The 62,266-nt window shown below is 39.5% G+C and overlaps 3 protein-coding genes and 1 non-coding gene across 5 annotated transcripts; 3 read left to right on the top strand and 1 right to left on the bottom strand.

Annotated features, from left to right (window-relative positions):
• The first annotated feature begins 1,555 nt into the window (after positions 1–1,555).
• On the top strand, positions 1,556–8,467 carry alg14 (ALG14 UDP-N-acetylglucosaminyltransferase subunit). The gene is made up of 4 exons (XM_067486080.1): positions 1,556–1,768; positions 2,763–2,914; positions 3,585–3,707; positions 8,151–8,467. The coding sequence occupies exons 1-4, from the start codon at positions 1,624–1,626 to the stop codon at positions 8,379–8,381; spliced, it is 651 nt and encodes a 216-aa protein (XP_067342181.1). The 5' UTR covers positions 1,556–1,623; the 3' UTR covers positions 8,382–8,467.
• Positions 8,468–10,402: 1,935 nt separating this feature from the next.
• Positions 10,403–29,995, top strand: cnn3a (calponin 3, acidic a). Its single transcript, XM_067486078.1, has 7 exons — positions 10,403–10,659; positions 24,404–24,525; positions 24,699–24,765; positions 25,034–25,171; positions 25,280–25,396; positions 26,572–26,718; positions 28,902–29,995. The coding sequence occupies exons 1-7, from the start codon at positions 10,603–10,605 to the stop codon at positions 29,241–29,243; spliced, it is 990 nt and encodes a 329-aa protein (XP_067342179.1). The 5' UTR covers positions 10,403–10,602; the 3' UTR covers positions 29,244–29,995.
• A 6,877-nt stretch (positions 29,996–36,872) lies between these two features.
• trnag-ucc (transfer RNA glycine (anticodon UCC)) lies at positions 36,873–36,944 on the top strand. Its single transcript has one exon. It is a non-coding gene; the product is annotated as a tRNA-Gly (tRNA).
• A 1,581-nt stretch (positions 36,945–38,525) lies between these two features.
• Positions 38,526–58,012, bottom strand: jcada (junctional cadherin 5 associated a). 2 transcript variants are annotated; one of them, XM_067486330.1, is made up of 5 exons: positions 57,503–58,012; positions 48,324–48,854; positions 45,376–46,359; positions 41,436–44,938; positions 38,526–40,758 (listed from the first exon to the last, which is right to left on the bottom strand). In XM_067486330.1, exons 2-5 carry the CDS (start codon positions 48,692–48,694, stop codon positions 40,724–40,726), a joined length of 4,893 nt encoding a protein of 1,630 aa, XP_067342431.1. In that variant the 5' UTR covers positions 48,695–48,854; positions 57,503–58,012; the 3' UTR covers positions 38,526–40,723. The 2 variants fall into 2 exon arrangements, with proteins under 2 accessions (XP_067342431.1, XP_067342430.1); XM_067486329.1 differs by having other exon boundaries at positions 57,832–58,012.
• Between the last annotated feature and the right edge of the window lie 4,254 nt (positions 58,013–62,266).

Here is a 62,266-nt window from a genome sequence, read left to right as displayed (position 1 = left end):
GAACAATAAATACAGTCTACAGGAAAATATAACAATATTTTGGTTTAATAGTGGTTTAATAATAATGTGAATAATATTATTTAGCATTTCAAATAAGATGGTCAACTTTATAATTATATCAAGTTTATACACCCTTCAGATGTAATTTGTAAGGAGGAAATAATCCACACTTGGTATTTGATTTTGTGGAAATCTGGGAAAGCTTGTTTTTCTAGCTGTACGAAGAACACAAATATGACAGTTGAAGACATCAGAAATCCTTATTTGTTTTTATGTTACTGGTCATCTTTTGTTGAAGATATCGAATGGGACAAAGTATGGATATTGCCAGCTACATTATTTTTGAATAACAAAGTCAAAGAGTCATTTAATATGCAGGTTTTATTCAACTAAGAATTTTTCACACAAACATATCGATTTAGTTTGTCCTTTTTGTCTGGAGTCTAAAGAAACAACTCTGAATGTAAGCTGTCACAATGTATCATCATTAAGATTGACTCTGAATTTACATGACTGTGGAAAATGCATTGTTTGGATTCCATTTAGAAGAAGACCTAACTTGATTATCATTTTGACCAAATTTTGCATTCATAAATCAAAACTTTAAAATAAGTTCTTTGAAGGTAAGTTATCTATTAAACAATAAAGGTTGTAAACTATATAATAATATCTTTGTTTATTTTTTAATTCTATTTTAAAATTTATTTAGCTTATTTATGTGATTTGTATGTAAATGAGAGCCTACTTGTTGTATACATTAGTGTTAGTGAAATAAAGTTTGTTAAGAAAAAAAGAAAATAACTTCTGGTAAAGTCGGAAAATCTGAAAGCCAGAGTTTTGAATTACAAACTGGTACCTGGATGGCATGTTCCACAAAGCTGTCTAGAACAGAACTTTATTGATAAGTTAATGTTATTCACAGATGGCTTTGATGACCCAGGTCATCAGAGGTTTTTATTCCTCAGTGTAAAGTAGCAATTAAAAACAAATTATTTGTCAAAGTACACTGCTGAACTTAACATCAGCTCTTTAATGGATTAAGGAAAACAACCAAAAGAGTACATTAATTGCAATTGGACAGTCTCTCAGCACTCAAGCATCAGGACTGTTGCATCATCTAAACAAGATAATATATTTCAAATATACCATACATTTTACAGGTTGCACAATAAGAGAGTGGCAGAATACTGGGACATAATAACTAGCACACCTCTTTATTACATTCAAAAGCATGTTGGTAATTAAAGAAAGTTGGACATCAACCGGAGGGAAGAAACAGTTAATACCTGCCTAAGATTTGGACACACAGGACTCAACCAAACTATTCATAACATAGACAAAAGTGAGGAGGGTATGCACTAGAATCAACAAGACTCTGTTCAATACAAAAAAAATGTATAACTGAGGTATAAAGCATGACAGTCACTTAATCGAATAATAAAAATGGACAGGCTTAATAGAAAGAATGTATTTATTGTAGTTATTTAAATTCTGCCAATCGTCACCACTCCAATCCAGAAGGTGGAGTTAATGCACCTTCACACTGATCTGTCAACCGCCACTAAACCTTTAAGAAGAAAAAGCAGAAGCAGAAGGTGCAATTTTTCATGGTAAACATCTACTATGACGTTCCTGGTTGGAGCTGTGTTTGCTGTTTTACTCATATGTTTGGTATTTATTATCCGGTTATACATTGTTGTGAAGACTGGATCACATCATAAACCCGGAAGAAAAGGTCCTATTGCTGTTCTTGTCGTTGCAGGATCAGGTAACGAAAAAATTAATTTAACATCCACGATTGTTTCTTATGAGTCATATACACAAATATAGCCAAACTATATTTTGCTTTCCGAGTTGTTAACAATTAGCTTCTCTTGCATTATGCCAAACAAACAGAATCCGTTCTCTTCGTTTTTCTCTACCATTAGCCAACTTCCTTAGCTACCATGCAAACAACACGTATTGCACTGGACTATACCAACACTACGAGCAAGGATGGGGGTGGTGCTTTTCAAATATACATTTACGTTTACTTTTTACATTTAGTCATTTAGCAGACACTTCTGTCCAAAGCATCTTACAAGCGAGGTACAAGGCAAGCTAAAATATATTTCCGACTGTACTTGTCTTCAACTGAAACGTGCGTTTAGCTAAACAGTTATTACTCTTTTGAACTTATATGTACCCATATAAATATAAACAGACCAAACTATTCATACTTCGATCCAGAGAGTATCTGATTAATATTATGACAAAATGTATTACATGGCCAAACCTTTGTGGTCACTAGCACATTTTTGCAATGTTATTTGGATCTTCTGCTATAACAGCATACACTTCTCTGGAGGCTTCCTGTAAGGATTTGGTCCCATTCAGCACTGAGAGAAATTTATAATAAAAGATAAGGTCTATTCCACAGTTTGTTCTTAAGTTCATCTCAAATGTGTTAGACATGGATGGGGATTCTGTACATATAAGATGATCAAATTATTCCTCAAAACACTGGGGAAACCATTTCTTTATGAAACTGGCTTTAAGCCTTTGTTTAAAAAGTAGAACAAAAAAAACATACATTATAGTTTGGTTTTCTTTACTTAAATACTGTAGTTAATTGAAAGCTTTATAATAATGCCAGACATGAACAAGCATCATAGATTGAATTTTATTCACTTTTAAGCTCTCACTCTTGATGTTTTTGTTGCACTTACCTTTATCATGTTCCAATCATGTGTAATTGACAGCATGTCTTCTGTGTTTTCCAGGTGGTCACACCACAGAGATACTGCGGCTGATGGAGTGCCTTTCCACAGCTTACACCCCTCGTCACTATGTCATTGCAGACACTGACAAGATGAGTGAAGAGAAAATCTGCACCTTTGAAAGCTCTAAGCAACACTCAGACTCTGAGTCACAGGTACGCTGTTGTCCAGGTGGTATGTTAAGGTATGAAGGCTAAGGACATGTCCCTACCAGTGTCCTTTTGTATGCTTTTTACAGTCATAACATCACACAGAAACATTGTCTGTTTAAAACAAGGTTTGTTGATTGTAGTCATCATGCAGGTTTTTTTTTTCAATGCAGCTTTTTAAATAGTTGGCACGTATACTTCATGTGTTCGGTAATCAAATCCTTTCAGTTATCGCAGGTAAAACGAAGCTCTGGTTCTTGCAGCAGTCTCAGAACATGAATTTAAAAAATGATCAGCCGCAGTGTTAGTGTTAACCAGCAGGTGGCATGTGTGAACTTTCCATCTTGCGCTTTTTTTGTACTTATGACATCATTTTAGTTTTTTTTTTCTGTGGCATTTTGCTTCCATTGAGCAGCTACATTGTAGATAAAGACAGTAAATATGGAGGGTAAGAAAGGGGTTGGTATGATGAAACAAAGTTTCACAGCTGCAATTGCACCAGTGATAGTTTGCATTGATATATGCCACAAAATATACTGTAATTAACATATTTCTTTTTGGTTATTAGTGAGCTGAACTTTTATTGTTTTGTGGCAGTGCAGATATGTTTGCATTGTGATACAATTAGGATTTTTTCTAACTGCCTATAAGTAAAAATCTTGTCCTTCTTCCACAGTTTACCATCTGTCGGATACCACGAAGCCGGGAGGTGCATCAGTCTTGGAGTTCAACTGTTGTCAGCACCCTAAATGCCCTGTTGTACTCACTCCCTCTGGTGTTCAGACTAAGACCTGACATGGTGAGTGGACATGAAGACCAGTCTGTAAAAGTTCTCACATTGCTATATATATAGTGCATACCAGGCAAATAGAGGGTCTTAATATTGTTAATTGTTGCATTATGTGGAACGACCCAGTGTTTTTGGAACTTACCCAATGCCACTGACTCAAAGTGAGGATATGTCTGCAGATTGTAAGCATTATTTTGATTCTCTGTCATTTATCAGTCCCCCATCTTTATAGAAGTACTGATTTATCCAGAAGACCATCATTCTGTTCAACTCTATCCTTCACTTACAGCCATGTGCAGATAATGCACAAATATGATAAAAATTTGTCCTCATGAAACACACAGTGCGGACATTTAATTTGTGTTGCATAACACGATCATGCTCATTGAATTACATAGCCTCTACTTCATCAATAGATTGGCTTTTGAAATTCTCATCCCAAGAACAAATTAAACAATATGCAATTGTTCTTGCCCACATACTTTGGACTTTAGATTATAGGATATAGAGGTGCAGGTATCTTTCTGAAAGATGAAGAAGGTGGACTGTTTTCCACAAATGAAAAGAAGTCTGTGTACAGGTACAAGAATGTGTCAAATGTCGGAATAACTTTGAAAAATGCTGCCTGGACATCCACCTGATTGTCTGTAGGTTTACATACACAATTACAGTATAGGTGCTGCTGTGGGAATACATGTGGACTCTCCTCAGGTGGTTTGGCTTCAGTCTTGCATCTGTGTCACTTAACCCTGTCATTTGATGTCTATGTTGAATCTCTGCACTATTTAAAGCTGGTGTCCTGGAAATATTCGGTGTTAGTAAGTAATAATTATTGTTATAAATCCAACAATCTGGCATGTTTATTGTGTTTGGTGTTTATCAGGTTTATTAGAACCTACCTGACCTGGTTAGCAAACAATTATGACATATAATGCAATATATAAGATATAATGCAAATACAGCATGTTAGTCTACTGGGGGAGATGTGTCTAATCTCTCAGCACACATTTATACTCTTGTTTATTATTCTCTCTCCATGCTTGTATCTAGTTGGAGCAAAATGAACAGCATACAGCAGATCCAATAACTATGAGAAATGACGATTGAATTCTGACAGTAAATGTAATTTTATAGTGTGATACACTGACATAGTGGAGTGACTCAGCAGTGTCTCTGTAGCCTGCAGAAAAACAAACCATTTCTTAGAAGTTAAACCAACTACAAACTGGCACTAGCAAACAGCAGAACTAGCACTTAGTTTGCGTTAGTGGCATTAATATTACATGGTCTGTTACGTCATGGGTCAGTTAATTTTCTCTTTTCTTGAGTTTTTTTGCAGATAGTAAAAGTTTTATGTGTACAGGTCACAATATTTCCACCTCCACTGCAATATATTGTATTATAGTATGTGCTGCTCACAGCATTGAATTGGATTTAATTAAATTTTCTAAACTTTAATAGCAAAATCATTTTTCAGGAACAATGTCCCCATTCGTCTGGATAATCTGCAGTATACTTAGAAACAGTTTTCATAGGAAATTCTACTTTATTACAAAGTGAATTTATGATTAAACTAAAATTTTAATGAAAGATGTGAAAGTCTGTATAGATTGTGTGGAACCTAAGTAATTTGTGCAGAAAATAATAGTATTAAATGTGGTGTGCCACGATAACTTTTTGTCATTGTCCAGCAGAATCCTCTAGTTGTTGGTGGCTGGATGGAAACAAAGCCAGGGACTTAGTGCCAGGACATTTGTGCAAAGAATGTTCCAGCCAGGCTTATGACCACAGCAGGGCCGAGGAACAGTTGTGGACCTCCAACCCACTCTTATCACCTTTTATAGAGAGCTTCTAAATAGGGCAATAACATCACAAATACATTGTCCAAAATTTCCCACCTGATGTGTGGTGATGGGAGTTGTGTGTCCAGCCAGTAAAAATATGGCTTGGTTTGCAAATACAATCCTCTTTTATTAACATAAATACACATAGACCTAACATTTTATTTTATCATTCGTTAGTTGAATTATTTCACATTGTATCAGTTCATTACTGTAAAAGCTTGTTATTATTTCAATGGCACACAACTATATGCAGTTTTTACAGTGTAAGAAATGAAGTTACCAGATTATGTAAGTGTGTGTAAATCCAGTGCCTGGAAATCTGTGTGGGGAAATATGATTTCCATCTCTAGCAGCCAGAGGGTGAAGTTCAAGTGAAGCAGCCCTCTGCTGTTTATGGCAGGCTTGAAGATTTTATCCTTTTATTTAGTGAATGACTATGATTTGTAAACTGATCGCATGGTTTCCACAGTTAAAAAGCGAAAGTATTCTAATGTGAACCATTTCATTTTGTGGGTGTAATATAAGTGCTCTGTGCACGAATGATAGAACTGAAAGTAATTCTGTGCTGTGCAGTACTCTGCAGCTGCTAGTGTGTCAGTGCCGTGGAGCTGAATGATGACTTCTCCAGACTCCAGGGCAGCTCAGTCTGGTTTCCTGTAAACTCAACTCCCTCAGCCTCCTCCAGTCTTGAAGTCACTTATTCATCCCAATCCCCTCCCCCTCCTGCCTTTCTGAGCCTCAATGAGCTTCCTTCACTGCCGCAACTGAGTCACACACATAATAGTTTGTGCTTGCTTTGTGTTTTTAATTTTCAGACTACATTATTAGCACGTCTTCACGCTGGATGTCGAGCAATGTAATCTCAAAACATACTACACAACTTTCTAAAACCTGAGCTCTTTCTGCAGCTGATGCATACAGGGTAATCACATTTTAGCAAAAATAATGGTCTACTAGTAAAACCCTATTACAGGTGGTGAACATAATTTGAATAGTTCTACCAGAAAGAGATTTAAAAAAAATTGTTTTCTTGTATCCTGTGTTGTTCCACAAGATCTAAAAAAGTGAACATATCTAAGGTAAAATGGCCAAGGTTTGAGAAAGTTAAATTTTTATTGTACACATGGTCCCAGTCTGGGCAGCGTTGTGAACTGTTTAAGCATTTCCACCTCATGGCTAGGAGATCCCCAGTCCAAATCTACGGGCCAACTCTGGGCCTGTCTGTGTGGAGTTTGCATTTTCTTTCCGAGGTTTTTTTCCTGAGTTACTCCAGTTTCCTCCCACAGTCCAAAGACGTGTTAGGTTAATTGGTGTGATAGTGACTGGTTGTCTGTGTTTGTCTCTCTGTGCTGGCCCTGAGACAGACTGGTGATCTGTCTAGCGTGCGTCCTGCTTCTCACCCACATCCCTGAACAGGATAAGTTACAGATAATGGATAGATAGATGGGTCTAAATTCTTTAAGGCTGGATAATGGCTGGGAGTAACGGGAGATTTACTACTATCAAATGTTAGTGTTATATTAAAATTTCCATAGTTAAAGTTTAATTTTGATGTTTATCAACTTTGTGTGTTTTGTTAAACTTGGAAATATTAGTTTTCCTGCTGGTTAAAAATACTATTGAATAGAACTTGCTAAAACGGGCAAAAAAGTTTCTTTATTGGTGTTTTGAGTTGTGAAAATGTAAAACTAACTGAATTAAGTTAACTAAACTTGATAAAACTTAATTCACTTTTCAGTCACATGAACAGTTAATGGAACCACATTCTTTCCTTTTCACATTTTTTATTTTAAAGTTAGTTCTTCATTTGACATAAAAACCTGACTTTTGGTACCAATATCAGTACAAATACAACATACGAGGCTGTGAAGTAATATGAGGGAAGGGATTCAGCACTTAACTTCACCATGGTTAGCATCAATTTTATTATTACGTAAAAATAACTATGTATCAAATCGGATCTGACAATTTCATGAAAAATGGGTTCCTCAGACTACAAAAACAAATCCCCCGCAGAGTTTTAACTCAATTCATGCTGGGAAGTCTGTTAGTTTTGTTTCTGTGAAAAATTAATGAGTTGGATGAACTCTCAGCAGTTCATTCATTCACCTCTACATTTCATGATAGAGGCTTTGAGCTCCTTTTCTTAATTAAATGGTCTGAAAACGATCTAAGTTTAGCTTTAAAAAAAAACATATTTACATTAACAAGAAAAGTTGAGTTCATTTCCCTAGATTCCTGCATGAATAATATTGAATATTTCTAAATACTCATAAGAAACTAACAATTGTTGGGTATACATCTCTAACAGCAAAAAGCTCTTACAATAGCAGCATTTTAAGCCTACCTTAAAGAAAGGTCTGCGAAATACTGGAGGACTGGTATTTACTAAGCAAGAACTGAATATTGTTAGCCAACTATTTTTCACACACTAATACAACAGTCAGACACACAAAGATTGTTCCTGGAACCAGTTTCTTTCATGCGGTGTAGCCTGATGTCCTGAACAGGACACTGCTTTCTATGTAGCTTATAAATAGAGAGTATCTGTCACTTCCTGGAATGTACTCATCCTCCTCCTTTCTTTGTCATTTTGTTGTTGTTTCAGGTGCTGTGTAATGGCCCAGGGACATGTGTTCCGCTGTGCATGGCAGGACTCCTGCTTGGAATTCTGGGAATGAAGAAAGTCCTGATAGTTTATGTTGAAAGTATTTGCCGGGTGCAGATGTTGTCACTCACAGGGAAGATCCTGTACCCGATATCAGACTACTTCTTTGTGCAGTGGCCCTCTCTGAGGGACAAATATCCCAAATCAATTTTTCTTGGAAGAATAGTGTGAAACATTTCTTACACATGGGCACAAATATAGGTTGCAATGTTTGTAATAATTCTCTAAATTACATAAATGCTATTTTTTTATTGTTATGCTTGTTCATGTTTCTGTTGTACATTTCAAAAATATTCTGAGGTCACCACAGTATACTTGATGTTACACAAGAAAAAAGCTCTTAGTTTAGTTGAACACTTATTGATTCATACCTACTTTACCTTTTATCAAACACTACCTAAGGACAAATTCCAATAATTCCATTTCATTCCATTAATGCTGTAAGAGGTAAATGAGTTAAGTAATAGAGTTTGGAATATATCTAAATTGACAGTCAGTAGAGAAAGCAACATCATTCCACAGTTCTGTATTAAAGACAATCTCCGAGAAACTTCCTGTTAATAAAAAAATAGCAGATTGAGACATTGATGAAAACACCTATCATCTAATGTAAGGTGAAGACCTACCACTCAGCTCAATCATTCATTAACTGCAGGTACTCAGCCAGAAGTGATCTGAATGATCCTCCGTTGTGAGTGAAAAGGCTCTTATGTTTTCTATCTGCTGGCTGACACATAATGGCCTGTCTGTGTTGGTGGAAGCAGCAAGTGCAAATTAAAAGCACATTTGTCTGCTTACAACAAATCACTTATGTTGCACCAGTGGTTTATCCTTCAACTCTTTGTCGCTTGTATTTGAGGCTGACAGACAGTCTTATTCACTGTAGTCTCTGAACCATTGGTCATGTTCTTTTAATGTAACGTTTGCATCACACCGAGGCCAGGACTGGTCTTTTGTGTCAGTGGCATACTCAGTGTTGTGTTTTTCTTTCTCTGTGATGTGTTTCCTGTTCCTGGATGTAGAAATTGACAGGAAGAGCTATGAAACAATTAATGGATTACATTACCAATCATTACCGACATTACCAAGGTCCATCCCCACCCTGCAGAGATTGAGTGAACTGCGGGAAGGTGTTCCCGCCTGAAATGAGTCTGAATATTGAACATTTTTACGGACTTCCCAATGGTTTCACTGTCACTTAATTTAAGTTTAGAAACTTTAAATTAATCAACCAATCATAAAAAAAATATTACTGTTGAGAATGCATGCAGACAGCGGTGGGACTTTATTTTCATGGGTACACCATGCGGCCAATCCCATGTGAGGACAGACATGTCATAATGTTAAGACTTTTGCCTTTATTTATTTGATTTGTTTGCTATGGTTCTGTGTTCAGTTGTTCATGTATGTATGACAAACAAAATACTGGATGCCCTTCCTGGCCACAGCCCTCCCATTTTGTCTGGGCTTGGGACTGGCACCAAGGATGTCCTTGGTGGATGGGTAGGGTGGGATTTGAACCTGCAGCCCTCTGCATTCCAACCCAAAGCTCTACCACTAAGGCCCCCTGTTGTATGACAGACACTTAATATTTATTTTGTTTCACGTTCGAATTGAGCAAGTAACAAAGCAATTAAACAGAAAACGTTTCTCAAAATAATTCCAAAGAACATGGTAAGAAACTGTATCTCCCCAGCTAAACACTTTCACTTACTACCTTATAGTTCATGTCCATTGGTTAGCTTCAGTAGCTACATAGAAACATTTCCTTGACAGTTGGTTAGGCAAACTTCAAAGGCAGTTATGTGATGTAATTTGTGACGTCACTAGTACGCTTCTTGTCTACCTAACCTTTCAAGACACAGCAACTACAGATAAAATTAAAAAGAACAAACAGAGAAAAACCCTTATTGGCTCATACACAAGACTTTTATGTAAACACTTAAAAACAAATTGCTTACACAAACATTCATAGAGAATAAGGCTCAAAGTGATCCGGCTCTTCGAAGGCAGCCGAGCCAAAAGAGCCAAATCTTTGAAAAGAGCAGAAATCTTCATAACTATGGCGTAGTACTCTGTCCTCACCTCATAAACAGAGCATCAGGAGAGGGAGGGACCTAATACAAATGACCTTCTCTGATTGGTTGTTAGGGCGCCGTCAATCATTTGTATTTTTTTTTTTTCCCCTTTTTTCGCAAACTGAGTCTGTCCCATGCACGGTGTATGCAGTCTCTGGACCTCGTCGTTGTGCAGTTTGTCGGAATACTTTCCTCCTGCTCTGCTTGTTCGAGGCGACTGAAGCAGCTGCCGTGTGGTAAAAGTTTCCCCAGCAAACTTGGTGCTACACTGTAGCTAAGGATATTCATTAGGGTTTACACGGCAAACGAACAAAATGACTCATTTTAATAAAGGACCGGCCTACGGATTATCTGCTGAAGTGAGGAGCAAAGTAAGTCTAACGATACTTTGTTTGTCTAAGAGTGGGGAAAAGCCAACTTTCACACGCGGTAAAAGTTTGCTAAAAATGTTAAGTTGTGTCGGCGTTGTCTTTCTAAGCACAGAGTCCGTTACTTCTCGTCTTTTCTCCCATTGAGAAAATAGCTCATCGAACACCACTTCATCGTCCCCGCGCTTGCAACAAAAGCTGCTCAACTTTCCGAAGTTTCTCGACTCTTTCAGCTTGTTTTTATTTGAAATACAGAAAGTAAAAGAGCAAGTGTGTGCTCGGCTGCAGGTCACCTAACGCCTCAGTGAACTTAGCACCACATTTAAAAGCTGAGATTTTAACGGAATATTAAGGGCAGACTGGGGGGATGTAGTTTACAGCCAAGCAGCAAATTAAAGTACGAATTAAACTCCGAAAAGTGGACGGAAGTTGTTTAAAGCTCGTATAAAGTAGCCTAACAATGCTGACCGTAAACCTGGTCTAAACTCGATATTAAACCACCTTTTCACCTTTTCTATGATGGCAAACCAAATCTCCTTACGTTCGTCATTACTTATTCATTGAATCATTACAGGATATTTGCAATATAGTTATAAAGTTAAGTCCTTTAGGTGAACTTCTTAAGAAGATGAGGTATGCTGTGTAAAGTCATTTCCCTAGTTAAGAATCTTGAGTATGATTTAAAATTTTCCAAATCAAAATTATAGTTTGTGTCCCGGCCCCCGCTGAGGGCTGCTCCTGCAATCTGTTACTTGACTCTTTTACTGGGTTGTTTGGATATGTAATGTCTTCCAAGTGTGATTACAAAATAGTTCCATTATTTAAATGATAATTGGAGCATTGCTGTAAGAATGTGTGAGCTTTATCTTTTTAAAATAAAGCAACATAAATAAAAGTAAAGTCAGTAAAAACTGACAGATGAAGACTGTTGGGTTGAATGTCTAAAGAATGATATTTCTCTGTGCACTGGTGCAGTCACCTCTATCTTAGGGTTAGGGTGCATCTTTGTACATATCTATGCATTTACACATGTCAGAATTATTTTACAACAGAGAAGTTTTGAAAAGAACCAAAGAAAGGCCACAATACCTTTTTTTTTTTTTTTTTTTTGCTTTAAATGTGAGCAATCATTGTTATTGTTTCCAACCACTCAGCAGCTATAAATTGCCATTGATGACAAAGTTTGCTTGGGTTTGGTAATCCGTATCCATAAAGCATATCGGCTTTCACAGCTAAACTGAACTGAACTGAAGTCAAGTGGAGTCTTTTCCTTTATAACCAAGTAACAAATCAATAGTGATAACATCATAAACACATTAGCTTGTGGAGACAGAGGGGAACCTTGCAGTTTGTAGTAGTGCTGTGCACACAGTGACAGATTCTTGTTGCTATGTGATGTTAATGCAGTTGATTTGTTTATCGGTATTTTGTGCATTTTTCTATTTCAACATACTTGTTCAGCTAAGCCATTGTCTCTGGCTACTTTAACCCCCTAACCCTGACATAATAGACAGGTGTCTCATATTTCGTGTAAGCTCACCCCTGACTGTGGTAGTAGCTGGATGACTGTAGCCTCAGTTTTTGCCTCTTAGACAAAGCTGCTGATAGGCTGTATTCCCAAAGAGTTTGTGAGAACAAACACAGTCATTCTAGTTTATTTGAATGGGGGAGTGTGTTTACATAGCAGAGACTGGCACCACAGGGGGGGGGGGGGGGGGGGGGGCTGCACCAAAATGAGGAAAACACACATACAGTCAGTTAGACTTCATTGATCACATTTTTATTGTCTCCCTTGTACATTAAATAATTCACAGCCACCAACAACAATTTTTGAACCTACTGCTTATATGTGTTAACACAGTCTCAACATTAATAAGCATAAATGTTCACGTTACTGTAAAAGTTGCTCCTGTCTGTGTGTCTGTCTTCAGTGGAGGCAAAAAGACAATAGATTCTCCTGACTGGTTAGCTCTGATTACTAGCTCTAAATCCACTCTTCTCTTTATCTCTTAACGCACTTTGTCACATGTTATAGGCATGAGCCCTCGCCTCCCACAGTTATTTACTCCCCTTTTTCAATTTTAATTATGCTGAGAGAAAATGCCCAAGCAGAGTGTCTGGTGGTCTTAACAGTGGTGTTTATTACCATGCAAAAACATACTCCTTAGCCAAATTTAAAATGCATTTACGAAAACAGTTATGTTGCATGCAAAAGTTCTCCTAGTTAACTGAAGGTTTCTGCTGCCATTCATGGGTTCGTCCTGGTCTTTAAAACAGCTTGAGGCAATATTTAAAAGTCAAACCTCTTGTGGCATTTTAGCCAAAGCCGCAAATACAGGCTGCTACAGAAAGAGAAGAGTGATACAGTGGAGTTGTCTGTTTGTGGTTATCCCATTTAAGTCTGTGTTCCATTTAAGCATGTGTAAGGTCACTGTGGAAAATATTCCCCCAACAGGAAGTGACTCATTTGAACTTTAAGGAGTAGAACTGCCATTTTAAGAAATTAGCTCTTCTGTCTCTGAACACAGAAATAAGAGGATGGTACCAATATCAAATTGTCCTCTTGATTGTCATTATCCAAATTATAAAGGCTTTGTCATAGGCAAAGCTGGGGCCATCATGGTTTTATTGACACTGAAGTGCACTCACTTTGCTTTAAACCTACTATCCCCTCCTAGTGGAGTTTCCAATTTTCATCCATCCATTTTCAAAACGAGTTTTCTTTTAAAGGTCAGCAACTCGTACTCACATTCACACTTATGGACAATTTAAAGTCACTAGTTTGCTTAACCAGCTTGTTTTTGAAGTGAGAGGAAATAACCAGTGTAGCTAGAGGAAACCCAAACAGGCACAGTGAGAACATCCAGAATAAGCCACAGACAGCCAACAAGTTTAAACCCATGACCTTCTAGCTGTGAGGCAGGAGAGCTAACTACTCATTCTACTGTGCTGCCCCACGTTTCCACTTTAGGATACATTATTGTCCACCAACATGTCAGATGAAAAAGATGGTTCTGCACCTTTTGCAGGGTTGTGCAAAATGACACTAGAAAACTGTCTCCATTTGTTGTGATGCATTTCACACTCTGCAGCTATACCTTTTTGTAATTTTTTTGCCGCATTGAGCTGTTTGATGTGGGAAGCTTGTACCTGCAAGAGGGGCAGCTTCTGTGACATGGTTGTGGTTTAGGTATGAAAGATCTGACACAGACCAGAAAACTTTAGTTTGCATATTATGCCACAGGCTGGTCTCCGCAACCAATTCAGCTTGCTGCTGTTGCAGAGCTGCTATATATTGTAACATCCAGGTTCTTCAGTACAGCAATAAACAGCAAAATGTGAGTGACGCTGTTTAAAAAACGTTAAGTAGCAGCTTCTTTTAGATGGCACTGAATGCCACCTATTTGTTTAGTGAACATGCATATCGTCTGCTATGTACAGTATAGGCCTTTACTCAACTTTGTTCACAGAGTTGGATGTTTTTTGCTTAAACCTATTTAGTCTAATAAAATGTTCTTGTTGGATATTAAAAACTGTTATGAAAGGTGAATTAAAGTTGGAAAAACTCTGCATAACATAAAATTTTAGCAGCGGCGGCCAAAATAAAAATGTAAGATGTTGTTACTGTACAATAGAGCAGTAATGTTGAATATAGCTGTTCGTTTAGGTTTGGAGGGCCATATAAACTACCACCCGCTTAACAAGGGTTGTTTTAGGCAGGCAGAGAAGCTTCTAAAAGCTGAGGTTCAGAGTTCTTTATTGACATTGGAAACACCTATTGAGAAAACACCAGAAGGTCCATTTAGTAGCTTTCCGAGAAAAAAGTGCTTAGAAAAGAAACAGATATTTGGACATCTACAATATCCTGATGATGGAGTAATCATATTTTGTTAAAGTTCTTGTTATAGGATCGAAAGCTTGAGAGTACTACTAAATGCACTTTGCAATGCCTTTTTGTTTACCTACTATTTCCAAGGATGAAAATGGGGTTGTCAGTGTAGTGTTCCGTGTGGATTTTGTTTAGGTCATCCTTGGGTCAATTGAAAAGTTTTATTTGGACTAAACCATCTCAGGGATTCACCTCAGTGTGTTAAGTGGTTGCCCCTGCCATGTGTTACACATGCCAGAAGCAAAGTAATATCATTGGTCAGAGGCTGCATGTGTTACTGTGTTGTGTACGCTTATGCAGTCAGTCACCAAGTTCATTATGATGAAAACAAATCACTGGAAAAAATGGCTTACTAGCACTTCATGTCATAGATGGCGTGACTTGACTGAAATTTGTATTTGACAGTCATACTGTCCCTGTCCATTTGTAGGCAAATATATTTTAAAGCTCTAAAGTGTAAGGATTTTTCAAAAACTACAATCATTGCTATTAATCCCCATTCAATGGGCAGGGGCCAATCTACAGTATGTTCCATTGCACAAGGTGTGTTCTTCTTAGAGCTGCATACATCACATTCCTGAAATTCTTAAGCATAAACCGTTTGACAAGGACCCATCCAAAGGACCTTGGTTTAACATTGTTTTCACTTTTAATTCTGCTTAACTTGCGTCACAGGTCTTTTAAGTCTGAATAGTAGACGTACAGGTGAGGTAGAAATCAGATTTGGCTCACTTTCTGGTTACAAGTAGGTAGTTGATTAGTAGTCACTTCGTAGTAACAAGATACAAAGGTGCTGCAGTGTGGTGTGATGTTCAAAAAATCAGTGCTGAAATTGTAGTCTGACTGTGAGTAGGCAGGCTGCTCTTATAGATTAGTCATGGAAATAAGAACTGTGCAAATTTTCCTTTTTTATCAAGCAGCACAAAGGTTGTAGCATAATGGAATGAATTTGCCTTACTTGACATTACATGTTTTTAAAGTGTGACTATTCTGCTTATGCACGTCACAGTTACGATGCTTATATATTGTGCAGCCCTAGTAAAAATTATTTTCGTGTCTGTCTTTCTCTGGGTGTTCCCCATTCAGCTAATGTGGCTTCTTGCTTTGTAATCCCTAAACAGAACATTCTGGGTCACTCTGTCATCAGTTTGAGGACAAGCATATGCTACTGCACTTGATGCACAGCATGTATTTAAATATGTAGAAATAGCAGTGTTGGTGGTTAAGTGGTGCCTTATCACAGCTGCATCATTACTGTATATAGATCTAATAACACCAGTATACAGTTCAAAGAATCTGCTTGCGATTTAAACCACACGAGCCTATCTGTGAGGCATGGTGGAGGTGCGATCAAGACTTTGGTTTGCACAGCAGCTTCTGAATCAAGCTCCCATAACTTTTATTGATGATTTCACTCAAGATGGTAGCAGTACAATGAATCAGATGTGTACAGCAGATATTTCAACCCTAATATACAGAGAAATGCATCAAAACGAACTGTGAAGAGACAATCATGCAAAACACCCTGCCAACTCTACAGAGGACTTGATCAGAGGGAAAAATGGAAGGTTTTAGACTGGCCAAGTCAACAACAAGACATGAACCCAACTGAAAATGGTTTTTCACCTGCTGAAGAGGAGAATGAAACACCCCGCACTCAAAAATAACACGTGAAAAAGGCTGTAGTAAAAGCCTGGAAAAGAATATCAAACGGGGCAATTAACAATTAGGCTTGATGCAAGTATTGCAAACAAAGAATTTGTAACCAGAGATATCTATTCCAATTGCTTACTTAGACTCACTTGCTCAAGTGTTAGAAACTAGTCTACACCAAAAAACACGAAACTGTGGCAAATTTCAGTTGAGCTCTCGGGTGCTTATTTATTTATTAACGGTTATCAAGCGGTCACACTTGATCTGTGGTTGTAGTGTTTGCCTAAAAGTCTGACTGCCTGGGCAACAAGAGTTCTCTCCCATGAATCTCTAAGCCTGTGTGCTCAGCCTACATCTTTTCAACTGTGTCATGAACTCTGTGGTGACTGACTCATTAGTCTCTGCCAGTTTGTCTCAGAAGGAGTAGTATTAATGTGGTGTTCGTGAAATTATACACACCAAATTTACTCAAGCATCAGTTGCGTCAATATTTTAGTCTGCTGTGTTTTACTAATCGAGATTTATCAAGATATGGTACTATTTAGTATTCCATTGTGTACAAATAGTTTTTACTTCTTATTGTGTGATGGACACACCTTTTTCAAAAATGTATGATGAGGTCTAGTGTGATCAGCACTCAAAACACAGTTCTGACCAAATTGTTTAAAACTCCCATCCTGAGGCATCTGTTTGCTTTCACACCCTAATGTTCAGTTTGCTTGTGGGTGGCCAACTGGCTGTTTTATTTTATCAAGTGAACACATTTAGTTTGTGCAGAGCTGGTAGGGAGGTGAAATAATGCAGAGGCTTCTGCCAGACCTACTTCTGACGGTAAATTAATCAAAATTTTTCTGATCATTAAGAAGATATTTCATATGTCAGAGGGTGGTCTGGTTTCCCAGTTGACTGATTAATAAAACAAATCATTCTGAAATAAAGAGATGGGCCAAATGGTCTGTATTAATTAGGCACATAATTGTAAAGCCTTCATGATCAGTCATAGTCATAATCGTTATTAAGATAGCAATTCTTCTACTCCCTCAGTTAATTAAAAATCTGACTGTGATCAGCTTATATTTAATTTTGCTCTTCCTCTTGCAGTTTTTATTTGTTGAACAAGTTCAAATAAAACTTGCTTTCAGATTACCTTGATTGTGATGATTTTAAAAACAGAGGAACAGAGGTAAAAAAAAACAGTAGTTTTTTTGTTTCTTTTTATAATTGCAGCTTAACTGTTGTGGTGATACCTGTTAATATGAAAGACCACAGTTCCAAGACATGGGCTGAACACACTGTATGTAAAAAAATATCACTAAAAAATTAAATCTTATGTCAAGACTTCCCCGCCAAAGCTAACATTTTTCCAAAACATTCCAGACAGTGCTAGAGAAGAGCTAAAACAAAAAGTTATGTATGCATAATATGGACTCTGTACTTCTAAATAATTATGAAGCACTACATCTAATTTTTAACTGATAGTTTTTGAATGGGTAGTTGTTATAGAACCTTTCTTAGACAGGTTTCAAATTTTAGAATCATCAACAAAACTCTGCAGCTCTTTGCTTTGGAATATGTGTTTATTCGTCAGATAGCAGAATTGTTTAAATGTCCACTCCCACTAATAGTGCAATTTTCATGGCAGGGCAAGGCATTTCCCATTTAGGTGCTGACACCAGAATTGTGTTGAGTATTGTTGTAAGTAACCACCCTTTTAATATTCAGTGTGCACTGTCCACGAGAGGCTTCCAATTTTAACTCACAGGAAATCTTCTTTTCCTGGAGCTATTGTTCAGCTCCAGAAAGATAGTGAACAGATATAATATTGTATTGTGTCTCTCTTTGTGAAATTATTGGAGTAGTCTTACATTAAAAATAAAATTAAAAATAAAATTCACAACTATGGAAGAAGTTGAACTTTTATATTTCAATGACATCCTGAACTTTGTTATACAGGTACTTTCAGTTTTTCACACTGATAATAGTGATTAAAATATACATTTCACAGTGATGTTTCCCAAAGGATGAATGATTAGGTTTTGATGAAAATTTTTAAATTTCCTCTGCATACACCTTCAGTCCCAAATTTCCTTTAGTGCACTGAAAATATCTGAGTGGAGTGGCCAGATTGCTAGGACATTTCCAGACCATGCACTACAGGAAATTGACTTCTTGGTAATTATGTGTACTTTTGAATTTTTCAGGTTTTCCTAAGAAAGAAAAATGCCAACTCTCCCTACGAGATAATTTTGCCACATTGCCACGAATTTCATTCTGTTGAGACCATAACGTTTTCTCGCGTAGTCGCAACAACAACATTTTGCAGTTGTTGTTTGATCTTTAGTCTTACCTACAGCCTGACAGTCTTCCCTATAACTATGTGTTGTTCCCTCTGGTTTTCTACATGTACCAGTTAAACACATTGCACCGCTCACCATAGTATGTGTCATGTTGTGTGTTTCTGAAGCTCAGTAGTGGTTATAGATTAATGAATTGCAGCCTCTCTGTTTGCTCAGCCTTGGTTCACTACTGTCATGTGTATGATGTGACAACTGCCATTTTTTTGTCTTTGTATTGAGTGTTTTAGTTAACTTTACAGTCACCCTGGTTGAGCCATGTGTAACTGAATTCCTGACAGAAACTGTGTAACATCTGACTTCACTAACATGACTTAACTGACATTATTTTCCAAATGTGTGCAGTTTTGTGCTGTCATCAGGAAATGATTTTGGATACTGAGATGAAGTGGGGAGGGGATTTGGGAGATTTGTCTGCTTTTCACTTCCAGCACCCTCTATATTTTTCCCTTAGATGCTGAGTTTAATGGTTCCATCAAGAGAATTGAATCCCTTTTTCCAATCCTTGGCTTTTTGTGAGCTCTTGGCAAGGCTCCTCCAAAGTAACTGCTGGGAGAAGAGAAGAGAGAAAAATTCCTTCCTTCGCGTCATCCAAGCTCTTTGGCCTCTCTGTGGGGTTTTTCTGTGTTGTCAAACTCCACAGACACAAAGTGCTTCACATTAATTCCTAAATGACACAACTTTTACCGTTTACTATGACCAGAGAAGATTTAACCTATAACCTTCAATGAGTCACAGTTTGGATCATCATCTTTGGCCTTTAAAGAGAGTACGTATGATAATGCGTATTATACATAATTATTACAGGACAATAAGATTTTCTCTGTTTTATAGTTGAAAAATAACTTTTTTGGGGGGACATTTGAATAAGTCACCTCAGTTTGTAGAATAATTTTATTAATTAGTATAGAAATCAACACACAAACCAATCAGACATTGTTGAAATAAGTTAAAACCCTTATTTTACATCAATTTCTGATTAAAATGCTTGGGAAGGATTTACCACATCTACAGTACATTTTCTTTGTTTGTCCCTTAATTTTCAGCAAAGATTACATTTGACAAGGTAGGAAACTACAAAATGATCACAGGTGTACTCAAGTCATACCGTATATAGACAAAAGAGTGTGCCCAGATGACTGCTGACATTTCCTTTATCAGCAGCTGATGACAGTGCTGAGGTATGGTAACAATGTAGCAGGGCACAACAACATTCTTATCTATGAAAAAACACAAAACACAAGTTAGAAACCGGTTTTTACATATCCCTGCACCTTAATAATAATCTTATTTAAGAAATACGGTCTTTTTTTTTCTTTTCTTTTTGTTATCTGTTAATTGCTTTTATTAGAACTGATTATTTGTATTAACACATTTCATCAAAATGTTTTTCTCTTTTTTATTCTCTATTACCAAATTTTTGAATTATCCTCATTATAAGACCTTGTCTACTGTCAATTAAATAACCAGTGTTTATTGCAGTAAACAAGCCAACTGTTGAATCCATTGGGAAATACAGTGGTTCATGTAATGTATCCAAATATTAAAAATATATTAAAAATTGAGAATCAACAAAAACAGTGACTTTTTTAAACTTATATTTTCACAATTTCTGTGGAGTTAATATTTACTTCAGCAAACCAGGGGTTTCAGGTCTGACGTGCTTTTAAGTAACCAGGTTACTCAGAGAAATCAGCTTACTCAGGTAATCAGGAAACAATGTTAACATGCACGTAAGAAACTTGGTTAAAGGAAATGAGTAATATAATTTCTCCTGCACCTTCGGCTTATTTTGGAAGCCTGGCACTGAGATTTGAACTGTATAGTGACAGAAAAAGCAGCTTCCTGTCTGCAGCTTTTCTGCTTATTTACTATGAAGAATCTACGTCAGCCCCATCAGCAAGAGAGATGGCTCTTGTTGGCTCTTTAGCTTAACAAATCAGTGCAAAAGAGGTATTAAAGGCTTATTGATTAATAACTTCTTATTTAACAAGTCTTCAATTAGAAGAAGCTATAAACTGTCTCTGGTGAGCAAGAGTAGTGTAAAAGTGATATGCAAATGCTACGTTGCTTACAGTTTGTATACCCAGATCTTCTGCTTTCTCTTCCTCATGTAAATGCAGAACATTCATGCAACATGCCCATCAGCTTTTGTCTTCGCAGTTTGCACACAATGTCACATGACTACCTTTCTTTTGTTATTTTGTTGTGCTGGTGACAGGCCACCATTACTTCAGAATGTTGAGACACATTTAGGTATCTCCAAAGAAATTACATTTATTGTCACAATTGCAGAGAACTGTTAGCACTGATGATTGAGAAACAGCAGAAGAAGTAATCCTGATATTATGATTTTGGCAATTTAAATTGATCTATTAAATTTGATAGAATACTTAATTTGGTATTAGATTTCATTTCCCACTAGCAGTATACTGATGGATGCAAAAATATCACCATATTTCTTTGAAACTAAAGCAGTTTTGGGCATTTACTCTTGATGGACTTCAGACATATGTTAGAAAATTAAACTTTAATATATCATCTTGAGTGGTCATGCCTTTTTGTTTTGGTTATGATAGAGTTCTTTTCACTGAATTTATAAAAAGTGGCTGCTGAGGACTTTTAAAGTAGCTTAATTTCCTCCATGAGTTGTGTTGTAGCCATTGCAGCTGTTTTGTCTCACTAAACTACATCTTTCAAAAGGAAGCATCATTCTGATATTTTGTATTTTTACTGTGCACAAAGTAATAATATACCGTACACACTGGTCTGTCCTTAGAAAAGCAGAATGCACTAGTTTGAAGTGGACATGGACTCTCTTGTGATTGTTTACTGACTATAAACTGAGACTGACAGTTTGTCCTGCTATGGATGAGCAAAGTGTCTGGGGGATGTTTATTCAGAGTCAACTAACACTAAAAGGCTCTTTCTTGAGAGTTAATGGGAGGGTGATTACTGTACAGAAAGATTTACTGACACATTTACAAAAGTGTCAGGTGTTATTGCTAACCTCTCTATGATCTGCTATCTTCCTTCTGGTTGAAGCTGTTAACTTTGTTGGAATTCCCCTTTTGTCCACCAAATGAGAGCTTAAACTATATGCAACAGACTACAATGTTGTGTTCAATAGTAACTAATAATTCATTGATTATGAAGGAGCCTCTCTTATTCATGTCCCCAAAACCTGCTGATTATGGTGACCCTATGACTTTCCTGTACTGCCACGGGAGAAATTTGAGTTTTAGTTGTTTAGGAAATGGAAAAAAATCACACACAAAAAAACACTAAGCTTTATAGAATTATTCATAATGGTCCAGTTGCTGCTTTAAGAGTGTGTTGTTATTGGTTATGAAGGTTACCGTGTTGAATTTCCTCTTGGCAGAATTTAGACTTTGACAGAACTTAGACTAATGCTTTCTTGTAAGTTTGTGTTTGTTGGTATAGAGCAGTATTTCTCCTCCTACTCTACCATCAATATTTCTAAAGTACAAATACACATTGTTAGTGAAAAAACAGATGTCCAAATCTGATATTACGCATTTGCATTAGGGTCAATTCGGGCAAATTTCAATGGATTGGTATCAGCCAAAATAAAGCTAGTTCAGTTTCGATCCATGTTCAGTTTTATTTTGCTGTATTTAAGGCTCTGCATCCCAAGCACAAATGACCTACACTCTGTACATGTCCTGGAATGCCTCCAGAGCATGCTGAGGGCATATTTATGCTACTTTCTCAATGCCAAGTCCTCACACAACAGCCAATGAGAAATCCACTTACAAAAAGAAGAGAGAAAGTATCAGAACTTTAGAATATTTATGATTTGTGGGTATTAGGAACAGTATATGGATTTGTATGTCAACCTGCAATAATAGGGGGGCCTGTTGGTTCAATGGGTAGAGCATCGGGTTGGAATGCAGAAGGCATTGAATCTCAACCCACCAGATGTGGCCCCACCCAGCCACCAAGGGCAACGCAGTTTAGACTGAACAGCAATTACTATAGGAAGAAAAGCCTATCTATCAAAGGTCAGTGTAGAAAATATTGAGCAGCAGCTTTAGCTAATTGTGAGGGATCTGTTTGGAAAAGTGTGCATCACTTGTACAAGTGGCTGGTGGTGAGCATACAAGCAGTTTCAGGGTCCTATTGTTCCAATTATTCTTTCATTCATATCAATAGTTTGAGCTGATAATTATTATTTTTTATTTTTAAAGTCCTGAAAAATACACTGTCAGATTGTCATATGTGAGATATTGAACATTAAGGCTACTGTAGGTAAATGTACGGATTGGATCAGATTGGTATTCACTGATACCTAATACTAAAGGTGTCGGATAAGAATCGGATCTCAAAAACTGGGTAATTCCTAAAAAAACAGAAAATTATTCTAAATTTATAAACAAATGACACACATTACTTTGTTATAACATTAAGTAGGAGCAAGTTAAGGGAAAACTGTAGAGAGTGCACATAGTAATGTGCGTACCCATTAGAGCTTAGATGTGTATATAAAGCCTTATAATGGGTCAGTTGGCCTTCAAAAACAGTTGTAATGATAACTTGTGTAATCTGCTAGCTGGAATTTCATTCTTATGATCTGATAAAGACAAGACTGCCTGTCATGTTTAGAATAAGAGCCACTGCTTTATGAGGTCGTTGGCATTGAGGGCCCACTAAGTTTTAGAAACAGAGGTCCAAGCTAGCATGAAAAGAGTCATGGGTATTAAGAAACTTAGAATCCACTTACTGCTTAACATGTAGCTGCTTACTGGCTAAGTGGCCTAGTGCAGATTAAACTCACTAGGTCCTATATTAAATATTTTTCACAAGCGGATCTTGAGAAAATAGGTATGGGTTTTTGAAATCCATGAAAATGCTTGAATTTTAATGTTGTGTTTTCAAGGCCTGTGTTTCTGGAGAAAGTGCTTGAAAATGCTTGAATCAGTAACTGTCTTTCACATTAAATAGCAGGGCGACTGAGTAAGTTAGTTCAATTAGTACAGTAAGTGGAGAAATAAACTAATCCAAAATAAATTTTACACCTGAGTCTGCGCCTGAGCCAGTTTGCGCCTCAGCCAGTTTGTTTTCATGTGTGTCCCTCCGTACCAACACAATGAGTCAGACATGACATGCCCGGAGGTTGTTGTTGTTTTAATAAATACAAAATATGGATAAAAAGAGGACCAAATCCATGCACAGCCATCTGCAGAAAAGACCTACAGCTTTCCATCATGGGAGAGTCACATGAAAGGTGTGTTGTAGTGTGGAATCTTCGAGTAACGTTATACCAATGTTACACGTACATGTTAATGTGTTCATGCTAACTGCTAGCTGGCGAATTTGTAGGCTAAATAATTTAAAGGCGCTGTGTGTGCTAGCTTGGATGCTTGTATGCTAGTATTGCATGTCAATTATGACCTGCTCATGTGTGAAATATTCAGTGAACATACCAAATGTTACTTAACAGTAACGGTAACCTTAGTAACCACATGTCAAAATGTGCTTGGGCAAGACACTGAACCCCCAACAGCCCATCCTAATCCCCAGCTGTGCAGTGCCAGTCCCAAGACTTTTAAAAATTGAGGAGGGATGGCCATAAAAACTGTGCCAAATCTACAAATGATCTGCTGTGGTGACCCTAAACTCACAGGATAGTGGGGAAAAAAGTATGAACCCTGTGTGTACACACACACATACACATACACATTTATACATACACACACTGTAGGAGATTATAGGTATCAAATCAGACTTGAAATCACCAGATACTACATATAAGGCAACTAAGATGAAAAAAAAAGGCAAAAAGAATCAGGACATATGGAAGGTATGAAAGAGGTATTTTGTCTTTCAGATTGCTCAGAAATACGACCCACAAAGGGAGGAGGAGCTGCGCTTCTGGATTGAGGAGGTAACAGGAATGTGTATTGGAGAAAACTTCCAGCAAGGGTTGAAGGATGGAGTCATCCTCTGTGAGTAAGTACTCTTTGTTCTTTGTAATGCATCCCACGAGACTAACTGTGTTGCTACAGTTTTATATTGCAGAGGCGCGTGGTTAATGCGAGGGATCAATAAATACTAGTTGTTAATACTAGTTGTTGATTAATTACATTATGATTTAATACACACTGTGTTTTCTTTCCTCTCAGACTGATTAATAAGCTGCAGCCTGGTTCAATAAAGAAAATCAACCTTTCACAGCTGAACTGGCACAAGGTAAAACCTTTACTAAACTGACAAAAAATGCATGCCATTTACATGATCTGCTGTAAAACAACAAAGAATTTAAAGGAAAGACATTTAGAATTCAGCAAGACATTCAGCCAGTTTCAGCATGTCAGACCCTTGAGAAGCAGTTGACTAATTCATGATTTTTTAACTGCTCTTCACTTTCTTTGTGCTGTTATGGCTTCCTCCCTGTTTTGTTGGACTACCCATCCCACCCCCTGGTTACTCCTTTTTTTCCCTCTGTTGCTGTCTGCAGCTGGAAAACCTTGGGAATTTCATCAAAGCTATCCTGGCCTATGGTCTAAAGCCCAATGACATCTTTGAGGCAAATGACCTATTCGAAAATGGGAACATGACTCAAGTCCAGACCACACTGCTCGCACTGGCCAGCATGGTGAGTGAACCCACGCTACAGAGCATCATTGTCTGCTGAGGAACACAGTTTCTGTTGTTATAGTATGCGAATCCAATGTCACTTTGACTAGCATGTTTTCTCTTACAGGCAAAGACCAAAGGTATGGACACAAAGATTGACATCGGGGTGAAATATGCCGACAAACAAACACGACATTTTGATGACGAGAAAATCAAGGCTGGTCAGTGTGTCATTGGACTGCAGGTACACTTTGCACTCATGAATGATTATGTGGTTCTTGAGGCCAACACATGAACTGATATCTTTAGGTTGATATCACTGTTAGCTGCCACTGCCAGCATTTATGCATAAATCTCAGATATCAGCAATTTGTCAATAACTTACAGTTATGAATAAAAACATACAAGAACCCTAATTCAATAAAGGTTTGGGCGATGTGTAAAATGTAAATAAAAACAGAGTGCAATAATTTGCAAGACTGCCTGCAGTCCACATCTTTTACCAATGGAAAACATTTGGTGCATCATAAAACAAAAATATCTGGCAACAAAGGCCCAGGACTGTTGATCGGCTAGAATCCTGCATCGGACAAGAATGGGACAACATTCCTCTTCTAATACTCCAGCAACTGGTTTCCTCACGTCCCAGACATTTACAGACAGTTGCTAAAAGAAGAAGGGATGTTATACAATCAAGACAAACATTATACAATACAAAAGTCAACATCACCGTGGTACAACTTTTTTGAGATGTGTTACTGCCATCAGTTTCAAAATGAGCTAATATTTTCCATGAAATGCTAAAATGTCTCTGTTTCAGTTTGATATGTTGTTTATGTTTTATTGTGAATATAATATGGGTTGATGAGATTTGCAAATCACTGCATTTTATTTGCGGTTGTATTTTAACTAATAACACGTGATTGTATGGTTTTTATTCATTGAATACATCATTTTAATATAATCAGGCTTTTTTTTTTGTAGGCTGGGAAAAGTATGTGTCCCCTTGGCCAATGACCTCAGTGAAAGCTTACTAGAGTCATGAGTCAGCAAACACTGATACAAGTTTGTAGGTTTGGGATAGAGCCGAACCTTTAGTGTACTCACAAGAAGTGAACCACGCTGTGTAAAAGACATCTCAGCAGACACCCAGCTTCAAAGCACTAAACATAAATCTATGCTTTTTGCATCGACACAGTCAGAGCACACACCTGTTTGTATTGTCATTACTTAATTTTTAAACCCTGGTCTCACTCGTGGAAATGTTTGTATTGTATGGGTACCTCAAAAGGTTCCTGTTACCCAGGGAAAGTTTCTGCTGTCAAAACACAATTATTGAAAGTAAAATGCCACAAGCTCTTTTCTAAAGAGGTTAAGCTGAGTTATAATTGGAGATTATCACTGGCCTCTCTTTCTCAGATGGGAACAAACAAGTGTGCAAGTCAGGCTGGAATGACTGCCTATGGAACCAGAAGACATCTGTATGATCCAAAGACTCAGACTGACAAACCCTATGACCAGACAACCATCAGCCTGCAGATGGGCACCAACAAAGGAGCCAGCCAGGTTAAAATCCACTCTTCTCTTAATGATTCACTAATTTGATCTTTTTAAAGATTCTTCGCTAGAAAAGACTTAAAGGTGGTCTCCTTTTTGTAGTTTATTCTTTCATTTTCATATTTTTTGTATACTATTTTAGTATAGTATCTAGTTTGCTGTGTAAAGCTTACCCTCTCAAATCAGGCGGTTGGAGGAAGTTGTTATCGTTGTTTTTATCATCATGCAACTTTCTCTGCTTCAAGCTGTGACCAGCACCAACAGCTATATTGAGCTGTTGGTGCTGGTCACAGCTTTCGTTCAGACTTTAAACATCCCGCACGAAATAAGATGTAAAACACTGAGAGCTGGTAAAAAGCAGAGGGGTAAAAAGGGAAACAGGCAAGCGGGGGAGAGAACATTCATGCCGCATCTCCCATCTCTGATAATGGGCAATGTGAGGTCTCTTGAGAACAAAGTGGACGAGTTGACTGCACTGGTGAGGAAAGAAAATATGTCTCGACTCTAGAGTAATTTGTTTCACAGAGACATGGCTGTGGGACAGTATGCCCGACACATGCATCAGTATTGATGGCTTCAGTACCGTGCGGGTGGATCGGAGCAGAGAAGAAAGCAGAAGGAGGAAAGTCACTGAGGAGGACTGGTCATGTAAATCAACGACAGGTGGTGTCATACTGATCATGTCACTGTGAAAGAGAGTCTGTTGCTCGGACGTTGAACTGTTGGCTGTGGGCCTCCCTCCTTAATACAGTATATGCCCAGAAAGTTCTCACACGCCATTTTGATCACCATCTATATTGCTCCCTCTGCCTCCTCAGATAGAGCAAGTGAGTGTGCATACACTCGGTCACAGCCAGACTCCAGACCCGACATCCTGAAGCCATCTTTATGATCTCGGGTGACTTTAATCATGCAACCCTCTCACAGACCCTTCTCATCTTCACACACTATGTGGATTGTCACACCAGGGGGGAGAAGACACTGGACCTGAAGTACTCAAATGTTAAAGAGGCCTCTTATGCCCTCACCCCCCAGGTCTGACCACAACCTGATCCACCTCCAACATGTATACAAGACCCTGGTTCAAAGTCAGCCCCCTTAGGAGAGCTGGTCCTGTTCTGGGGTGGAGCTGGACCCTCTGCATGTTGTGGACAGAAGAATGTTGTCCAAACTCCTCTCAATCCTGGACAATCCCACCCACTCCACTGTGTGCTGGCTGCACAGAGGAGCACTTTTAGCCAGAGACTTGTATTTGTTTATTGTCTTTGTTTGGTGGATGTTCTTTTCCTTTCTTTCTACTTTCATGCAGAGTGCTGCTGTAACAAGGCGACACAATTTCCCTATGGAATCAATAAAGTTATTGAATCTTGAACATGACGATAACACTGTACATAACACATTATTTATATAACACCTTTTTATACAGAATAATGCAATAGAAAGCACTTTACAGATTATTTAAAATTTTATGAAGGCTGTACCAAACAAGGACGATAAAAGATAAAATCAGTGATAATAGTGCCCATAAAACAGGATTATTAAAAAAGAGAAAGTTGACAACAAGGCACACCAAACTACAATGAGACTATGTTTTTAAATAAATATTTTCTATAAATCTAAAGCCTGATGTATCTTGTGGACACATTCCCACTTTAAATGGCATTTTGAAATGATATATGACCATTCATTGTTCTTTTAATCTTTTTTTTACTCCCAGAATATGCATAAAGTATAAAGCCGATAGCACCAGGTAAAAAATCTGCACAGTTGTCGAGAGGTCTGGTTCTCCCAAATTACTCTATCACATTTTCTTACATACACCTAGTGTTTTTTTTTAACATCTCATTAGATGTTAGAGATCACTTTTCATGCAGATATGAATGCTAGGTTGACCCAAACAGATTGCCTCTGCGTTTCTTTTCCTGGCAATCCCTTTCACTGCTATTTTATTGGTAAAAGGCAGGTTTCTAATGCTCAAAACCTAAACTGGTTTCAAAGATATCAGTAGAGAGAAGAAAATGTAAAATGTACACTTTGTTCTAATGATGTACAATATATATGTATATATATAACATAGTTTTCATGGCAGTCAGATAAGGTTTTTCTAGAAGAATAAGTCCATTTAGAGCAGGGTGTGGAATATTTTTTGCATAAGAGTCATGTTGTAACGTTCTGGTTTCGGTTTCCTGCAGGCGGGTATGTCAGCTCCTGGTACCCGCAGAGACATCTTTGACCAGAAGGTGGCGCAGCAGCCGCTGGACAACTCCACCATCTCTCTCCAGATGGGCACCAACAAGGTGGCATCTCAGAGAGGTATGAGTGCATACGGCCTGGGTCGACAGGTGTACGACCCGAAATACTGCGCACCCCCAACAGATCCAGTCATCCACACTAATGGCAGCCAGGGCACCGGAACCAACGGCTCCGAGATCAGTGACAGTGACTATCAGGCCGAGTTCCAGGAGGACGAGTACCATGGGAGTTACCATGATGACTACAGCTCCCATTACAACGATCAGGGCATTGACTATTAGTGGAGACCACCACCTCCAATGCAGTATTAACAAGTGTATTTTATCAGCTACACAACAGAGCAAGTCTTTTGCTATCATCACTAGTCTTTTTTTATTCTCTTAAAGCCTAAATGAATCGTTGCGTGCTTTCCTTCTTGACTTAGACTCTTCGATCTGAGCAACAAAGGTTGTAATAAGTTGTAGTTGCATAGAATGAGATACAGAGATTCAGTGATGAAAATGTATTTTTAAGCTTAAGAACATTATTTTTAATACTCACTTTTTAAAAGATGTCTTACTGATGGAACACTGAAGTAGTGATTACTTTTCATTGTTTTACATTCCATTGATTTTATTTGTGAACTGAAACCTCGCTGGTCCTTGTGGGGGAAAAAAAATCCTGTGCGTAGTCTTCAATAACTGACTCGTTTTTGCTTTCTTCCTACTTTTTATCATCACACACCCAGCCACGGGTTTTGATGCTGGTATTTCTTACATTTATTTACCACAGTTATTCACTAGATTTTTTTTTTCTTAAAATGAAGAGCATGTAAATCCTATTTGCTGTCAGGTAGTACAATGACCAAACCTAAGCCAACACAATTTTAGAGCTGGACTTGTGCCATAGCATGATTTGTGTGTTTTGTACCCTTTGTTTTCTAAAACTGTATTTATTGCAATGACTCATTGCAAAACAGTCCACTGTTAGTATATGGTTCATAAAGAAACTGGTATGTCATAAATAAACCCTTAAAATAAAGCTTTATGGTAAAGTCTGCCCGCTATTCTTACAAACATCATGTCCAGCCATACTGAAAGAAGGTGCTACATTCATTGCCACAGTTCATGCCTACATTTGGTATAGGAATATACACAATACACTTAGTTTGTAGTTTGGAGGTGAATGTGTTTCACTGGTTAATCAATAGCAAACAGCAGTAATGTGGATGCTGGTAAGAAACTGTCAACAGGAGTCATGTGAGTTTTTCCAGAAAAGACAATGAAATCAGATGTGTCAGGACTCATTTCAAAGTAGATTATACATATCATATGATGTCTGATGTAATCTGAAAGAGTAATTGAGTTTGTTGTGAAGAAGCTTTAAAGGTACATCTGATCATTTCCCTGTTCAGAGCCAAACCAACAATGAATGGATGCTAGTAATGTTGCAAGTGGATCAAAATGTCAGTGTGTCTTATTAAATTATCTACTTAGATAAGAGTGAATTATTAATATCAAAGAGAAGTTACAGCTAGAACACAAAAATTAAACATGGGGTCACAATTATTTACCTTAGCTTACAGAGAAATGTGCAGAATGTGCAGGACAAGATCTATCAAAGCATTATTTTTTAAAAAACAAGTCAATGAGCCACACTTGCTGCTTCATTTCCAGGAATACGCACTTTGCAGTGCTTTTACTACCACATCAGGCAAGTTTGTTTGCAAGAAATAGCTGACTGTAACTGGAAGGTTGTCAAGAATATAACTGCACATTAATTTTACCACAAGATGAACTCACTTCATTTTGAAGAGAATGTTTGGAAGGCAGCTGTTTAAAGGTCTCTCCCAGGATTTTCTGGAAATGGACAAAGGCTCAGTGAGGGAAGAATGAGGTCCAACAGCTCAGCAAAACAAACATTGCTGTAGGATCCAAGCTGTTCACACGCTTTAAGAATAGTTAAGATGGAAACTTAGAAAACCATGCATTTGAATACATTTAAAGGAAGCTGTTCATCACGGTGTAATCAAAAGAGTGAACATCAGGTCAGATAGATGCATAGTGCATTCCAGATGTCCTGAAAGTCAGAGTTTAACTTCCCATTTGGAAAAATTCAGTGGAATGGCCAAGTAGGACACTCAGGTCAGGTTTCAGTCCAGAATTTTCCAGGATGCAGTTACTGTATCAACATGCTGTCAACATGGCTGCTTACAGTGGAAACACTGTTTATAACTAAAAATGTGATGAAAACTCTCAAAATACAGCTTGATTTTTTAGAAACGCAAAACTTTTACAAATATGGTTTTCAGACTTGTCTGGTTATCCAGTGTACCCATGGATGGGTACCCCTGATACATATGAACAAAACCCTCACAGTCTTTTTTATGCCCATTTCTCATGTATTTGTAGTTACTTTGTGCTGTGGTTGTTCAGCATCTGTGGATGTTTTGTGTCTCTTTGTTTTGAGTTTCTGTTGCCATTTTGTGTCTCCTTGTAGTCACATGTGTGTCTCTTTGTAGCTGTTTTGTGCCTTTGTTTTTGGTCCCTTTGTAGTTGTTTTGGATTTCTATGTAGTCATGTTGTGTCTCCTTGGAGTAAGATTGTGTCTTTGTAGTTGTTTTTTTTTTTATCTCTTTTGGTGTAGACTTTGTTGAAGTTGTTTGCAACCCATCCCCTTGTAGTTATTTTGTGTCTCTGTGTAATTTGTGTTTGCATCTCTGTTGTTGTTTTTTCTGGTTGTTTTCACTTTTTATTCCTTTGTAGTTATTTGAGGTTGGCGCGTGGTCTTTTGGGGACTTTCTGTGGTCTTTTAATTTGCATCCCTTTTGTCTTTTTTTTGTCCCTTTGTAGTTGTTGAGCATCCCCATGTGGTCACTTTGTCTGTCTTTATTGTCTGCTTTGTAGACATTATGGTTCCCTGTGTATTTGGTTTTGGTCTATTTGTGACCACTTATACATTTTCAGTGACATTGTTTTAGGCTGAGCCCAGAGCATCAGTAACCCATGGCCTCCTGGGCATTTGTTCAGTAATCTTACACACAATTAAAAATGAAAGCCATGTCCATGGCACATAAACTACAACTACAAAATCAACTTGAAACCAGACTAAATATGAATAGAGATATTTCAGCTCTATAGTTTCTTCACTTCTGTACAGTATTATTTTCTCGAATATTTTCTCAAATGGAATGACTGTAGAGCCATGAGTGTTTTCAGTGATAGTTTTGCTGAACAGTGGCACCCTGCATCCCAAGGTTAAATTTGGTAATCTCTCTTTGTGATGGAGTGGATTAAACAAGCTTGTGTCTGTTTTGTGGCCTCAGTCAGGCACTCTGGGATTTCACAAAGTTGAAGACAAAGAGTGAGCAGCCAATGGGCTTCATGAGAATGTAATGGCATTCCGTCAAAGCCCCTCCTAACCAAAAAGCCTCCCCCACACCCCAACCCGTCCGCTGCTCTGGAATAATCACTGCTTTGTGCAGGCCAGCAGAACTCAGGTTGAAAATGCAAGACTCAATTATAGAGAGTGTCCAAAAAAGCATGGTAACCACAGCAAGCGCAGAGGGCCCTTAAAGGGAAGGCATGTAACACATCCAGTCCTGTAGTCCTGGCTTATCGCAAGCAGAAACTAAGCCGATTGTACCCTCCCACCTCACAAATACTGCCAGGGGCCAAAAATGTGTGACAGCATTTCTGTGCCAAATACTTGATAAATGATGCACAGTGTCACTTTGTTGGCCCATCGGCAGCTGGAGCAGTGTTCTGCTCTTACGTCTGTCAGACCTGAACCTAAAATTAATGAGTGTGTTTGAGGTTTGGAGATTTATGCTGACAGTGTTCAAAATGAGACAACTGATCATTTTCTACTTTCCAAGAGACATACTGATTGATTTTTTAAAATTTTCTGCATGAGTACTTCCTCATTTTTAGCTGGTAGAGTGTGTAGTGCAATGGTTGTCTGAGAAAACACTGGAAAAAATGGGACATTATTAGAAGGTACTAAAGGTGGAGTTCCAGCACTTCTCCTCCTCCTCCTAAGGTGGTAATTCAATGCACCTTTGCACTTGGAGTGTGAGAGAGGAAGGCGGAGGTGTGCAGTCTTCTGGCATACACATGGATGAGCAGGATGTTTCCTGTAGATGGCAGGCTGCTGATCACCCTCAGCTGGGGCCTACATCTCAGCTGGCAGGGGCCTGGGCAGCCATCGGGAAATCCATTTTTTATGCCAAACTCGTGTCAGTCCGACATTTAATCCAAACACCAATTTTGTTTAATCTCGATTAACCCTTATTTCACTGCAGGAACTTGAGGGCAGGGTTATGGTTTCTCAGAACTAGTACGTGAGACATGTGTCCACATGGGAAAGTGTTTATATTTCCATACAGTCACGCATGAAGGCACGGCGTCTCAGAAAGTGGGAAGAAAAAAGTCTGTAATTACTGGGATCAAATGTGTCAACACCCTTATGAAGATGAGCTATAAGCATCCTTCCATATAGCGGCCAGCTTATGTGGGTCAAGTAAACATATTAGCAAGATGACACTAGTTTAATGAACTTGGTCCCACTGCTACCTTTCAAGTTACTTATGGTGTTCTAGTTTAAAATAGAATAGAAAGGAATCAAGAAAAAAAGCTGTGACCAGACAAACAGGAATTAAAAGTCATGTTCCTTGTTGTGATGTAAAAGTCCATAAAGGATGAAGAGTTTGTGGAGGACATGGACCCAGCATCAAAATATCTGCCATAACAAAAGAGCTTCAGTTTGTCATCAACATGAGCTCAGCACTAAAGTCTGGAGAAATAAAGTGCGGGTTCTCCTGTGCAGCAGTTCCCCCTTTTTTAATGACAAGATCAAGGATTTTTACTTTTAGCTGGAAGGTTAGGAATTTAACCAATATCAGTGGGACTGCAGCAAGCCCTCTCAATCAGCAGTAGATCAGGGGAATAATCTGGGCCCCGGGAGCAATGGGAACAACATAGATCCAAATACCAGGAGCCCCCCCATAGACTCAGGAACCTGTACAAAGGGTCTTCTACATCTTTTGCATCTGGAATGTTGCTCAGAAACACGTCACAAAGAATGAATGTTATAACCTTTGGGATAGTAGGTTTCAACGTCCTCTATGAAATATTTAGATGCTGCATTTTTATACTCTGGTGGTTTCTAGGTGTGAACTGTGTGCTTCAGCTAGATTGCTATATTCCCTCTTCTTTCACCTCTTCCAGATCTTTCCACAGAGAGCACTTTGCTCCCTCCAGTTCTGCTCCGCGGCTTTTGTTCACAGATAACCCAGAGCCAGTCTCCAGCTGACTGCTCTGATGGAGTTTACAGTCTGTTGCATAATTCTTGGCTCAGAAAACAGCGGGCTACACTCACACACACACCCACACACACACACACACATAATTCTGTTACTCTGTTTGTGAGGCTTCTCATTGACATAAAGGATTCCTTATTCAGAAGTTTCAAACTCAAAGGAAAAATGTCTTTCAAACATAAAAGAACATGATTGATTTATGTTATTTTATATATAGGCCAACAAACACTTTGTTGTGTTTTTGTGTAATATATATAGGTCAAAGCTTACAGATTAAAAAAATAATTGTCGTTTTCCTGCTTTTTTAAGTTTTACAGTTAAAAATATGCGGTATTTTTTCTTATGGTTTAAAAACATTTGTTTTACATGTACATTACAATTTTGATTTGTAAAGTGATAATGTAGCATAATAATAATACAGTACTAATAAATAATGGATCAATTTGTTAACGTACTGAATATCTGTTTAATGTCTATTAAAATAAATGAATCATGCTATGTATCCAGTAAGGATGGCAGATGAATAATTTAACTGTGTTCAGACTTTAGATTTGTTGACATTTTTTATAGTTTTTTTTTCACCATTTCAGCTTAAACACATAATTGATTGAGAAACTAATTAATAGATCTTCAAATGCACCAGAGTGCACACCAACACAACAGCTGTTTCATCTGATCTGTTGAACAAGCTGAAGCAGATGTTCAAAAGCCTGTAGGAAATCTTTTTATGTGGAACAATTCATGGAACTGTTAATTGGGTAAAATGAAGATAATCATGGTTGAATTTTTTTTGAAACATTCTTTGGCCACACTGTCCTGACAATCCCCAGCTTTTTCCTGGATTTGTGATGTAGCTTCCTTAACTGACCTTAACAAACCTATATCTAAACATTATTTGGGAAAAAGCAGGATGGGATTTGAAGATGACTACACTTCGCTGACTTAACAGAGAAATCTGTAGTTTTTACTCATGGTGTGGTTGGAAGTCTAAAGCAGTTTTACATTGAAAATGAAAAATGTTATTCTTACTGTAGAACAAAAAAATCCAACAACAGATGGATGTTTTATGTGAAATTCGTGATCCAGCAGCAGTGCATCTACTTGTGTTTTAAATAATTAAATAAGCTTCAGAAACAATGGACATCACACACGTTTTAGAGAAAACGCAAAATCAACCTTACCTAAATATATTTCTGATCATTTTTGTGTCCTGCAGACAGTGAAGGTCATATAGAATAGGCACTGCTGCTTGTGAATGAAAGTGAAGAAGTTACGCCATGTAGTCACCAGGAAGATGAAAGGCACTTTGGGCCTGAGTCTGTGATAATACTGACCCCCTGTGGATTTTCTGCAGAATTACTTTTTGACCTTAATGACAAATAATTTTTCCAGCACAGCCACTTCTCCCTCGAAATTTTTCAATAATAGGATAATCACAGAGTTTTGGTTTTCACCTTACGCTGTTTGGCCTTTGAGCTGATCACACCACCATCTCATTACACTGAGCAGGACTAGCTGGTGCTGTTTTTGTAACTTTACATAAATCTAGTCCATTATAACATTCTCATTTCACAAATCTAAATGTTAAAAAAAAAAAATCTAAACTCTAATTTTTATTTGCATTAGCAGCTAACATTTGGCTGTAGCTGAGTTGTTAAGGCAGTTGTCCATGGACCACAGGGCTGTCAAAGTTACCTTGGTCAAGGCACTTGAACCCCAAGTTGAGGTGAGCACCTTGCATGGCAGCCACTTCCATAGGTGTGTGAGTGGGTGAATGAGAAGCAACATTGTAAAACACTTTGGATAAAAGCAATAAGTATGCAGGGCAGAGCACAAGCAGAGCAGAACATGCAGACATGGATCATTTATCTCAGACAATACAACCATACATCAATGCACTGTCCAGCAATATGGAGTTTACAAGTGGAGCACATCATGGATCAGTGCTAGGTTCCCAATTAGTCCCTTTATGTATCATTGATCTTCCAGAAAAATGCACTCACACAGAGATTTGGTAATCAAGTTTTTGGGACGACAACAAGAAAAAAGTACATTTTCCTTTTCTTATCAATGGTAAAAAGAAGCACAGGTTAGTAAAGTTTCACTTAGGTGAACAATAAAAGTCTAGTACATGCAGTTTGTCACAGATTGGTGAACCTCTGCCCATCTGAACATATGAGAGGCTCTACCTCTCTGAAATGCTCCTTTTATATCCAGTCATGTTACTGACCTGTTGCAAACTAACCTAATTAGTTGTCAAATGCTGCCATTTATTTTGGATTACTTTATTCAGCCTTTTGTAAAACCTCCTCCAACTCTTATTTTCCATGAAATTATAAAATGTCTCAGTTTCAACATCTAATATGTGTATGTTCTATTGTCAATAAAATATGGGTTGTTGAGAATTACAAATCATTGCATTATGTTTTTTTTACACATCCTCCCAACTTTTTTTGAACTGCGGTTGCACATAGGTAAAAGAGAGAAATTGCAAACTCAGTTTTTAGACCTCAGTAATTTCAAAACTCAGTGAGCAGCCATCCTTGTCTTCATGTTCCAACTCCTCTCTTTCTTGATGAATCTCGATTGTAAGAAGTATGTATTATATCAGGCGATGGTGGTATAGTGGTGAGCATAGCTGCCTTCCAAGCAGTTGACCCGGGTTCGATTCCCGGCCATCGCAAGCTGTTTTCTCCTCTTTTTCTTTTTAGCCGAGACATACACACATTATAAAGAACTGCTGACTGGCTTCTGATCTACTTGTGCCAAACATCATCACCACAAATGCATTTTTCTTCAGATGACTGGTCGGAGAAGAGAACATCTCATATCTGTAAAAACCTGATTCCTCAATCCCTTACTCATTTTAAGGTCCTGACAAACACGTGCAGCGTAGCTTACTTTGGATTTACCGGAAATACTGTATTATGTCTATATATGTCTATCAACAGAGCAAACAGACCGGCTACCTAGCCTAGCTACGCGCGCCAGGTTTTACGCATGGATCAGAGTCATTACGCGTGTTGCAAATGCAAATTTTTTTTATGTTTTAAAACAACAACTATAGTTTATAGTTGTCAAACGACTCTAATGTATGTAATTTGTTCTATTGTAGTCGTTTAAACTGTGTGTTATTTACGTTAATAGAGATAATGCTTTGAAAGCAGCTATGCTCACAACTATACCACCATCACAATTAAAAGGTGAAAAATTGACCCAAAATTGATATTGATTTTTAGAAGAAGTAGGTAGAGAAGGTCTATAGACATGACATAATCTCCACAAAAAGGGTAAATATCAAACTTGAACTGTGACTTTTCCCCAATGCACCCGTTTTTACTGGAATTGTGTCAGAGCTAAAATTACAAAATGCCAGTAATATTCAAAATGTCCCATTTAGGACCTAGATATGTCCGCCACCTTCAGTAGATGGCGCTCTGACTCTGTCCTAGCACATCACTGGGGGAATGAAGGCTATAGTGAGGCGGTCTGTGCTGCACTCTCAATTTATGAAAATGCCAAAATTCAGCAAAGCCCAACATCCACAACATGACATGCTTTTAGAAACCAGGAGGTTGGACAACAAATGTCAAATAAGAATTCAGTTACAGTGAAGTCAGGCTTCAGCTATGCAGTGTTTGGTTTGCTAAACTCTTTGATGGAAAGAGTGTGAAGAGTGAAGTGTCTTTTTATTTCCATGATTTATGGTTAATTTACTTCAGTCTGAAGATGATAACATTTATGATTTATATTGTGATTTGTACATTACCAATGATAAATAATATAGCAATCTCATTGTCAAAATATGATTTCATTGTAATAATTGGCAAGTCAGCCAAAGGATTTATTGATGCTAAATAACAGAGGGAGTGTGACTGTATTGTATTTTAACAATTTTGTGCAAAAAGTTTCATGGTAAACAATTGATGACCACAACACTGATCCATAACATTGTCTTCAACACCTTGAGATGCAACACAAAACATCATCCTAGTAATTAATATCAAAAGGGCCAAAAAAACTTTACTAAATGTCAAAAGTGTTTAAGTAAGTTTAATAAATCACCCAGATTGACACAGATGTATGGACCACAGTATATACAATGAGTGTAAACCCAGCAGCAAAAGTTTGCCCCAGATTCCCCCTAACATGTGAACTCAACCATGGCTGTAAGTCAAAAAGTATACAGTATGCATAACTGTGAAATGTCTGCATCATATGAATTATTGTAATAATGAATGAAACAGAATCGGAGGCAGAGTGCTTCATGCAAAGTCTTTTATTTATGAACAGCCTGTAATACTGTACAATAACACACTTGTCTCTATTATGACCATTTTTAACGATCACAGACAAATATTGTGCCTTCAAAATCAGTTCCCCTTAATCTAAAAATAACTTGTTCTGTTTTAAATATGTAGCTTAACCTTTGAAAATAAAATATACATTATATGAAATATAACACTTGTTTATTGGATAGACTATATAGTACCAAATGCAATTATATGCAAATGCACCTTCTCTCTGTGACTTCTTACGCATTACATGCACAAAAGAGAAACCAAAAGATGTTGTGCATACAAAAAAAACTGTACATACTTCGGTATGAAAATAGAAAGTATCAAAGCAAGATGTGCACCAATAGTCTATATTATGTTACAAAGAACCTGCAGTACAAAAAGACCTATGAGAATGACCAGATAACAGATTACCTGGAACACAGAGGTGCAGGTACTGGTTTGGTAACAGGACAAAGACAAAACCTCAGAGCCACTTCCATGCTAGTCTACAACCACATCCAACAGGTTCAACATCAAATGCAGCTGGATCAAAGAGTGACAGGGTCAAACAAGCAAACCAGAAGTTGAAGTTTTAACTTTGAAATTTGGTAGTACGCCCAGTGAATGGTGATGTCCAATGCATAGCATAAAGTTTGGTTTGGTATGTTTTTTATTCCATGTATTGCTACCCCACACGTCACATGACTCTAAACCATCTAAAGCATCAGTTGTACCCACAGCTTACAAAGCACTGATATGTTAACTTTAAAGTATTGAACATGTTCAGATACTTTGATTAGTATTCCAGCTGCTCTCTTATATACAGCATCAATATTAAGCATCTTCAGCCTAATACTTTTTATTATTGCCAAAACAAACATCCATATGTTTCCTGTTAGTAAAATACATGACTGATGTCCAGCTTAAATTAGGATATGTAAACCAACATTAATGGATGTGTTACACACAAACTAGGTTCTCCACAGAAACAGTGTGTACAAGGCACACTGCGATCACTATAGCTACATCTATCATTTCCTGCAAAATAAAAAGCACTTCTGAAATTACACAAAACATCTTAACAAAGAAAACTCCATGTTTAAATACAAATCTCTGTTACTGACACAAAATATAGCTTTTCTTTTTTTAACACTATGAGGGTTAATTAAAGCAAAAATTACATCAGATACTTTGAAAACATGTTGTGATTGCCGATGCTGATGCTTAATTGCCTCGGAGAAACGGAAAGGTGCGAAAGTGAATCCCTCCGAGTGCAATCTGTAGAGATTATCAGGTGCTCATCACTAACATAAAGCCAGAAATCTCAGCAGTGCAAATCTAACACTTGTACCAACATGTAGAGCTTTAAAGCAAACTTTTACATGAGATTGGCTCTTTGAAATGGGAACTTGCTACTAAAATTATGTTTTAAACGCCCGTATATGATGACTATATTGCTCTTGAGTGAAACTATTAGGGACCACAGTGTTTCTCATTGCAATCCAGGCATTCTGAGTACATTCTCTATCACACAAGTATAAGAATAAGGAGCACAGGGTTTCATTATTAGCAATACACCCAAAGACTACACTTCCAAAAATCAAGTCTTTTTTATAACATAGATAAGAAAATATACATTTCTTCAGCAATTAAATGTCTTAAACTGATTTATTATATTCTTAATAAAATCTTGTAACTCTTTATTTATTTACATTTGGTGTAATACTGATTGTAATGCAATACTGATGCCTCCATGTATAATTCTGTTACATTTCTTTCATTTAAAACACTTTTACATTCATATTTCAACATCCAAGCTCACAAAGGAGCCTGAGTGCAGAATGGAAATAAGGACATGCAATTTTCCAAAAGCAAAAAAGGAAAACTTCAAAAGGAGGAAGTCCACTTGCTTGAGTAAATAAACTTGGTAGGAGATAGAGAAAATGGAAGAATGACAAAGTTGAAAAGGCCTGGAGAAGTGGCACCGGCAGGGCCTTTATTTGGCTGTCAAAATGCTCTTGCAGCACCAGGACAGTCAGTTCTGTGAGAAGTATGTGTAGCAATGTTGGTGGGACCTCGTGGCAGACTGAACCATGAGGTGAGATGAAAGCCTTTGTTGTTGGAAAAAAGCTGTTAACTTGAGAAAGAAGGATTCCTTCAGCAGTGAAAGCGGTGTCAGAGGTTACACTCTCTCCACTCGACTGGGGTCGTAGGAGTCTGATGAGAGAAGAAACGAAAGAAAAGATGAGGCAACACAATCAAAAAACAGTCAGAACGATATTATTTGTTCAGACTAAAGTGGATTTTAAAGGAACAGTTCAACATTATGGGAAATGTGCAGATCTTTCTCTCCTAAAGAGAGACTGTCTGCAGAGGCCATGTGTAGTCTAGTATAAAGAGAAGAGTAAAGAGAACAGTAAGTCTGGCTTATAATATACCCAGCCTTTACCACTAAAACTTACAGTACCTCAATAATGACTTATATGGTGAAACTACATTATTTCTTGGTGAAAAACAAAGACAGCAAAGACATGACAAACATGAATTTAACAAACCACGGATGGAAAAAACATCCGAAAGACTTGACTTCTACAGTAACCAAACTTTAAACCCAGAAACAGTTTTCACAGCTCAGTTTGTGAACAGAGTACACAAATAACATACTCTACATCATTAATTTGTGAGCCTCAGCAGTGGTAGGCCAGCGGTTTTCTGGGCTTCAGTATCAATGCTGAGCTAGTCTAATTACCACCTGACTCAAGCTTTGTACTTAAAAGAATAATTCAACCTTTGGAGAAATGTAATAACTTAATAATTATTTACTCTGATTGCACAGAGTTAGGTGGAAAACTCTTGGTTTTGGCTTTGCAATGTTTAGGATGCTCAGTACATACCAGAGTCAGCGATCTTGTCCTCATCTTCCATATTTGAGGCACCACAGCTCCCAGTGCTGAAGCTGGGTGGCAGTGTTATTTCTCTCTTAGGAACACTGCGAGGCTTAGGAAGCAGAGGAGGCTTCTGGAGCTTCTTGCGCTCCTTTGGCTTAGGCATCTTTTCTTCCTCTGCGTCTTGAGACGATTCAGCTTTGCTGACTCCTACTGTCTTCTGTCCATCTCTCACCTTCTCATTTTCTCTCTCATCCTCCACAATTTTCAGCACCACCATTCTTTCAGCCTCCTCTGTTTTTAATGCAACATCTATTTCTTTTACCCTGTCATCTTCTGCTATTAGTGCAATCTCTTTTTCACATACATCTTCGTTCACTTCTTTAGGCTGATGGTCTCCATCAGGATCTTCCAAATTGTCATTTCTTTCACGTGTATTCTCATGCTCATCTGAGTTTTCCTCATCCTTGCTTCTTTCCTCCTCCAGATTCTGGTCCTCCTCTTTTTTTTCTTCAACTACCTTGTTTGCCTCTTGCTGACCCTCACTGTCCTCTCTGTGTCCATTTTTCTCCTCGGATTCAACTTGTTCTCCAGATTCTGGACCTTTGAGACTGAGGCGTCTTATTCGAGACACTGAGTCCAGCTCTTTCAGACGTGCCATTCTGTCTGTGGTTGACTTGCCAAGAGATGCAGCAGATGAAAAAGCAGAAGAGTTTAGCTTATCTTGCAGGGATTCAATTAGCTTGCATGCGCCACCTCGCCCCTTCTTCTCTCCGCTGCACATGCTCTGTGCTAGCTTGTCATTAGGCGTGAGAGGCAAGGATAGGGGAAGCTTAGTGGGTGGGAACTCAGGCAAGTCCATTACTACTACCAACTGAGGCTCAGTATCCTGGTTGTCTTCACCATCACTGTAGCTGCCACTTTGCTTTTGTTTGTCATCTTCTTGATCGACACCTGATCCTGTCTCAGTAACCTCTTCGGTCTCTGTCCCCTGGGACTCCTCTTTGACTTGCTCACACTCTCCTATCACCTGCTGTGTCTCTTCATATAAACTTTGTTGTTTGTCAGCTACAGTGGTGTCCATTTCACCCTGATTGTCCTCAAACAGTTTGTCAGCCACACCCAAGGCCTCAACTGGAACAGCTATACCCAGGATCCGTGCTGCCCTCTGCTCGATGGACTCATTTTCCGGGATACCTTTTGCGTATTTGACCTCATACAGGTTGCTAAGGTCCTCTGCAGGTAAAGCATTGGCTTTCTCCTGTATTAGTAAGTTCTCCAGATGTTTATCTGCTATTGTTGATCCGTTGTTATAGGTAAGAGGGTCAGAGATGGCATATCTCTCATCAGTGTCATCATCCCCAAACACAAAAGAAACCTCCCAGGTCATCCGTGTGTTACGTGGTGAGCCTTCTTTCTGAGGTGAGCTGCTGCTTTCACTTCTGGTTCTACCCTTGAATGGTAAACCATTACCTGATTTAGCTTCTCTCTCTGTATCTACATCAGCTTGAAGTTCTTTATTTAAACTGTGCTCGGGGCTACTACTATTTTTAACAATTTCTGTCCTGCTCTCCCGTGAGAGGTGGACTGACTGACTCAGCTCCTTATGGCTGAATGGAGATGGGACTGAAAGTGAGCGCTGCACTGGCTCCCCAGGACCACCAGGAGTCTCTGTGTATACAGTTAGCCCCACATCCCTCAGTAAGGACTCTTGAGGGACTGGGATGTCCTGTCTATAGAGTTGATTTGATTCATTGTGTGGGGGTAGTGAAGACAGAAGACAATTGTCTCTGGGGCCTGGATTGAGGAGTACACATAGCTCATTTTTTGGTGTTTTGGCCTGTGGCCTACAGAAAACACTCCTCGTGTTAATGGAGTCTAGATCTGCAGTAAAGGACCTTGATCTGACTTTTATATTGATGGGTCTTTCTATGTGCATTAGTGGAAGACTGATTGCTTCTCTACCTGGTTCTGGACCTGCAGTAAAATGTGCTCTTGATTTAAACAGGCCCAGTCCCTTATTCATCCCATCAAGATAAGCCGTGCGCTGACCTACATTGGGTCTCTTGCTGATTGTGTCTTCCATTTCTTTATTAATGCTCTCCAGTTCACCAATAACATCACAGGGTCGTCGGTTAACTGGCTTTAAGAGAAATTGACCAAAAGCCACTTGTTCTGCGCTCTCTAGGGGACTGGAGATGCTCTTCCTGGGAGAGGATAGCTGCTGATCTCCCTGATCCTTAGCTTTGGATGGGGATGATGGGCCATATTGAGAGGGTTCTAGTGATGGTGGCTGTATTGGACTGACTCTAAGACGAGAGAATGCGCTGTTACCGGAGAGATTAAGGTTTTTCTGGCCTCCCATGGTACAGCCATATATGGAGCTACTGTCTGCTCCCACACCGGTGCCTGTGGTTGTGTCTGAAGAAGACAGAACAGGTTCTTGTCCCCCAGAAGGACTCTGGGGTTCAGGACTTTTTAAAGGTGAGCCAGTCTGGGTTTCCTGATTACGGTACTGGTTTCCGGGCCAAGACCCAGCATAACATAACTCTTTGTCTTCACTGGCTTGCAGTGCCCAGGCATCAATAATCTCCTTCCTTAAAGGAGCCCTCTTGTAATTTCTCATGGAGGATGTACTGCTGGTGTGAAAATGGGAGTAATGGGGTTTGATGGGCATCTCATTGACAGACTTGCTCCGAATATTTGGGCTCTCTTTGAGGCCTACTGCAAAGGTTTCGGTGTTAGTGATAGTCAGGCTTGATGTCTCATTGTTATTCTGATCTGCCCCCAAGTCTTTGTTAATGTTAGTTGGTGTGTGAACTGGCACAGACACAAGGCAGAAAATGGTCTCACTCACTCTTCTTTTTGGTTGTCTGTTGTTCTCTTGCCCTGAATCTGGGACAATTTTCTTCACTTGGGTGATGGTTTCTGCAAAGACCTGGTCTGAGCTTGACATCTGGCGAGACGAAGTTCTTGTTAATGGGGCCTGGAAAGTTGATGAGGGAGATAGAGGAGGACGTTGGTTTTTGGAATACCTGTTGTTGCAGTTTTGGTCAGTTGCTGGGAAGTTATCGACAGTCTCTTTGTGCAAATCGCTGTGCCACCTGTTATTGTCATTGTTAAATTTGCTAGAAGATGACGGGTTAGCATCATCTGCCAATTTGGCAGTAATGAAAGGCCCCAGTGGTGGGGGCAAAAAGGCACTGTCGTCGGATGTTGGCTCCGACACGGTGACGCTGGGAAGCTCATTGCGAATATGGCGGATTTTGTCAGCATCCGTCAGGGAGTTGCCACCGAGGGCTGAGGAAATATGGCGGATACGGGGATCATCAAAGGGGATATATTGGATCCCTCCACCAGCGTGGTCCTTGGTAGTATACACAGGGTACAGCTGCTTCTGACTGGACATGCTCCTCTCTCTCTGGGGCTCAGGCCAAGAACCAGCTGGGTGTCTAGTAAACCAGTGAGATCCATCTGGAGCCACTATCTGATGGTACACATCACCTCTGTATCTAAAAATAAAAATAACAGTTGTATTTTATCTAAACTATAATGACTGACTTAATAACTACTTTTGCAAATGTGGACTATATATTGTGCTAGACATTTATAACTATCAACAAATGTTACTGAAAATCGTGTAGCAATAACAACAACACAAATGTGGGAGCTGCTATGAAGCTGGCCAACACTCACCAGGAGCAACTAAGTTTTGGTTCAGTGTCTTGCTCAAGGACACTTCATCATGTGAACGGGGTATCGAACCAACATCTGCAGAATTGGTATCTCCTGCACCACAGTCACCCACAGTCGAACTTCTTGATTTTTTTTCAGCTCTCATGTCTAATTTTATTTTATTACATTATTTATATTTCATCTCTTGATTACACTACCAAATACAGTATTGGTGTAAAAGTGAAAAAGAAAAAAAGAAAAAAGACTAACATACCTGTAGTCAACAGGAATGTTGCCATATCCCTGGCGTCCCCCTGCCATTATAGGAGCTCTTTTATATGATGGGGGTGGGATGTATCCTGGAGGTCCAGAGTCCGGTGCAAAATAATCCAGTTGGGGGTCACCAGGCCTTGATATTGGAAGTGGTGTTCTGTCCCTGGCCTGGGGAATAACTGAGTCTCTCCCAGACAACACCTCACAGCTTCCCCTGATTTGCTGGTGCATCTCATAGGACGGAGGTCTAGGGGGCCGGGTGAAGCGGAGCTTTGGTGTCATTGAGAGTTGGTTGGCGCTGGCTGGCCTGCCATTCTCTGGCCAGCGAGGGGCCCTGTAAAAGTCGTGGTGTGTCAGTGGGTGACCATTAACCCGTCTGTACAGTTCCTGACCTGACGACGGTACATCCACATATTGCAGGCTCTCAGGCTGCAGCATCCTGGGCAGGGACTGGGATTTGGCTTTGGTCCTGGGGTGAACTACCATGCCCTCTGGTGTCCTGGCATGGAGTCGCTGCTGCTCCTGCACCCAACGCTCACCCTCATTCTGTGACAGCTGGCGACCAAAGCTCATGGCTGGAGACCAGTCATCTGTCCCAAGGCTCTGGCACTTCCTCTCAGTCACCATCCTCCATTGATGAAGAGCAGCTTCCCTCTCTCTAGAGTGGGCCTGGGCCTGAGCCTGGGCCTGGACTTGAGCCTGGGGATGGGCCGGGACCTGAGCCTGGGCTTGTGTCTGGGCCTGCATATGAGCCTGAGCTGCCCACCGCTGTCTCTCCTGTGCTGCCCGCTGACGCTCATCTGCAGACAACTCTTGACCTCTTGCTTGTTGAGGCCCCTCCGCTCTGCAATAACCCCCTTGCCCTCCTCCATGGGACTGTCTGAAGTCAGCATAATCCAGTAGTACAGTAAAGTCCTGGCCTCTCCTCCTCCAGTAGGATACATCCTTTGACTGTGGGTGTGGACCTCTCATGCCATCACAGAACCTGAAAGGAAACATACACAAATAAAGCTACTTTAATTGTATATTTCTGCATAAACTTTGTCAACTGGTTTGTTAAGGCCCGTACTCCTGCACCTTTCCTAAATCAAAAAGCGGAGCGTGTCCAGACAAATACTCAAAACATTGACTCACAGCAGTTTAGAGCCATTAAACATACAGAAGTAAGCACTGTTTGCTCTGATTGCTGTGTATGTGTGTTTCCTCTGAATTCTGCAACCGTAGTAGATGGATACAGAAAACCAGGAGAAGCAGTGTGCTGCCTGTTAATTGTGATTCTTCTATGTAGCATAATGAACACATTACTCAATGACTTACTGTGGCTGTCATTCCCAGATGTCCTCCAAGAAAGACCAACAATTTTAAAGGACATGTTATCTGTCTTTTGCACTGTTCCTAGCTTCTCCTCTCAGAAAATAAGCATCAAATCACTAGCAAGCTCAGTATCTATGGGAGGATGTTTGATAGCAGAGCTGATGGACTATGACACGATGCATGGGTCTCTACATACATTTTGATAATTTTAGGCTATTTGTGGACTGACTGACTGACTGACTGACAATGTAGACAAGACGCAAGAACATGTGTACACCCCCTCTAGGCCTATGCCACTGATCGTCCTTGACATTTCCATCTATGATCATCACTGGCCAGAGATGTTTGCTGGGGGAAGAGGCACTAGCTGTGCCAATTTGTTAAATGTGAGAGCATCTCATGTAAGATGAGTTACCATCATTACTCTAATTGGGCCTAAGTAGCATTGCCTAATGGGAGTGCCAAGTTAGGCCTGTTCCTTATCTAAACTAAAGCTGCCAGGCAAAACAAATTTGGATAGGAGGAAAAAAAGAAGGCTGAACAAACAACAGACTTAAATCTCTGAACATATGTCTTAGCAATTCCCACATTCCCAAGAGAAACCACTGATAACACTTGCAGAGCAGTGACATTAAAATGCAGATTACTCGTCTCAAAGAATAAAACCAAGAAGTGGGTAAAAAAAAAACACAACCCCTGACATAATTCAAGGTCATCTCACATCTCACTTTTTCAGAAGCACTGTCACTGGCTAAAAGAGATTAGGAGAAGTCAGCCAAACAAATGTAAGGAAAAAGTCAAAATTCTAATTCTAACAAGCTTGGCTAATTGTGTGGACAGGGGAACAGCTGTATTGACTTTGTCCCAGTTACAGCAGTCTAACTCCCAGAACTGGTGCAAACAGGCAAACTAAACAATTCTGTTTTCAGGAAACAACAGATTGGCTGCAGCCAGGCGATATCTCTGGAAACATAATACATTCTAACAGCCCTTACTCAAGAGTATTTCAATTGCAGAACTCCAGAGTAGGCTAAATTTAGACAGCCCCCATATACATATTTAAACAACCATATATTAAGCCTAAATTATTCACAATGTGTGCATTATATAAGTTAACATAATGCTTGTGAAAGAGTGCATTAAGGCACATAGGTTATCATTGGGGTGTGAAGGATAAGGTGGCATCCTGAAAAACCTGGCAACCAATGTTTGTAAGACTGGGTGTGCTCAAATGGGGCACATAATTTTGCCCAAAAGCTGTTTTGATTACAACTCCAAGGTCCCATGTGGAAGATTAAGATTCTGGCACACATTATTCCTCCTCCCCTGCCTTGATTGGAGGAAATGAGGAGGGAAGTTACACACAAGGGAAAAGGCTGAAGCAAGGGAGAGATGGTGGGAGGAACAGTGTGGGTGCTTCCATTTACGTTGTGATATGAGATTTCTATGCTAATTTCTATTGAGCTTTTTTGAAATATATTAATGCGCTCCATCAAAGCACGATAACAATGAAGGATTGTGTCATTAATCAATGAAAGGAGGACAATAAACTACAATCAGGACAGGGCATGCAAAAGGCTTGGTCAGGCAGAAGCACATCCATACTTTCAAAGTGCAGCGCAGATAATGTCTTACCCACTGTCTGAGGTCAACGAATCTCCCAAGGAGTGGGTGTCAATTTGGCTCTGGTTCTCCCCCTCTTGCCTGGGTTGGTTCCTGTCTCTGGGTTCATTGTTGTTGTTGGGACATCTACTGCTGTAAGCTTGGTGTTGCCTGGTCCCCCCACCATTCCCATAGGGTGCCCCAGACCTTCTTTCATAGCCGTTCACTGTCCTGGGGCCGGGCCTGTTTTCCAGGACTTCGTGGTGTTTGCTGTAGGGTGGTGGTGAGGAGGAGGGAGGCTGGCGGGATGAGGATGCTGGAGCTGGGGTAGGGGTGGAGGAGGAGGTGGGATGCTTGGGCAGCTTGTATCCATGAGAGATGAGGAGGTCCTCCACGCTGTACATAGTTACATTTGTTTACGCTGGTGTTATTTTCTTTTCCCTCTGTCTGCTTGTTTTTTTTATTTTGTGATACAGAAAGGTAGATAAATTGTGAAGGCGTCTCTGCTCTTTCCTTATGTGCAGCGGCAGAATCACCGGCACAGCTGCACAGCTGAGGCCATCACTAGGAAAAAAGGAAAGAGAGGGGAATGACATAAAGAGACAAAGAGGGAGACAGAGAACGAAATGTGATGGTAAAATCATTATTACAGCTACCCGTGTCCAGTTTTTGTCTATGGTTCCAACCCATGTGGACATCTGAGAGAAGGACACAAAAAAGATCCTCAAACCCAAATTAAATTCGGAGCCGCTACGACAAAACTAAGATGATCCGCCTTCCCAGCAGCCTTTTCCCTCCCTCCCCCATCTCCAGTCCTCCTAGCAACAACCCTCTTTCCATCTCACTCTGAGATCACCTGACCCAAACTCCGGCTGGGACAGTCAAGCACCCTCAAACCAAACCATGACAACAGGATCATGAGCAATGACAATAGTTTCAGGAGACTGGTGGTGTTGCAGTGAAAACACAAGATGTCACCGTTTATGGCATCTCTTTAAACCAACAGTGGCTGTGAGATAGCTGCTAGCAGCCAACCACTGCTCATGTTCTGGATAAGTGAGTCACCTGGGGGATTGTGCTCCTCTCTGATCACCTCCACATTCTGTCCCTGAACATCTCTTCTCAGAAGTATTTTATTGTTAAGACTCTGAAAGAAGGAAGATGTTTTTTTTCCCAACCATATGCCCTAAATAAATCTAAGGCTTGGATATGGGCTGGGCTTATTTCCAAACCCCTTGAGAAATTTAGAAATTTAAAATCCATCTGAACAGTATAGAATATACCCCATGCATTGTTTAAGTTGCCATTAGTAGATTATTCAACAGAAATTCCCACAGTCCAATAGTCTTATATGATGGTAATATTAATATAATTGTGTTCTGGACTGTTGGAAAGACCAGTGTAGCAGGATTTTTCATTGACATTTGGTCTTTGCTCGATAAATAACTATAAATATTAGTATCAAGGACTGATGAGGAATTGAATTGGTGATACCCAGTGTACATCTGCTCATGATGTAATGCCCTTGATGAAGTCATGCTCACTGCCTTGTCAACAGGACAGATGCTGCTGCAGTCCACTCATTCAATGCACCCCACTGGAACAGACTGCCAACAACCTGGCTTGTCCTTAATAAGAAATGGCATTCAGGAACAGAAGCGGGTGACTCGTTGCCAGAATCAAATGCTGTTCAGACAGTTTAAAAACCAATCACACTATGATTGTTTAATGGTACAGCGAAATTGCTTGTTCTGGATATAAAAAACGACAGCAGACACAGCACCGCCGAAATGTATTCAGCTGCAAATATATTAGCATTTGTTTTGCATCATAGAATCTGTTTAACCATGATAGTCCCATGGAGATGAAAAAAAAAATCCATCTATAAAAGGAGTCCTGACTCACAGGGTAGCATCACCACTTCCCCTCTCTCTTCGCTACTGTTCCCTCTCTCCCTTGCTTCTCTCCTCCTTGTACCTGAGCCTTAGGATACCCTACTAGGTGATTAACAGGATCCAAGGCTGTGAAATACCACTCTCTTTGTATGTCTGGCTCTCTAATACGATTATCTCTTTCATTTAAAACCTTAAACCTGTTAGTTTTGGAGGATTGACTCTTGGCGCTTACCCAGTTAATAATTTTCTTCAGTTTAACTCTTTCTGTTTAAGAAATCTGCTCAAGGAGAGGCTAATTCTAAGTTTTGTAAGGAAGTTCTTATAAACAATGTCTTTGCAAAAAGGGGTTTGCTTCATTTGTTTCCAAACAGACCATGCAAACCTGGGGCATACATCATCTTTCATTGACTGCTATTTCATGGACTTTAGCTAAACTTGTGCTGGGAAACAGGCCAGCGAAGTTCAATGACTCACACAGTGTCACCAAAATACTGTATATTGCACATAAATGTATCCAACACAATAATATTTATGTCTAATTGTCACTTCAGATTATTCACTTAAATTCACTTGACAATTTATCTTCTTGAGTGCTTTCTTCAATACTATAATTAGGGAATCATCACCAGAAGCTTATATCAGATTTGAGATCAGTCAGAATGCCCTCTCTCTGCCCTCTTTCCTGTAGACAGAGCCTATCCATTCAACCAGCAAAGGTTTGATTGAGTGAGCCCTGGGTCAAAGGCTATGTTCATTAATATGATAATTCCCTTTTGTTATGATATTTGCATATAAGCCTGTCTCAACTGAACATCCACATGCTCTCTAATCTAACTAAATCCTTAATCTGAGGCAATTGCTGTATGTGTCATCACTAAATGAGGATTATCTTCGTAAAAGTAAAGTAAGGATGTCCTCCTGTAAAGTGACCTGCCCTCCCCCCGTTCCAAACCCCACCCTCACTCTTTCCTTCCCATGACAAGCTCTGTTTAAATACTCCCAATGCTGTTACACAATTGAATTACCCATTTGATATCAAATAAAACCTTGGATTCAACCAACAGTGTGCAACAATGGCCGGCTTTCATCCCCCAAAACACAACAACATTGTGTTTCACTACAATGCCTTTTTGTGTGAAAAGGACTGGCATTACAGGCGCTTGGATTTGGCAACTCCAAAAAAACAAAAAAAAAGTCCAGACCTGCTGTATTTTTTTAATTGCACGGTCAACTCAAACAATCACTGATATAATTTATGGGTAACTAATGCTGCAAAGTAAGATAAAAATAAGTAGAATGAGGACTGGTATTTCCCTACAGACAACCCTCACAGTAGTGCACACATTTTCTCTAATTAACCACAGTGCACCACTACTGTAACATGGTTTGCATTTACTACGCAGTAAAAGATTTAGGATCACCTTTTTTGGGGTCAAGTGAACTTTTGTCAAGGCTGTGGCTTATTTATTAAAAACCGATAAAGGCATTGTTTTCAGCAATGTGAGCAGGGACCTGAGCAGTGACTGGTGGCTACCCCAGAAGCAGGCTGCCGGGGCATGATGGCTTGCAGGTTGACAGTTTGGTGTCAGCTCCTTATTCATTGCCCAGCTGAGATGAGGGCATGGTGTAGAGGTGGGTAGGAAGGAAAACAGAGGGACAGCATTGGTGGCACACCACACTGGACAGAGACCTGATTAGGCCTCAGGGAGGACAGAACTGCACTGTTAGACTAGATTATTAAATAGACCAGAATGCACAAGTTATATGCCTGACATGAAAAAGGTTACCTGAATAAATCATTATACATATAAACTTTATAGGTAGAGAACACTCTACTCACATTCTATGAAAATGCACTGTATAAAAAGCATAAAACAGAAGAGTATCTGCACAGTGGTCAAAACAAATTGAGTAACAGTGAATAACATTTTACTAAAGATGACACAGATGTGTTAAAATAGCACATCCCTCCTAAAAGTAAAGAACTACAGACAAAAACAAATCTGGATTTAGCAGGCTCCAGTGTAAAGACACCACAACAAAAGAATCTCAACCACCAGAGCGTGGAATCAAAAAGATGATAAGCCTGTTTCCTAAAATATTCCACAACAGCCGCACCTCTCCAACACATTGTTCCCAGACTCCTTGGATCTATAACAACTGACCAGAGTGGGTGTGTACTTGGCTAGTTTCTGGCCTGCATCTGTAAGGACTGTGCACGCACACGGGTTTCTCCGGCATGACAGCCCATCACATTCAGCAAACAGCAACAGTCTGCAGATTGTTTATCTTTATGACATCATCGTGTCCAGTGGATGGGGCTGTGTCTCTCTTCCTGAGGAAGTGCGTTGCTGTGAGGACGGAGGAGAGCCGACAGTGTCGCAAATGTTTCCAATCAGGCTCTCTGTGGGCTCCTGTTTGTCCCGAGGAAACAAGTCAGTGGCTTGCTTTTGGCTGGGATAAACAGCCAAACAACCTAAGGCCATATTTTACCCACACTGACTTCTAGAAAACCATTTGTACTATTGTTACCACCTCAGGTGGACTCTAACTCAGTCGCATTAAGTGAGAGCACATCACCTTGGGGCCCCCAGCGCACACATGGTAATATTTATTTACCTCTTTTCGTTCTAGATTTGCTTTGCAGACTTGCAGCAGTAGTTCTTGTAGCATATATATTTGTTGTATTACTATATTCCAGTGTAAGAATATCTATTTCAGTAAATGAAATTCAATTAGTAAAAAACAAAATTAAAAAATATCTGCAACTAGGATTTTATCTGCCTACTGGTCCTATATTTGTGGTGTTTTATATTTGTCTTTTAGAACTTTACAGTGTCTCATAAGGGTAAACCTACCCCCTGATTTAAAGGGTAGGTTCACCCAAATATCAATAAATTTAAAAAAAAGTTAATGTATCTCTCTAGTTGTATATTCCCTTTTAGATATATTCATTCTGAGATATTTGAAATTTACTATAATAATATTATTTACTATATTAAAAAATAGAAGTAAATAGAATTTAGTTTGTTGTACAGCATTAAAAATACTATGTTAGTGTTGACATTCTACATCCACAGACCATATTATGTATTTTCTTCTTATGAAACAGCCCTCATGCAAACGGCTCACAGTATGTGGAAAAACACCATTGACACTCTATGATAATGCAACATTTAGTCTCATCACAATTACCATCTTGTGTCCTTTACATGGGGGGCGGGCCCAGCAAAAAACCGGCACCAGACTACTGAACCAGAAAGGTTAGGGGCCGGCCCTGTGTGAATGTGTCAACCCTCTGGATGCTTGCCATCCACAAATAACGTAAAATGTAAATGTGCAAATGTAAAATTAGGGTTGAAACTCTTTGAATAAGTTTGCAAACTAACACGTGAATGTGGGCTTAAATGAGCAGTAACTACAAGAGTTCACCATCCATTACCAAACACAGCTCATCAACACGTTGCAACCCATGTGCTCTTCTACCATCCACGCCCTCCTGCTAGACAGAGCAGCAACAGGCAGGGCTAAAGCATTGTGAGTCGATTAGCTCATGCGGAAAGGTTTGGCAAAAAAAAACACCCACTTACATTATTTTGTTGTGCATATCCCTTGGTAACAGTTGTTTTGCTTTTGTGAATGGCACCTCACAGACAATAGCATGTGGGCTGCTAAGATATTCCTGCTGCATTGCTTTAGTCCAAAACTTATTACAGTCAGACTACACTGGCAGCAAAATCAAAGGCAGGATGGGATGAAGGGTAGGGGGAGTCTTTGGCGGTGGAGGCAGCAGTGGTGGTGGTGGTGGTGGGGAGTTTTTTTTATTCCACCATATTCCAGCACATTACACTATAGTATGGTTCTGATTCGTTTCAGACTGTCAGAAAGTAGACCAGCCAAACATTTGTCCTCCAAATTTAATGCAGTGTCAGTGTTTCAATCCAAAGAGCTTTTTTCAGTTACAACTGGCTTACACACGAGAACACTACAGCTAATAGCTCATTAATGCATAAGAGAAAGCTGTTCAGCAGTAAGACACTGCTGATGGGAGGGTAATTATATCAATGGACTCATTTTCCTTTGCATAGCAGGCTTAGCTCAGCACAGCTGAAATGTAGAGATTTGACGTCATGAGATATTTTCCAACTCAGTGCATCCAACACTCATACATAATGTGCAGGGAGATGCACGGCTGCTGCGCAGCACCACAGCTCATGCCAGCTTTCGACTGGGAAAAGGGCACATTAAAGGACAGGTTAATAGGCAAACTAATCCAACGAAGCACTGCATTGCTACACAGTAGGCTTCACCTGCACTGAGCTATTCCCAAACCGTGCGGTTTCTAAGCCTGCAAAACTGGCTTCATAGTAATTAGTGCCTGTCAAGGTCCTTAGCTTGGTAGAGATGACAGTGGCATGGTTTATCAGCCAGGAGCGTAGTGATCAAAGGGTTAGCATGCTCTGGCTTTCTGCTCATCAGGTGTAGACTCTGCATACAGCAAGCTCAAGCAATAAACAGTCCAACCTAAACATATTTAAGAGAAAATCAAAAGGGACAACACTAAGTCTACAAAGCTTAAACACAGACTGACAATGATATTTACAGATGGCTAATAGGATAAAGCAACAGCAGAATTATGGTGACAGATGACTCGGACACAGATTACAAGTGGAATAAAATGGCTCTACTGCAAAATGTCACTAAAGTGTTGTTGAGAACTGCTACGTGAACACATTAAAAGGAATGGTCAGGGTTATCTCAAGGTCTTAATCGCTGAATTGGGATAAAACTGACTAACAGAAATCAAAAAGCATCAAGCAAAACATATGGACATGCAGCAGCACCCAGCCAAGGTACACCGTTATGTACGCCGGGCGTGCAATCCATTTCATGTCATGTCTCCTATTCACTGCCCTGTATTCTCGCTCTGAAAGGCACACTGGCAGATGTCACTAGCTTTCACACATTTCTGGCTGGCATGATCTAGCAGCCTCCTTCCTCTTGCCTGCGTCACCTCTGCTCTGACATCACACGTGACATCAGGCAGGACCTCTGAGGGGATCCCTGTAGCCGGGCAAACATCAGATGACTTTCAAAGGCTTCAGCTGCAGCTACTTAATTGCAGAAATAAACTAATTTTCTTGATGTGCTTGGCCTTGAAAGAGTGTCAAAGAGAGGACAGAGCTGTCTACCACTGAAGATAAGAGAACAGCCAGTGCGCACACACACACGCACGCATGCACGCACACACACACATGAATGATTACTAGAAAAGGGAAAGTCTTCCCCTAGGATAACCAAATGCCACAAAGTTGTGAGAGAGCTGTTTGAACCATTCCTGAAAGTTGAACCACTGTGACTCATTTCATAGCCGTGGAGGGCCCCTTCAGTTTCGCTGACCAGCCCTTTCCTCCACTGCTGGAGGGAATTAATGAGCTGCTTCCCTTCTTAATACACTCCCCATCCCACCACACACACACACTCGCACCCCACCCTCTATGCATCACGGCCTTGTGTTCCCACACCATCCCAGTCTCAAGGATGTGTGAAAGACCTACCACATAGCACACCTACACACTTACGATTTTTCTTACCTTTTTCTGTAAAACTGCATATTAGCTGGTGCTGGTCCAGACTGTTTTGCAGTATTCTGCCTTGTTAATTTGTCAGCTTCTTGAACAGCTACAAACCACACTCTAACTAGAAGACATCTCTTTGCTGACATTTATTAACAGCTTTCAATGTAAGCTCACTGAGCTATGAAAAGTCTTGGTAAGAAGGAACAGATCACTCCTGGGCAATGTTAGCAGGATGTCCATAAATACTATAAACAACACTTGCAGAAATAATCAGACCTGAGGGCATAACAGACCAACCCTAAGTACATTGACTTCAAATTATATCTGGTGCGATAAGATTACTATGCATTTAAGATAAAGGTATTTCAGTTCACTGCAGCAACATTGTGGTAACTAATAACACTATAATGACACTGATCACATCAGGTGAAATCTTGGCTTTGACAGTCTTGGCCTCTAGAGGTCCCTAGGTGACAGTAACAATTTATGTGCAAGACCTTCTAAAATTAAAGCCATTAAGCATCACAAACACTGACATGATTTGAGGTGTGCGTAAAGGGCAGATGCAAGTGTTTTATCGATTAAGCCTTGTACGATATTAAATATAACTACACCACAACAACCTTTAAAGTTAAGTTTTCAGCCATGTAATGTAAAAATGTAATCACATAACATAATTTTAATCAAATTGACAGCTCACTGTAGCGGATCTGGCTGCAGCCATATCCACGCATCCACGCAAGGTTCTAAAATAAAACAACAGCGTGCTGATGGGGAGGGGGCTGCATAGGGGAAGGAGAAGAAAGGTCAAGAAGGCAGCCGTCATCATGCAAACATGCTGCAGGTGTGACAAAGTGACAACATGCAAAACATCAAAGCGATCTAAACTTGGCAGACCATTTGCCAAAGGAGCTGTTTGCAGCTCTCTTCCATCGCCATTTGGTGCTTCTAGACATTCCACCACAAGAGACAGTTACACGTTACCGGAGCCCCAGTGTTGTTGCATGTCCTTATGACATGATTGACAGGCTTGGCATGATGCTAGCCTCACTGGCTCTGTTGCAGCCTGCTGCCGTTGCATACTAGCCTAGCACAGACGCGCGCAGTTTACAGATGCAGGGAGAAACTAAACGCAAAATTCCGTTAAAACATCTCCCGGTTTAAGGTTTAGTTGAACCGAGGATTACATGCACACCCGTTTTAACAAGACTTAAGACCTTGCTCGGATCAGTAGAGGTCCTTAGTTGAATTCGGCATATGTATGACCCACTATACAGACTGTATTTCAATGACAGCTCTGTTTTATAACTCCGTCTGCTTACTATTGCCAATCACAGCACCTTGTGGCTGGACTGCCACTGAGGAAATCTAAGGCAAAGCAATTCCACAAGTTAAAACTGTTTATAAGTAAAAGCTGGTTGGAGTTAGGCACAGTGTCTACGAATACACGCCATAGTCCCAGTATTTGGAATAAGTCCTGAAGTATCTGTTGTCAATAAAAAGAAATCTTTGCTCGTGAGCTAGGGCATATAAAACTGCGTAATTTGGACGGAGTTTGGCCTCTGTTCCACAGCTCAGAGAACGGCACATAACGGCGCTAACGCTAGCCCGGCTAGCTCCATCAGCAATCTTTAACCTTCAGCTGATGGGAGCGCGTCCGCAAACAGTGGCAGTCGCCACCGCACACGCTTCAAGTTGAGAAAATAAATGTAACACCACCATCCTCTCACTCATTCACCTTCTAATGTCGTGTCTTGAAAGTGCCACAGTATTGTCCTAAATCCTCTAATCCCGCACCCCAGAGGAGGCAGGCACAGCCGGATAGGAGAGCGCCGAGGTGGCTGGCTTGGCTTCAAGTTGAGGGACCCGCTGGAAATGTTGAACGCGGAGCAGATGCGACTCTCAACCTCTGTCTGTTCCTCACGGTAGCAGCTCGCCTCCTCGGCATGTGTCGTGCGAATCGAAAAAAACAAAACAAACAAAAACAAAAAAGAGCAGCAACGCGGCAAATAAACGTCTCAACGAAACGCGGCGTAATGTTACTGCTCAACCTGGAGCCACTTTTACCTGGGAAATGCGTCGTCGCGTTGCCGCCTAGTCCCCAGCGGTCATCCCTGCCGCTGCTCCGGACGGACCTAGTTGTGATCTGCTAAGGGAACGGCCCCTCTACACTACAGCACAGTAGTGAGGAGACATCCCTTTTCTCCAGCGGGGAGGCTGCTGGATGCTGCTCAGCAATAAGGTCATTTCACTCTCAGCATTTCAAGGCAAAGTAATCAAACTCCTGCGCATACAGACATTCTATCTATCTATCTCTATCCGTCTCCATATATCTCCATCTATCTATCATATACATAGTGTAACTACTATATCAAATAATTTTTACATATCCTAGTGCTTTGATAATACGAACAGTAAGTTTGCTTGCATTTTTATTTTAACCTCCGAAACATGCTTTTTTTACTGCAAATATGTGTCGAGCTTTAACAGTGAACTCACAATAATTTGTTGACTACACTGCTTAAAGATGGGGTGTTTTTGTAGCTTCAGAATAACTTAATTGGGGTAGTTATATGAAACGTTAGGCTATTGAGATCAGTTGATCTGACTTCGACAGTTTTGTTTTCGTTCTCTTGTAAGGTTTGCCAAAACCTACTTTACATCAATCTGCCCCCAAGCCTTGAAAGTTGAAAGTTGCACTCCTTCCACCTCTTCCAAAGAACAGAGGGTCCTAAAAGCTCCAAAATATTGACACAGATGTTGCATATGATTGAGTTCCCTAGAAACCAAGGGGGGTTGGTAGGGCTTCTGTCAGCCCGGGCTTGTGTGTATTCCCACTGTGGAAATAACTTCTGTGGACTGCCTGGTGTCTGACCATTGAAATACATCCCCTCATTTATTTGGAATGGCTGCTTTGGCCATCCACTTTGCTTGATCCCAGCTGTTAATGTGCTTCCTGGGTAATAGCCTACTAGAAATAATGGTCATGTTTACATAAAGTCAGCTTAACTTGGAATTACCTACTCGATGATTATCTCTTTTCCTCTAAAGCTAACCATTGTTCCAGCTGTTGACTTAGCAAGTCCTGTGTAGAAAAACATCCATAATGATTTAATAAAGTCAAAAAGACAGTTGTGTTTGAGTTTCCGTGTGGCATTTGACCACAGCGTGTCCAGCATAATTAAGCATTTATATAGCAGAGGTTTGATAGACTGTATTACAAGGTACAAGAAACAGTGAGACAAACCTGACAATAACAATGGGGGAATAAGAGAAACTGTAACTGTTGTGTCACCACAACAGGGAAAATATATGTCATTAGATTTGACCTGTGACTTACTCTGCTCAGTATCACTGCAGGTCAAAACTTCAGTTAGTCCCTGCATTCAAAGAGAGTGCAGCCTGCTGTATCGCTGTTTTCCATTGTACTGTACATATGCAGCTCATATGCAGCACACTTAAATGTGGCGCAGAGACGCTGATGTCACTACTCAGTTTGCCAGTTGTGGTTTTGTGGTTGAGCATTTCGGAGCTTGGTGAGCAGTGCTGCCCGCTGTGGGTTGCTGTAGTTGCCACTCCCTGATTCCCCAGAACTTCATTTTAACATCTTGTCTCTGTAGGTGTGTGGGTTTTATGAGGATATCTCTACTTCTCTAGTCAGTGAGCAAAACTAACCCAGTAGAAAACTCCATCATGAATTCATGAATCTTAAGAGTGGTACTGTGGTAGCTGGATTCCTTACAGAGCAACAAATTCAAGGAGTCCAGGCAAATTTGTATGCTTTGCTTGAAAATTTTGTATGCAATATCATGAAATGTCATGAAATATAAGGACCATCTTGATAAAGTCTAGTTTGCAAATTCACAAACTGTAATGTCTTGAAGTCCATCTCTGACTCCTCTGATTTTGTTTATATCTCCAAACTGTGCTTTTCATTTTTGGAATTATGCTTCTTTGATTTCTTTTAAATTAGAAAATTGATACACCACTCACATTTGTCCATTAAAGAAATACATATTCCTGGAAACAGTTTAGTGTAGCATAAAACCTGGAAACAGGGAAAACCTGACATAGACTGGATTGATTCAAAGGTAAAAAACTCAACAAAACCTCTAAAGTTAGTTGGCAAGAAATAGTTCTTCATTATAACTCCTTGTAAAATTCCAATGTGTTGTTTTTACACTTTCAATAGGTGATATGATAAGCAGATTTGTGTTTCTTCATGAAAAGACAGCCTAGCTCTTTCACCCACTTCCAAACTTGACGCTGAGCTAAACTCCCTCCGTTATGCACTGTCATTGCAAGTGATGGAGGAAATTTGCAGCTCTTGTTTTGTGCAAAATTGCATTCCTAAGTTTATGAGAAGTTATTAAATGTGAATTACTGTTACATCATTTTTAGTCTAGTTTCCCTCCAACTAAAGAAAATTGGGAGACTGGAGATTTTAGACTAAAAAGAATGTGACTATGGAAGATACCTTTTTGAATTTTTTTAACATAAAGTGCCAAAGCCTCTGAATTCAGGTTCACACAAAATACTCTTTTGCATCATCGTTTGACACACAGTGTTTGAACATAATATTTTTGCAGCACTACTAGTGCTGTTCTTTGAGTCTGTGACACTGGAGACTTTAACAGCATCTCTCTATATAAAGTGTACATAGAACGTAGATCTACTAGAAATACTTGAAAAAGTTACATACAGTCAGCTTTAACGTCAGAAAATGGCACAAAACAAGAAATGAAAATTTTGTCCCCATCATTCATATTGAAAGTACATTAAGAAGTGATGTTTTATTTTCCCGTCTAAAGAGGAGAAATGAATAAAGCAAGCAAAACATGTTTCAGTGGTCATACGGGCATCTTTAATGCACACTTAAAAAAAACTGTCAGCCTGTCCTTTAATTTGCATTATTTTTTTCTTCTTGATGGCCTCAGACGTATTTCATTGCCTTCTCCACATTGCCAGGAATAAAACTGAAAAATACCTCATTTATTTTACTTACTTAGGCCTATTAATAAGATACTGAGCTCTAAATGTAGTGGGGGCAGCCCGTAAAGAACGAAAGGAAGTTACATTTTAGAATGTAACTCCCAATTACTAAAATGGGCAGGGGGGCGAAGAAAGGTATCACCTTGACCTTGCATTCTCAGCTACAGCAGAGAAAGAAATATGCCCCTATTATTATGTCCAATCAGTGTATATAATGTGCTGTATAAGTTACGTCTGTTGAGGTGAAGCTCACATCAGAGGCCGCGGTGGAAAGAGGCTTGCTACAGCAGCTTTAAATAGATCTGCAGGTAATGGGCTTTGGAAGGCTGTAATTGTAGCAGTCCTAATGTGGTGAGCGTGGCCACCTTTTAAATCTTGGCATGGGGCAGACAGATTACCATCAGGAGGCTACGGTGCCACTTGGCAAACACCGTCCTTTCTGTGATTGGTCTAATTTACGGCCACTACTGATCTAGGAGCTGGCTCACAGGCTCTTGTCTCAGCATTTGCTTTGAGTTCTCTTCTGACAAAGAACCGATGATGATTTAACCTTTCATATTTGACAAGAATAAATGAAAACTTGCCAGCTGGAGGGTCTGTGAAACCATTTCCAGACAGATTTTATCTATATATATTTTATAATGTCACCTTGATGGCTCGCTCTCAAAGAGAATACCAAAGAATTTTTTCATGCTGCTTCTAGACTATCTTTCTGATTTCAAAAGCTGGATTTTTTTTTAAACAGAAAGAATGTGCTAAACTTGGCTGGACTATAATAGCTGCACATTTGTGGGTCTTGAGGACCAAAATCCTCCTTTTCCCATCAGAATCTATGTGTAGACCTACAATTAGGATTATTTTAGGAACACCAGAGTATCCAGTGGTCACTGCATCTTCTGAATCTATCTGGCAGAACCACAGTAGCTGAACCCTGAACCCAAACAATTGCACCACAGTGTAACGTAAACACAAAAGTGATTCTGTGTCACATTCCTCTATCTGTCACCACTGCCTCGAAATAAATAGAGAATCGACAGCAGGAAAGCATTGTCAACATTTGGGTTATTGTTGGGCAGAGACTGTGAACATGTGCTCCTTGTTTACTGCTCAGTAACACTGTTGTCTTTTGTCTGTAACGAAATGTCTGAAAACAAAACTCATTTGAAAACAAAATGTGCCACTCAGCCATCACATGCTAACAGATTACTTTTTGGAAGAGATTGGGAGATGGAGTGAGCTCACTGCACCATATCCTAACACTTGGTTATCTAATCAACTCAGTTTCTTCCTGTGGAAAGCTTTTATTTTTCTGGGCTGTGATCCCACAGCAACTGGTCAGCAACTAGCTGAAACAGCAGAGGAGAGAAACTTGATTTTTAAAAAAGTTATAATATTAAAAATAAATACAAACACATGCTCTTTCTCTTTCACACACACCCACTCACAAACACAGGTACTGAAACCTCTCAATTATGATTTTCCCGGGCCCCTTCCCACATAACGCAGCCGT

Source organism: Channa argus, chromosome 19 (genome assembly GCF_033026475.1).
Source record: "Channa argus isolate prfri chromosome 19, Channa argus male v1.0, whole genome shotgun sequence".
Taxonomy (NCBI): Eukaryota; Metazoa; Chordata; class Actinopteri; order Anabantiformes; family Channidae; genus Channa; species Channa argus.
The sequence above is the reverse complement of the archived record's forward strand: the minus strand, read 5'-3'. Positions and strand labels throughout refer to the sequence as shown.

Coding starts and splice junctions, on each gene's coding strand:
- cnn3a (XM_067486078.1), top strand. CDS start 10,603: ATGACTCATTTTAATAAAGGACCGGCCTACGGATTATCTGCTGAAGTG. Junction 24,526..24,698: donor GATGGAGTCATCCTCTGTGA/GTAAGTACTCTT, acceptor CTTTCCTCTCAG/ACTGATTAATAAGCTGCAGC. Junction 26,719..28,901: donor CCAACAAAGGAGCCAGCCAG/GTTAAAATCCAC, acceptor GGTTTCCTGCAG/GCGGGTATGTCAGCTCCTGG.
- alg14 (XM_067486080.1), top strand. CDS start 1,624: ATGACGTTCCTGGTTGGAGCTGTGTTTGCTGTTTTACTCATATGTTTG. Junction 2,915..3,584: donor ACTCAGACTCTGAGTCACAG/GTACGCTGTTGT, acceptor CTTCTTCCACAG/TTTACCATCTGTCGGATACC. Junction 3,708..8,150: donor TCAGACTAAGACCTGACATG/GTGAGTGGACAT, acceptor TTGTTGTTTCAG/GTGCTGTGTAATGGCCCAGG.
- jcada (XM_067486330.1), bottom strand. CDS start 48,694: ATGTACAGCGTGGAGGACCTCCTCATCTCTCATGGATACAAGCTGCCC. Junction 46,360..48,323: donor TCGTTGACCTCAGACAGTGG/GTAAGACATTAT, acceptor GTTTCCTTTCAG/GTTCTGTGATGGCATGAGAG. Junction 44,939..45,375: donor AACATTCCTGTTGACTACAG/GTATGTTAGTCT, acceptor TTTTATTTTTAG/ATACAGAGGTGATGTGTACC.